Genomic DNA, 72,089 nt, shown 5'->3' on the forward strand with positions numbered 1-72,089 from the left:
TACTTTTGCCACAGGAATAGTCCATGACTAGCAGACTCATAGGCCTGTAGGTGTTTGGGAGAAATGGCTCCCAACAGAACCAGCTACCACAAGATTATTGCACGTGAGAGCACACAGGTGCAAGATATACAGTATCTCATCTGATGGAACTTTTTAAGTTGAATGAGACACCAAGTGAGATAGCAATTATAAAATAATTAAATTTTCATTAAGCTCATTTGGCCACACAATAAGGACCAGGAATCGGGGATTGAAGTTAAGTATTTTTATTACCGATCAATAATCAATCCGCTACATATGCATGTCAGAAGAATATTAGAAATATACAGTTGGCAAGCTGAAATATTGCAATAGGTTCAGTCTCAGTAGGATAACATACAAAATACTTCCTCCTACAAACTCTTCACTTCCTCCCTGGTATCAGTTGTTGACAGCAAAAGGCTATAGTTGGTCTCACTTTCAGAATAATTTACACATTCACCATTGAATATTCGTGACCCATGAGAACAGTATTGAACAACTTCACTAGCATAATGGTCGCTCACTGGCACATAATTATCACCTCTACAGTGAGTGGAACACTTCACAACTCCAATGTTTGCAAGCAGTTTTAGAGCTTCAAGCAATCTCATAACATGTTTCCTGTTGCGGTTTTGGGGTTCAGATGATGCCATAAACCCTCTTTGTGACCATTACTGTCCAAAGTCATGAAAGACACCAACGCCATACTGACTATCTGCAACTATAGTCACTCTGAGTTGTTCAGAGACACAGCAAGCTCTAGTGAGAGCTATCATTTTAACCACTTGTGCAGAGAACGGCCCTCGAAGCCAGGAGGTTTCAACTACCTCTGAGACTGTACAGACAGTAAGTGGTTCTCAAATTTTCTTCATTGTCTCTTAAACACGATCCATCCACAAACAGTATGGAATCAGATTCTACTAATGGCTCATCTCGTATATCTGGTCTTGGCTTGATGCATAGTTCAATGACATCAAGACAATCATGCTCAACCTCCCCCTCATAATTTTCAATCTCTGGGAGAGGCATAAGGTGGCAGGATTCTAAGTAGCACATCTCTTAAGGGTCACATTTTCTGCAGCCAGTGTAATCTGTTTGTTTTTTGTCCACCGGCTTTTTGTCAAATGCTGTGTGTGGGTACGTTCCAACAAATTCTCAATCGAATGTGACACAAGAAAAGTTAGAGAATATCTATCACAGTACTTCCACACCATTCTATGCTGACACCAACTGCCGCCATGGCTTTAAGGCATCTGGACAGTTTTGCCGTTACAGGATCAAGAGTAGCAAAAAAGTAAACCACAGGTCACCTCGCATTTTCGTGCATCTGTGTAAGCATTGCGAGAGCCCAGCCCTCTCTCTCAATGCAGAAAAGAGTAAAGGTTTTATTGTAATCAGGCATTCCTAGTGCTGAGTCATGACAGAGATTTTCTCTCAGCTCTAGGAAGGCAATCAAGATCTGACACATCCTTCTGTGTCAGCCTCTGTAAAGACTTGGCCACTAGCGAAAAGTTGGGTATCAACTGGTGTCTGTAGCCCACCATTCCCAAAAACATTCTGACTTCTCTCTGGGTGGTTGGTGGATTCATTTTAAGAACTGACGAGATTCTTCCTTTTCACATCTTCTTTGATCCTTTCACAATGTATTGTCTGAGATACAAAACTTTCTTCTGACAATACTGCAACTTACTCGGAGATGCTTTATGTACATTGTCAGCTAAGTGGTTCAACAATGCAATGGTGTCTCGTTTGCAAGTTGGTGTCTCATTTGCAAGCTGGTTGACTATCATCAATATACTCAACTGGACAGTGTTACAGGGCATGATTAGAGACTCAAGATTCTTTTTGAGTATCTACTAAAAGATTGAGGGTCTTTCTGTATAAATTTTTGGGATTTGCGACCATGCCAAAACATGGTTTGGGAACTGGAAGTCAGAGTAGTATTGGCTGTCTTCATGCAAGGGAACATAGAAAATTGCCTGGCACAAATCAAAGTCACTGACGCATTCAGTATCACATGGAATTTGAAACAAAATCACAGGTGTATTTGGTACCACGGGACAACAAGGAACAACTATATTATTGATATTTCTCAAGTCCTCCACTATGCTGTATTTCCCGCTAGGCTTTTGCAAGCCCATAATGAGTGAATTAACTGGACTCCCCAGTAACTCCTTCAAAATGCCTTATTTTATCATTGACTCAATCACCTTCGTAATCCCAGCAATTGCTTGAGGGGTCAGATTACACTGGGTTCTTGGATACTCAACATTGGGTTTTACTGGTTTGAGATAGGCTCAACTACCATCACTTTGAGGTCTACATCTTCATCATGGGTCTGAAATTCCACTCCTTTTGGGGTGCAATAGATAGTGAAGTTTAATTTGCACATTAAATCACGTCCTAGTATGCTCACAGGACTCGAAAAACAGTACCACAAACTGGTGATTCTCCTCAAAGGACCCTATTTTAAAACATACTTCTACTGTTAGGGGTATTTCATTTGCTTATTTGTGACTCCTACAACTTGGATTCTTTTTCCCGAGAGGGGTAGGTTTGGAACTTCTTCTATTCTAAGAGTAGAGCGAGTAGCACCAGTATCAATCAAGAATGATATGGGGTGGAACTTTACCTTACTACCCACAAATCGCCCACTCTAGTCTACCCTTAAGACCTCGCTAAGTACACAATCTTCCTCCCCTCTCAGGTAGCATCATTGTGACTGATCAGAGCTCTAGCGCTCAAACACAGGGAATTGCTGAAACACATTCTGATTTTGGAAGTAATTTTGATTTACATTTGGCACTTGAGTTGAATTAAATCGGGAACCATTTGCATTTTGCTGTGGCATTAGAGGCTTGTGGAATCTGCATCATAGGAGCTTGAGGCACATTAGAATTTTGTATTCTCAGACTTGGTACATTCTGTGGCTCTTTTCCGGGTTATTAATGTGGGGCTATGTAAACCCTGAATTCTGAATCTGGTTTTCATTTTTCCCTCTGTTGGGGTTAGGACAGCATTCCTGCTTCCAATCCCCTAACTTATTGCAATAATGACAAGGATTCAATCTCTTTAAAGTTGCCACATCGATCCCAGTACTCAGGCCAATTGGAACATAATGAGCTCTACCTTGTGGGGGCCCATTTCCACCTTGTTTCATAGGAGCTCCCTCCTAATACACTCCTTGCATGGAACCAACATTTCCTACAAAAGTTTGACTCTGATTTCCTCTCTTTGCTTTTTTCATCTGTGCTACCATCAAGTTCTCCTTCAGTTGCTTCTGCTTCATTTTGAATTCATTACTGAAATATTTCACATATCTCCAAATCTCATTAACCAAATCTTTCTGCCAACAAATCAAGTGCTTGCTCGATCTGTGTATGCCATTCCACTGGCTTTTCTCTCAGTTTTAGGAAATCTGTGGTCACTCTTACTCCAAGGCACAAGGATATAGCCTCCACCACACGCTTTCCTGAATGGAAAATTTTAACCGCCCTACTCCATCCATTAAATATGGAGGCAGCTCTCTTTTTTTTTTCTTTTGGCCTTCCCACTTATCTAGCTCACTCCATTTTTGGATGCTACTAATTAATGCATTAATTTGCATATTCATTCCTGATGCTCTCATACTGCAAATGTCATGCTCATCAAAACATGCATGATAGCTTTTTTGCAATTACTTAATTCAGCTTAATTCTTATGTTCAGGCCAATTCAGACAATTTAATATGACCTTGTCCTGCATACTTAGTGATGTCTTTACACATGAATATGTCAGTTCTCGATGTAGGTTTCAACTTCAGTCTAACCGCATCCACTGCAATTTTCCTTAGCGAGGACTGAATTATTTCTTTGCCTAATCATAAACCTTCACTTTCTCTAGGGGACCCATTGAAAAATCTAATAAAATCTTATAGTTCTCTGGAATTAGTACCATTCTGTACTACAGAAATACTGGACACAATCCTTCCTCTGGGACTTCTGCTGATGACATTCTGAGGTGAAGTCCAAATAGACATGTTAGAATTTTGTGATCTTTGAGTAGACTCTCCTACAGGAGTAAATCTTGTTTGATTCGGGTTTGATGCTGTAGAGGCAGCATAAGGGGTCACCTGAGTCGGGACTAAAGGAGTTCCTCCCATTCCTGCGCCCACAGGAGCATTAGCTGCTACATCTACTCCAGTAGTAATTGTCACAGTGTGTGTCATGGCTCCTGCCGACTCAGATTTTTACAAAGGAGCTGGGGGGCTAATAGTGACCAGAACAGCGACTGCATCTGGGGCACTGGGAACAGTGGAGATAACAAGAGCACTAATCCTCGAACTCTATCCTATCAGGTTCCGACTCCTATTTACTGATGCTGTGGCTATCCTAGAGTTTCCAGTGGCAACTGCACCATTCATTCCTTTGGCTCAGGCCACAATATATGCAGGTGGAGTCGTTGATAACAGCACATCTGAGAAATCATTAATAGACTCGCTATCACTGTCTTCGGCTGTACTCTCTGGTTTCCTGTCTTTTCCTCCTTCTTCCCTTTCTTTCCTTTCTCATTTTCAGGTTCTTCACTCACCATTGTAGGATACATTCTAGCCCCTCTACCATTTCAGTTCTCTACCACCATTGTTCTGCATCCCAGCTAGCATCGGCACAGCTGCACACTGCTTTTCAGACTCTTCGCTAATAGCTGCCTGCTCTCAAGCATTAAGTGCTTCGAACTGTGAGGGCCTAGGCGGTGGCTTCATTTCATACAATACCCTTTTCAGGTTTTCAATGTTTCCTAAATTAAATGTGCCATAGCGTGGGAACATCAATGCATCTTCTTTCTCTGTGATCCAGTGCATTGACTCAGCCATATACATGTGAGAAGGCCAACATTCATGGTCATTTAATGATCTGACATGTCTTTGGGTGATGCCTCTTACCCGTCTCGAACAGGTATTCTTACAACACCTCTGATCAGAATTCATATAGACTGAAAGAATTTCATTTTTTAACAATAATGTCAATAATCACAAATAGGATGAAATTGTAAACAAGGAATACATTATTTATGCTCGCAATTTTTGTCCGATGTTAACAAACAATGAAAACATGGCACTCTATGACATAGTCAACCAATAACAGCATGCCACTAACAACAACCGTCCAATCTCAAAGCGGCACACTGTGACGCCCTTTTCACTCCCTGCAGAAGCTCATCCTCCTTCACAGTTAATTGTGAACATTCCAATACAAGCACAACAACAATGCCAAGCAAGTTTAACAAACTATGGGGCTGATTCTAATTCTGGCGGGCGGCGGAGGCCGCCCGCCAGAATTCCGCCCCCATAATACCGCTCCGCGGTCAGAAGACCGCGGAGGGTATTATGAGTTTTTCCCTGGGCTGGCGGGCGGTCTCCAAAAGACCGCCCGCCAGCCCAGGGAAAAACTCCCTTCCCACGAGGATGCCGGCTCGTAATCGAGCCGGCGGAGTGGGAAGGTGCGACGGGTGCAGTAGCACCCGTCGCGTATTTCAGTGTCTGCAAGGCAGACACTGAAATACCTTGCGGGGCCCTCTTATGGGGGCCCCTGCCGTGCCCATGCCATTGGCATGAGCACGGCAGGGGCCCCCAGGGGCCCCGCAACCCCCCCTACCGCCATCCTGTTCCTGGCGGCTTTCCCGCCATGAACAGGATGGCGGTAGGGGGGGTCAGAATCCTCATGGCTGCGGAGCGTGCTCCGCAGCCATGGAGGATTCAAACGAGCAGCGGAAAGTCGGCGGGAGACCGCTGACTTTCCGCTTCTGACCGCGGCTGAACCGCCGCGGTCAGAATGCTCGTTGGAGCACCGCCAGCCTGTTGGCGGTGCTCCCGTGGTCGGTGGCCCTGGCGGCCACCGGCCGCCAGGGTCAGAATGACCCCCTTTGTCTGCTCCACTAAAGAATGAATATTATTCAATGACACTTTCCGGCCTACTGTGACTCACGCTTGAGTGAAACCTCAAGTAGCGGAGAATCACCTAGATTAGTGTAGCTTCACCACTGTGCAAAATGATCCACCACACTAACCACACTTTACACTCACACAAAGGTATTTGTCCCTATCTCAGTTGTGTAGCTGATTGTACCTCAAGAAGAACACCAACAAAATTAGCAGACATTTACAACACTGTGTTTTCTGCACTGATAACTTAGTACTGTCCCTGAAACTAGTCCCAGGATGCTTGTTTCCAGTTCAGGGAGGACCTGGCCTGGCAGTTAGGGCTGGACTGTTCCCATGGGGAACAGCGTCAAGACTGATTTGCATATCGCTAGGTCCAAACTGGGGTGGCATGGTGAGCAAAATAATTGATGGATGAAACCCAGATCTGTGACTGGGGGTGAATGTTTGATTGGTTCCGCTTTACGTCCATCACTTGTGTTTGTTTGCTTTTGTGCCATAAGTGCGCCGGGTATGCCCAGACGTGGGTCCCAGGCTCACTGTGCCACTGGTTCAAGCTAGCCTGGCTAATGAAGGGTGATACCCTGAAACTGGTCCCAGGATGCTTGTTTCCAGTCCAGGGAGGACCAGGCCTGGCAGTTCGGGCTAGACTGTTTCCATGGGGAACAGGGTCAAGACTGATTTGCATATGGCTAGGTCCATACTGGGGTGGCATGGTGAGCAAAAGAATTGATGGATTAAACCCAGATCTGGTTCCTCATTCCGTCCATCATTTGTGTTTGTTTGCTGTTACTGAGAACTCAACATTCTAAACCTGCATTCACCTCAACACATTCTAACACTTATGTCACAGCTCTATGGAGTCCTTCGGGAGCCAAGGAGTTCTGTCATTCATACTCATGCCACACTCTCTCTCTCCCTACAATTTTTTACAAACAAATACACAATCATAGCTCTTCCATTAGCTTTCTTGGTGTTTTGATTACTTGTCCCCATTGTGTCTTCGGAAACTGAGAATTAGCAACAGGATTGTCCATAATCTGTATTGGCAATGCAGGTGTAACAGCACTCTGGGGTTTTCCATTGTCCTTTCTGAACCAGTCTCTACGTTGACATCAGTATTTGATGAGTGATGAGCCACAAGTCTGAAATTCGAGGAATCTCATGTAATGGATTTCCCAATACCTTGGGTAGTCATCATGTATGCTTTGCTGGGCACCACATGGAATGGATCTGAATTAAGTGGAGCATTAGACTTACATGTTCTTGGCTGACGGACGAGCACTCGATTTCATCTTGTAAAGACAATGCCTTTTGCAAGTCGTCTTTTATCTGCATACGCCATCATTTCTGTTTGCTGTTCAAGTTGTTTATACGGGTTTCTTCCTCAGTTCTTGACCTTGTGTTGGTCCATTGAGGTAACTTAGGGCCTGATTACAACTTTGGAGGACGGTGTTAAACCGTCCCAAAAGTGACGGATATACCACCTACCGTATTACGAGTTCCATAGGATATAATGGACTCGTAATACGGTAGGTGGTATATCCGCCACTTTTGGGACGGTTTAACACCGTCCTCCAAAGTTGTAATCAGGCCCTTAGTCCCATATTTATACTTTTTTAGCACCGCATTTGCACCGCTTTTTGATGCAAAAACAGCGCAAACTTACAAAATACAATTGTATTTTGCAAGTTTGCGCCATTTCTGCATCAAAAAATGACGCAAATGCGGCGCTAAAAAAGTATAAATATGGACGTTAGTCGTCATTGCTCTCCCAAACTTCAATGATGCAGGGCTTTTACCTGTAGTTAAGTGAGGAGTCAAACGGTAAGCTCATAGGAAAGTTTTGAGGTTGAGCTTTTCCAATGCAGTACGAGGAACAGCTTTCTATAAAGTACTCAACGAAGCCATCGGCCTGTGGCCTAAGAGATATGCTCATCTGTTGCTTATGAGTAGTTTACAATCACTGGTAAGGGGTCATGTTTGTTGGTTCCACAACTGATTTGTAAAAATGTTGTTGAGCTTTAACGTGTCACTATCTTGACTCAGGGCAGTGGCAATTTGTTCTAATGAAATGACAGCAGCCTTGTTTGATTTCACAGTGCAATTTATGTGGGCTTCAGCTGTCTTCGAAGGGATACTTTGACATTATAGGAACTCTGGATAAATAGTCAGCAGGGTTTTTATATTTCCCTGGACAATTTACAATTGTATAGTTGTACTCTTACAATTGTGGACCCCAAACATTCAATGCAAGGAGGCATCTTGGCCTTGGAATTGCCAAAGATGGTCAGCAATGCTTGATGATCAGTCACAAGCGTAAAAGGTTTAGCGTATAGGAAGACGTGGAATTGTTCACATGCCCACACCACTGCTAAACTCTCTTTATCAGGTTATGAATAAGCATGTTCAGTCTGGGACAAACATTTGTTTGCATATGCCACCATATGTCTTTGAGGATGTGGGAGTCCTCTATGCTATGCAAGGACTGCACCTAATCTGACCAGTGCTAGTGTCAACAACAACTTCTTTATGGAGCTTTGGATCAAAATAGGCCATTTCTGTAGCATTTACAATAGCTTGGTTGATTCTCAACAAGTGTAAAAGTGAAATGAAACACTTTTTTTCAACATCTCTCTCAATGGAGCACTCACAGTGGCAAAGTTTTGCATGTATATGGAACAGTAACTGGCCATGCCAAGGAATGAGAGTAACATGGGAACATCTTGTCAGGGACTGCCAGTTGTAAACACTTGTATTTTAGCTGGATCGGGTGTCAAGCTCCCATCATAAAAGATATGACCACAAAATGTTACCTTTGTCTTAATGAATTCACATTTCTTATCATTCAGCGTTAAACCTTCAACGAGTAAATGACACACTTACTTGAGAGCTTTATCATGCTCCTTTTGTGTAGCTAAGAAAACTAATATCTCATTGCTGTAGTTGAAAGCATTTATCACAGGCTATATGATACAGCGAATGAAACCTTGAAAAATCTCTGCAGCCCATGACACACCAGGGTCATTATGACCCTGGCGGTCCTGCTCCACCACGCCGGTGGTGGTGGCCAGACTGCCGACAGCATGGCGGTGCAGGACCACTAAATTATGACAACGGTAGTAAACTGCCTGCATTGCAGCCAGTTCACCCCATGTAACGCCAGAAGGGTAGGACCGCCTGGCCGAAGGTTAACCACCTTCAACCTGGCGGTCCACCTAACACCGCCCATGGTATTTTGAGTATCCTTACCACCAGGGATTCCGTGGAAGCAGCCTCACCACGGAATCCCTGGTGTTAATGATACTGGCATCAGGAATACTCATTCCTGTCGCCACAGTAGGACTCCCCAACCCCCCCTTCATGTAGGACACGACCCCCACCCCCTGACACCATCAGAAGCCCCCGAACCCAAGCAGTGATAGCCCCTCCCCGATCTCCTTTTTTGTAGCCTCCAACCGACCCCCATTCTGTACCCTCCCACCCGATCCCCATTCTGTACCCCCGCCCTGATCCCCATTATGTACCCCGTATAACCACGCACACACATCACACATACATACATGCACACTCATTCATACACACATGCACACACAGCCACGACACCCCCCACCCCCGAATACACGCATTCACGCAAGCACATATACCCTTGCATTCACACAAACACACACAACACCCCACCCCCCTCCATTCACGCAAACACACACCCACATTCACGCACACAACACCCCACCTCCTCTGTCAGTCGATCACCTTACCTGGTGGTCGTCTGGGAGGGAACGGGGTCCATGGCGTTTGCTTCGCCGCCAGCACCCTGTCACCACAATACTGCCATACTGTTTACAGTGATATAATATGGCAGGCGGTGTTGTGGTGACGTGGCAGTGGAGCAATCTCCAGTAGACCACCGACCGCCAGCATGGCTTCTGACTGCTTCCCCACCTAATAGTGGTGGAGAGCAGCCAGCAGCTATAATATGGTGGTTTAAAGACCTCTAACACTGGTGGTTACTTGACAGGCGCGCCATTGGTGGTCTTTGTAAAACACCACCAAGGTCAAAATGAGGACCTTAGTCTCTTATATCGAAACAGACTAATATGTATAGAAAAGGTTGAAATGTACTTGCAATTCTCCTTGAGTTCCAACTGATGATACCCTTCATTTAAATCAAGACAAGAGAAGACCTTCACACCATCCAATTGTGTTGTCATGTCAGCGATGTGTGGACGAGAATGATGTTATCTTTCAATTGCCTTGTTTGCTTGGCACATATCCATGTAGATGCGTACAGCTCCTTCACTGTTTTTTGGGTACTACCACTATGAGAGAAACCCATGGCGTCCGGCCAGTAGAACACTAAATTATATCATGTTTGAATAATCATTCAAGTTACTTTTCAACAGTTTCTTATAAATGAAATGCAATTCTTCCATGTCTTTTTGCAACAGGATGAACATCCTCAATAAAAGGCAATTGTACTTTCATAGTCTCATGTTTTCCTAACTCTTGAAACAACAAAGGGAACTGACTTACTATTTCTTGATGAGCTTTTATGTTATAGTTCATTGAGATCAGTCCCAAGTCAGCAGCTGTGCTGAAACTGAGTAAACAGGCACATGTCACCGTACCTTCAAACACTTGAATGGGCGCTTGTACTTTTGTTTTCTTGTGACACGAGGAATGAACCTTTACTTTTCAACAGTATTCTTGACTGAAAATGAACCTTTTGTAATCAAAATTTCACATTGGATTGAGTTTGAGAACCAATGCCTTTATTTGTCAGTACGTAACTTCATCAGTTCGAGGCATTTTCTTTATGCCTTCTTTCACACCTTCAACAACAAGACTCTTCAGGTATTTGATAATTGTTTTCTTATGTTTCTTCTAACTCATCAAATGTCTCTAGCCAGGCAGTCCATCTATTGCCAATATTTTAATTTTAGGCGGAATCAAATTTAGGTGGTAGTTTCAAATAGGGTACAGCATTATAGCCATTTGAGAGAATTAATGACTTTGATACCGGAGTTCTCTTCAACTTCATCTGATGTCTATCATGACCTGTTCCATTCATGCCAACAGCGAGGCCCTGTGATGTGCTAGCGTAATTTTTTAGAACTGCAGGAAATGTGGCCAGTTTATTGGTCTTCATTGGAAGAACAGACTGCTACTGTTCTGACCGCCCCTTCAGGTATGGACGGTTCCGTGAGCACAACCCTGGGCACTATTCCTTGGGCCACATCCCAGTGCTGCGGTATGATGACTCTCTTTAATTGGTTCTGGTAAGCAGATGACCTTTCCTTGTATCTGAATTGCTCTGTTTTCAGGCATTTTTTGTGTTTTTTGACACCTAGTTGATCTCTGCCTCGCAGCGCCTCTTATCACATTATTGTTTTATTTGCTGACGCTATTTTCTGTACTTTCAAAACCTGCTTATATTACTCTTCAGCAGTAGCGATCGGTATAATGTATAGTTTTATATTGCGTAGTAGCGCTGTATGTCTCTGTATGGACTTTCCAGTAGGTTTCTGGCCAGTGATGCATAGACATCTCAGTAAAACTTTCTTTATCTTTAAGTGCTTCACACTGGCTGAAGTTGCGATTTGACTCCACATACGCCAACATCGATTGTGCACTTCAACAGAGGCACATGTGGCACCCACAAGCAGTTTGCTTGGACCATGGCAAACACTCTGGGAGAGCACTGTTGATATTCAAGCCATGTATTCCATATCTCATTGCCAGTTGTAGCAGCTTCCACAGCCTGGGTACTTGCAAATGAATACAGCACACATTAAACATGTGTCATGCACCTTTATTCGTTTGGGCGTAACCGCAAACTCAACATTCTAAACCTGCATTCACCTCACCACATTCTAACACTTACATCACAGCTCTACAGAGTCCTTCAGGAGCCAAAAGAGTTCTGTCAGTCATACTCACACAACACTAAAGTCTGCTCCTCCGCCTGAGATCCCATTGCTGCTGTCTGTGTTTGCTCAACAGGAAAGCAGCAGAAGCTCCTCCGCAATGATGGGCAATGGTGGAGGAGTTTCACTACGCCACCAGCAGCAGTTGCAAAACTTTTAGGTTTCCCACCTTGGCAAAAGTAGTTTGCAGAGGGGCGCTGGGAGTGTAAGAAAACACCAAAGATAAGTAAAAAGTACCCCACCCCAGAGCCCAGGAAGGCAGGAGTAAAGTACAGCACGTTTCCTCAGAACACACTAGGAGTCGTGATAAAGTATTATGCAAACACCAAGCAAGACTGCAAGACACCAATGATGGATTCCTGGACCTGAAGACCTGTGGAGAGAGGAGACCAAGTCCAAGAACAGCTGAAGAGTCCAGGAGTAACATGACCCTCTGCTAACCTGGATGAAGGTGCAAAAGTGGATTCTCCGGTTGGAAGAAAAAGTCAGAAATGCACCAAAGAAGACAGCTGAAGGTTCCTGCTTGGTGCAAGAGATGTCCCACTTCGAGTAGATGATGCAGGCTAACTTTCATCATTGGATTCCACCAACAAGCCTTGGCTCATGTAAAAGACCAGTCAGCACCCACAGGAGTCCAAGGACACGGGGACAAAGGAATTGCAAATTGCTGTTGTTGCAGCACTATACAAAGGGATTCCACACCGCTGGAGAACAACTCAGGGAGCTGAGAAGTGCAGGATAGAGTGCTGGGGACCTGGGCTACGCTGTGCATGAAGGATTTCTTGAAGATGTGCACAGAAGCCCTAGGAGCTGCACAACATGTGGTGCACAGTCTGGCTCAGGAAGGCAAGCTCTTACCTCCACCAAATTTGGACAGCTGGACCTTTGGACAGTCATGGTCACTTCGGTCCACCACCTGTGTTCCAGTATCCACACTTGTTGTCGGAGAGGGGACCCAGAGTACCAGTCGTCGCTGAAGTGAGGTGCCTGCTGAAGCAGGGAAGTGACTTGTCACTCCACAGGAGATTCCTTCGATTCTTCTGATGCAGGATGAAGACAGTCAGTCCTCAGAACGTGCATGACCTGGAAACTGTTGCAGTTGCTGGCAGGAGCTGAAGTTACAGAGTTGCAGTATCCTTCTTGGATACATTGTTGCAGTTGTAGAGTTCCTGGAGCAGTTCTGCGGTTGTTCCAACGGTAGAAGGTGAAGTACAGGTTGTAGGGGAGTCGTGCAGGAGTCTTGCAAACCAAATCTAAGGAAACACCTAGAAGAGAAACCCTAAATATCCCTGAGAAGGGGATTGGTCGCCTAACCAGGTAAGCACCTGTCAGGAGGGGTCTCTGATGTCACTTGCTGATACTGGCCACTCAGATGCTGCCAGAGGTCCCTGACCATCCTAAAAACAAGATGGCAGAACCCAGAGACACTATGGAGGAACTCTGGGCACTATCCCTCGGTGGTGATGGACAGGGGAGTGGTCACTCCCCTTTCCTATGTCCAGTTTCACTCAAGAGCAGGGACTGGGGGTCCCTGAACTGGTGTAGATTGTGTAGACTTGATTATGCAAGGAGGGCACCATCTGTGCTCTTCAAAACATTTCCAGAGGCTCTAGGAGACTGCCCTTCCCATGCCTGTAACACCTATTTCCAAAGGCATTGTTCTGCCTTCCTGGTATTGGGCTACCCAAGCCCCAGGAGGGCAGAAGCCTGTCTGTGAGGTGGCAGCAGCTAGGGCGGCAGTCGAAACCTCAGAGAGCTGGTTTGGCAGTACTGGGGGTCCATGGTGGAGCCCCCAGGGTGCATGGAATTGCCCCCCAATACCAGAATCGGATTGGGGTACACTTTCTCAATCTTAGACACCTTACATGGCCACATTTGGGGTTACGATTGTGAAGCTACATATATGTATTGACCTATATGTAGTGCACACTTAGAATGGTGTCCCTGCACTCACGAAGCCCGGTAAATTGGTCCTGGACAATGTGCAGAGGTGCCCTCACACACAGTAACTTTGCACCTAGCCTTCAGGAATTGAAGGGTAGATATATAGGTGACATATAAGTTACCTGGTGCAGTGAAAATGGCTGTGAAATGGTGCTTACACTATTTCACTCAGACTGCAATGGCAGTCCTGAAGAAGTGTTTGTATGCAAAAGAAATGCTGCAGCCCATAAGGATCTCCTGGAATCCCAATGTCCTGGGTACCTAGGTACCATATAGTAGGGACTTATAAGGGGGGTCCAGTATGCCAATCTGAAGTGGAACATGGAATCTCTAGACTGTAATGACACATTTAGAAACAGAGAGAGCATGAGCACTGGAGTTCTGGTTATCAGGACTCCAGTGACACAGTAAAGCATACTAACAACACAGTAAAACCTGCTGACATATAGGCCACAAACTATGAACATTGGGTTCCTGACTAGCAGAATCCCAGTGAGATAGTAAAAACACACTGACAAACAGGCAGAAATTGGGGGAATATGCTAAGAAAGATGGTACTTTCCTACACTCACCCATCCCACTACACTGGGACCTACCCGGGACACTGCAAGCCTTCCCCACCTAACCTGTTGGGAAATACCTAAGCCACTCCCTTCAGGAGCACCTCCAAATGCCTCTTCAGATCCTCTGGTACTCCTGCAGAGGTCTGCTTCCAGTGCAAGTTCCCTGGGGTCAGAGAACTCACACTCCACCTGGTGTTGGCATAGCTCTGGAAGACAAGGACTGGACATATGCTCTTCAGCAATCATATCACGCAGTCCCTCACATGAGTTAACCAAACTACCCTTCAGCCCACCATCCAGTGCCTTAGCCTTGAAAAAGTGTCCCACATCACCCTCTTGAGACTGGTGAGGCAGTACCTGACTGTCCCTGACACTCAACCCACACTCTTCTGGGTTGTCTTCTCACTCCACAAGCAGGAATATACCACAAAGTCCTGTCTTTGACCTCTTTCAGGCAGAAGCAGCAACTGCAGGCCAACGCAGCAAAGCACAGTCACAGGCAAAGGGGCAGTACTTCTCCTCGAGCTCCTTTCCTGGTCAGAGGTTCCTCCTGGTTCCAGAAGTAATCTGAAATCTGGGTCTACTACTTATACCCCTTTCTGCCTTTGAAGTTGGCACTCTTCAAAGGAAAGTCTCTGTTGTTCACAAGATCCTGCCTTGCCCAGGACTGGCTCCAGACTCACACCAGGGGGTTAGAGACTAGTGTGTTAGGGCAGGCACAGCCCATTCAGGTGTAAGTGACCATTCCTCCCTCCACTCTATAAGGATATGCAGGCTACACCCATCTCTTTTGTGTCACTGTCTAGAGGGGGTTCACAAACTGCCCAAATGTCAGTTTGACCCAGACAGGAAATACACAAGCAGGCAGAGTCACAGAATTGTTTAAGCAAGAAAATGTTCACATTTTCAAACTGACAATTTAAAAAACAACTTTACCAAAAGATATATTTTTATAATCTGAGTTCCGAGACCTCAAACTCCAAATCTCTAATTGCTCCAAAAGGGAAACTGCACTTTAAGGATATTTAGTGCCCATATGGCAGTATTTCACTGTCAGGACATGTAAAACACATCAGTACATTTCCTACCTTTAGCATACAGTGCACCCTGCCCATGGGGCTACCTAGCATTAAACAAACAATGGTGGTCAAATAGTAGGAAAAAATATAATTCTTACTCACAATCAATGAAACCATAAACCAAACATTGGAAATGCAATTTAATTACACAACGTTTAGTTCAGTGTTTCACTACAACATAAGGAAGGTCAAAAGACAATATAAAACATATGATACATATAAATCAACCTATAAACAAACGTACACATGAAAAAGTCCATAGAAAAATATATATATGGTCCTTCGTTGCTCTCCTTATTTCAAAAGCATATGCTTATCTCCATTATTTACACCATTAATCCACATCTAAGAGATGATTACATTATCTACCACATCTCTATACCCTCTTTATTTTCATCCTTATTAGAGAGAGATGTGTTGCAAAATCCTTATAGGGCATATACATCTTCCTCCAACCTCTCTTGTTATATAAAAGGTCAACGCATTTCAGCCCCTTCACATACGGGCCTCATTAGGACTAATGGAGAGAGAAGTACCTAATAAATGCAAACAATATAAATTACTAAACAAAACAATTATTGGACCATAATTATTGGACCATTCCACCATGAGAATTACCATTTAAAAATTTAAAAAACCTCTCTGCGATGTCTCCACAAACTAACCTCATTAGTACCTTAGTGATTAGCATGCTCTATTGAATGTGTTTATTAAATATAAAAGGTATCCTTTGTGTTTAACATCTTATAAAGACATTTCATTGTTAAATGAAAAACAATAGCCAAATTACTCTCCCTATGCTTGAAAGACATTATGGGGGTCATTACAACATTGGCAGTAAATGCCGCTTACCACGGTGCAGAAGGCCGCGGCCGTGTAAATCCACCACAGCAATTATGACCCACAGCTCGGAATCCGCCAAAATTCAGACACCCACACAAGTCCACCACACCAAAGGTCAGTGATAAACTGACGAAAACTAAACCTCCACATTCACGCCAACAGAAATACGCCCAAACTATCACGACACACGACTCCACGCAGCAGTCTTTCAACCGCGGTATTCCATTGGCGGTACACACCGCCACGCTCAAAATACAAACACTTTTAGAAAACACAGCCACATTGGACAATTCAAAATACACACACCTGATACACATACACACACCACTCCCACACACCCATTTCAATATAAAACACCCACCCACATCCCCCACAAACCCCTGCGACCACAATTACCGAGAGAAGGCCAGAGAGAGACACCACAAACAACTACCAAGCATCCACAGGCACACAACACCATCACCCACATAACTTCCAACACACCAATAAATATCACCCCACTTATCACTACACACACCACCCCACACATCGCTCACACCACCCCATGGCACGGCAAAGACACCCCAGGTTCTCTGAGGAGGAGCTCAGGGTCATGGTAGAGGAAATCGTCTGGGTAGAGCCTCAGCTGTTCGGATCACAGGTGCAGCACACCTCCATAGCTAGCAAGATGGAGCTATGGCGAAGAATAGTGGACAGGGTTAACGCAGTGGGACAGCACCCAAGAAATAGGGATGACATGAGGAAGAGGTGGAATGACCTACGTGGGAAGTTGCGTTCCGTGGTCTCAAGACACCACCTTGCAGTTCAGCGGACTGGCGGCGGACCCCCACCTCCTCCCCCACAACTAACAACATGGGAGGAGCAGGTCTTGGCGATTCTGCATCCTGAGGACCTCGCAGGGGTAGATGGAGGAATGGACTCTGGTAAGTCAAATCTTAATTATTACATCCCCCCCACCTGCATGCCATCACATACCACCACCCTCACCCTCACCCCATCACTCCAACTCCTCACAAATGTCCCAACATCACAAACCACACATCCTAACACCAAGCCCTGCATGCAACAACAAAGCATGGACACCCATCCCCCAAACATGGCCACTGCACATACCCATACATCCCCCAAAACCACCATCACACAAGGTCCCACACAGGAATGCAAGCACTGGGGTACACGGTCACCCACCTATTTCACACCATGGCACACACAGATGTAATAAACATCCTTTTATACCCCTGCAGGACCCCTACCCAACGTCACCGGACACGAGGGTCCACACATGTCCACACCACCCACAGAAGAGGCCCACAGTGATGACAGCAGATCTGTCCAACTGGATCTAGATGACCAGCCCGGCCCATCGGGGACTTCGGGACTGTCGGTTCCCCTGACACAGTCACAGGCCACTACAGAGCTTCCCCCCTCTGGAAACACCAGCACAGCACCCACCCAGCGGGCCCATATCTCTGTCCCCCGGACACGTCAATCAGCAGTGTGTCCACCACTACAGGGAACCCAGGCTAACCCACCACCCCAACAACAACAGGGACCTGGGGGCAGTGGTAGTGGGCACACGGTCCAGAGGACGGAGGCCCAGGAACACAGGGGAACTGGGAGGGCTGTTGTGCGACAGGGGGCGGACAGGCCCAGGGAACCCACTCTCCACGAGGCACTCTCCAACATCATGGGAGCCTACCACCACTCCCAGGAGACGATGGCAACGGTACTGGCCAAGTTTCAGGAGACCCAGCGTCTGCAGGAGGAACAGTATTTGGGCTTCAGGGAGGAACTCAGATCCATCAATTGGGCACCATTGTAGGGGTGCTGAAGGAAGTACTCAACACCAGGAAGGACACTGTGGCACAACAAGGGACCCCTGACACTAGCCTAGACAATGAACTGCCCACCACCTCCGCCAGCACTAGTGGACAGGAGGCACCGCCACAGGACCACCACACCAGCACCCCACCCCCTGCAGTGGGAGAACCACCCCACAAACGGTCCCTGAGATCCAGGACAAAGACAGAGAACGATGCCAACACCCCCGCCAAGAAATGAGACCACCCTGAATGTCATCTTTCTGTCCCACGTTGTCACCCTGTCCATCCTCAAACTGCCCCAGCTCCACTTCCTATGCCCATTTTGGCAATGCACCTGTGAGAATAATAGACTGGACTCTGCCATGGACATTCCTCTGCCATCACCCCTCACCATTTTACAACCCCCTCCAATATTGAGCACTTAAATAAACACCCTTGAAGCAAAAAACAATCTGGAGTCAGTCTGTGATTTCGAAATAGTGTATTAGTAATTACAGTGTCAAAATGCTCTTTCAAATGTAATGTCAACATACCTATGTCACACAGCTCTAGTCCATGAGGAAACAAAGCAGATGTCACACTGTGGGACCCACATCTGTGAAACCATAAGGGAAAGTGACAACTCAGTGACCATACACTGGGTGAAAAAGACAGACAGTAGAGAGGGAGTAGTAGTGTTAAAGTACATGTAGTAGGCAGGATTGTATTCTTACCTGTGTCTCACTTGAAGTATTGCAGGATCACTGAGTTCCAGTTGTCGATGTCCTCTTATTCTGCTTCCTCGTCTTCACTGTCCACAGGCTCCACAGCTGCAACAACACCCCCATCTGGACCATCCTCCTGCAGAAAAGGCACCTGTCATCGCGAATCTAAGTTGTGAAGCATACAGCAGGCCACGATGATCTGGCACACCTTCTTTGGTGGGTAGAATAGGGATCCACCTGTCATATGGATGCACCTGAACCTGGCCTTCAGGAGGCCGAAGGTCCGCTCTATTATCCGCGAGTTCACCCAGGGGACTCATTGTAGCGTTCCTCTGCCCTTGTCCTGGGATTCCTCACTGGGGTCAGTAACCAGAATCACCTGCAAATGGCGAGGGACAACTGTTAGACACACACTAACCTGTAGGGATATTCCCAGACCCAGACAACCATTCCCACTGACTTGCTTCCAGGTGCTCACCTAATAGCCACACACGGTGCCTCTGGAATTGCCCCATCACATAAGGGATGCTGCTATTCCGCAGGATGTAAGCGTCATGCACTGAGCCAGGGAAATTGGCATTAACATGGGAGATGTACTGGTCTGCCAAACACACCATCTGCACATTCATGGAATGATAAATCTTCCGGGTTCTGTACACCTGTTCACTCCTGCGGGGGGGGGTACCAAACCCACTTGTGTCCCATCAATGGCACCTATGATGTTGGGGATATATCCCAGGGCATAGAAGTCACCTTTCACTGTAGGGAAATCCTCCACCTGAGGGAAAACGATGTAGCTCCGCATGTGTTTCAGCAGGGCAGACAACACTCTGGACAACACGTTGGAAAACATAGGCTGGGACATCCCTGATGCTATGGCCTCTGTTGTTTGAAATGACCCACTTGCAAGGAAATGGAGTACTGACAGCACCTGCACTTGAGGGGTTATTCCTGTGGGATGGCGGATAGCTGACATCAAATCTGGCTCCAGCTGGGCACACAGTTACAGGATTGTGGCACGATCAAGCCTGTAGGCGATGATCACATGTCTTTCCTCCATTGTCGACAGATCCACCAGCGGTCTGTACACCGAGGATGCCACCATCTCCTCACATGTCCCAGCGGACGGTGCCTATGAAGGACAACAGCGAGCACAGAGTCAACCAACTCAGAGGTACGTACCCACAGCTTACATAGAACACGAATCATAATCCGAAATTTGGCCTGTATGCGATTTGAGGCAAGGCCTAGGTATGTGTGACGCAGTGAAAAATTAAGCCACGTGGGCCCCTGAAATGACGGCTGCCTGACCTGTAAAGTGGGACAATGGGATGTGAGGTAACTGCGCTGGCGCTGTACACCGTCGCGGTAGGCGGTCGAAGACCGCGGCGCAATTCTGCATTGGTTAACATTGCACCCTATGGGTCCCAGGAGCCAATGACGATGTACCCCGGCGGTGACGGTACACACCGCCGCGGACGTGACTGCCATTTTCTATCTGTTCAATCACTCAATACCTGATCTTCGACAGGAGAGGACCTAAACTGCAAGTGCTGCTGTGACCTCGGTCTGGAAGAGACAATGGCTTGTGTGTCTGGGGAAAGGGCCCCAGCCTTCACATCGGAGGAGTTGGAGAAACTCGTGGATGGGGTCCTCCCCCAGTACACGCTATTCTACAGTCCTCCAGACAAACAGGTAAGTACACTGGGAGCATGCTGTATGGGCTATGCCTGTGTGGAGTGGGGTGGATGAAAGATGGGGGGGCGGATTGAGGCGTGCATGAAACGACGGTGAGTGCATGTGCGTCATGGCAAGGGTAGGGATGGGGGCCAATGACTGTGATGGTGCATTTGGTAATAACTTTTCTTTTCCCCCTGTACAATTCATGTAGGTCAGCGCCCACCAGAAAAAAGATAATTGGCGTGCCATCGCCAAGGACGCCCGGACCCTGGGGTCTATCACAGACGGAGCACCCACTGCCGTAAGAGATGGGAGGACATTCGCCGCTGGAGCAAGAAGACGGCGGAGGCCCAGCTGGGGATGGCCTCCCAAGGTGGGAGGGGTGCCCGTCGCACCATGACCCCCTGATGTTCAGGATCCTGGCTGTGGCGTACCCAGAGTTGGATGGGCGCTTGAGTGCATCACAGCAGCCACAAGGGGGTGAGTACACTCTCATTCTGCTGATTTTGCGCGCAGTGGAGGTGTCTGGGTGGGGGAGGTGGGCTGTCGGTTTCCCTAGGCCATGGCGAGTGTGCTAGTTAGGTCCCCTTGTTCTGGCAAACCCTGTGACACCCCACCCCACCTGTGTACAGTGCCAAGTACACCTAGTCAGGCTCCTTTGTCATCCATGTGTGCAGATGTCAGCCATAGCCTTGTAGGCCATGTCCCAGGGATTGAACAGTGGAGCCCAAGTGTGCGGCGTAGTGCAGGGGGCTTCTGTGTCTGTCGTGTCTGCCAACGGTAGCGGAAATGCATGCACTCAACATGTCTTTCTTCTGTCGTCCCCCCCCTTTTTGTGGTCTCCCTGTACTTGTGTGCATTAGCATCATAATGGCGGAGGAGCAGTGGCACCGGAGCAGGAGGGAGCTGCATCCCACATGGCCCTGGAGGGCGACACTACGTACTCGGAGTTCACCAGTGGGACGGAGGGCGAGGGGAACTCCACGGCGGGGACAGGAGCTGACACCAGTGACACAGACTTGTCCTCTGATGGGAGCTCCCTTATGATGGCGGCAACATCTGTGCCCCCCGCATCTACAGGTACAGACGCCACCCCCCCACCAGCACCGGCCTCCCAGAAGCCCCTCAGCCTTTGCCCTGTGCCCGCTCACCCAGGTGGGTAGGCATCACCTTCGCCCCAGGCACCTCAGCACCTGCCCCAGTCAAACCTGCTGCCCTCAGCGAGGAGGCCATTGACCTCCTCAGGTCCCTTACAGTTGGGCAGTCTACCATTTTGAATGCCATCCAGGGTGTAGAAAGGCAGTTGCAACAAACAAATGCCTTCCTGGAGGGAATTAATTCTGGTCAGGCGGCCCTTCAGCGAGCTTTTCAGACTCTGGCCTCAGCACTGATGGCAGCCATTGTCCCTGTCTCTAGCCTCCCCCCTCCAACTTCCTCCACCCAGACCCAATCCCCTGTACCTCAGCCTATCCCAAGCACACCTTCAGACCAGCATGCACACACGTCAACACACAAGGGAACCTCTGGCAAACATAACCACCACACATCCCACAGGCACTCACGCAAGCATCAGACACATGCAGACACACCAACATCCACTGCCTCCACTGTGTCCCCCTCCTCCTCGTCTCCCTCCTCCCTCCCAGTCTCACACTACATCTACAGCCACTACTTCTATCACCAGCACACCCACCACCACACCCCGGTCACGTGTAGTCACCACCCCCACTGCCATTCACACGTCCCCTGTGTCCTCTCCCAGTGTGTCTGTGACGCCACCTCCCAAGATACACAAACGCAGGCACACACCCACCCAACAGCCATCCACCTCACAACAGCCTCCAGCGCATGCACCTTCACCCAAAGTCACCAAACAAACACCTCCTACAACCACAACCTCTTCCTCCACTCCCAAACCCCCTCCAGCTACCCGTCCCAGTGTTCCCAAGAAACTTTTCCTTCCAGCCATGACCTCTTTCCCTCACCTCCCTCACCCCGCCGTCTCCTAGGGCCCGACTCTCCAGGTCCCAACCTAGCACCTCAGCCACAACATCTCCGGTACCTGTGGTGCCTGTCGTCACTGGAATCTGGAGTGCACCGGCCATCAGGGCAGCCAGTGTGGCACGGAGCCACAGCACGGACAGTCTCCCACCTGTCAAGCATCAAAAGTTGGGCAGTGCCCGGTGGGAGAGGGGGAAGACTCCAGCCACCAAAGCCGCTCCCAGGGGTACAGGTGGGAGTCAGCTGCGACACCTTCCAAGGTGGGGAAGGGCCACAAGAAAGTCAGCAAGTCTGGGAAGAGCAGCATGGCGGAGAAGACCGCCATCATCCCCGCTGCCCAGGAGGCCACCGCCACCATCCCTGCTGCCCAGGAGGCCAGCACCAGCCCAACTGCCCAGGAGGCGACCACCATCATCCCCGCTGCCCAGGAGGCCACCAACACCAGCCCTGCTGCCCAGGAGGCCACCGCCAGCACCAGCCCAGCTGCCCAGGAGGCGACCGCCATCATCCCTGCTGCCCAGGAGGCCACAGCCAGCACCAGCCCAGCTGCCCGGGAGGCCACCGCTACCAGCCCTGCTGCCCAGGAGGCCATCTCCAGCACCAGCCCAGCTGCCCAGGAGGCCACCGCCATCATCCCCGCTGCCCAAGAGGCCACCGCCATCACCAGCCCAGCTGCCTAGGAGGCCACCGCCAGCAGCCCTGCTGCCCAGAAGGCCACCGCCAGCACCAGCCCAGCTGCCCAGGAGGCCTGCGCCACCAGCCCTGCTGGGCCAGACAGGACCACCAGCACCAGCCCCACTGGGCCATGAAGGACCGCCAGCACCAGCCCTGCTGGGCCAGACAGGACCGCCAGCTGCTGAGTCACTGCGAAGGACCCTGCCGCCACAAGCACCGCTGAAGAGGGCACCGCCGCCACAAGCACCGCTGAACAGGGCACCGCCGCCACAAGCACCGCTGAACAGGGCACTGCCGCAACAAGCACCGCTGAACAGGGCACCGCTGCCACATGCACCGCTGAACAGGGCACCGCCGCCACAAGCACCGCTGAACAGGGCACCGCCGCCACAAGCACCGCTGAACAGGGCACCGCCGCAACAAGCACCGCTGGCCCATGAGCGCCAAGGGCACTGACGCTACTGAGTCGGTCACAAGCAGGATGAAGCACTCTGGGCACCAAGCCCCCTCCAGAACCAGTGGAGTATCACATCCACTACCTCTGTCCTTGGCAGAATGAAGCACTCTGGGCACCAAGCCCCCTCCAGAACCAGTGGAGTATCACATCCACTACCTCTGTCCTTGGCAGGATGAAGCACTCTGGGCACAAAGCCCCCTCCAGAACCAGTGGAGTATCACATCCACTACCTCTGTCCTTGGCAGGATGAAGCACTCTGGGCACAAAGCCCCCTCCAGAACCAGTGGAGTACCACATCCACAACCTCTGTCCTTGGCAGGATAAAGCACTCTGGGCACAAAGCCCCCCCCAGAACCAGTGGAGAAAGGCATCCACTTGAGAGACTGTGGCTTTGCACTCTCCAGGATGGAACAGTGGGCAACCCACTCACTGTAGAGACTTGAGAGACTGTGGCTTTGCACTCCCCAGGATTGAACAGTGGACAACCCACCCACTGTAGTGACTTGAGAGACTGTGGCTTTGCACTCCCCAGGATGGAACAGAGGGCAAACTACCCACTGTAGAGACTGGAGAGACTGTGGCTTTGCATTCCCCAGGATTGAACAGTGGGCAACCCACCCACTGTAGAAACTTGAGAGACTTTGGCTTTGCACTCCCCAGGATTGAACAGTGGGCAACCCACCCACTGTAGAGGCTTGAGAGACTGTGGCTTTGCACTCCCCAGGATTGAACAGTGGGCAACCCACCCACTGTAGAGAATTGAGATACTGTGGCTTTGCACTCCCCAGGATGGAACAGTGGGCATGTGGCCCCCTCGTGGATTTGAAGTTGTGCACTCAACCGGCTGAGGTGCCCACCGTCCCTTCCCCCTGAGGTGCCTGTTTTATTGCTATCTGATGCCCCTGCAGTGTTCTCTCCGTCATGTTCGGGGATTGAGTGTGGGCCTCGCCCATACCGTGTGGGCCCAGTGTTCCACGGACTTCAATGGAGCACTACCTGGACTACTATTCTTTGTGTATATTTTGTTTATAGTGTATATATATATATTTTTGCGTACTGGATTTTAATATATTACAATGGTTACACTAATTTTCTTTGGTCTTTACATTCTTCCAGGGGGGCTGCGGGGTGTAACTGTAATGTATCATGCTGTATTAGTGTGTGTGTTGTCGTGGGTGAGGGTGTTGCGTATTGCGTGTTTGTGTCCCTGTTTTTTCCATCCCCCTACCCTGTGTCGTAGGTGCAGTACTCACCGTGGTCTTCGCCACCGGAGTTCGTGCTCCTGGTAGAGGAGCAAGAAGATAAGGGCTGGCAGGATCTGGAGCTCGGGTTCCATGGCGTCCGGATTCCTTGTGGGATGTGTAGAGGTGAGCGTTTTCCCTTCGAAGTCCTGTTTCCACCGTGTTTTTGTTCGCGGTGAATCCGGCCTGGAAAAGGTGGCGGATTGGAAGGTTTTGATACTGTGGGTGGTACATTGTCCTCCGCCTGTCTGTTGGCGGTGACCGCCAAGCTGTTTGTTTGTACCCCCGTGACGGTCTGAGTGTTAAAGTGTCTGTCTTTGTCGGCGGTTTCCGCCACGGTCGTGATTCCATTTTTTTTCTGCCGGCCTGTTTGTGGTTTTACTGCCACTTTAACACCGACCGCCAGGGTTGTAATGACTGCCTATACGTACCTTTAATCATTGAGACTCAGCCACACTAAGCAAAAACCTTTTGTTCCTAAAGCCAAATAAAATAGGATACAAAACTGTAATTTAATGAGAAAATTGTTTATGAAATCCCTGAAAGCATCCATTTTCCTAAACTTGGGACTTTAGGGACTTACGTATCTCTCAGCTGAATCTGTGCGCTAGATAACTTATCAGCTTGCTGCACGGATGCTTTTCTAATAGTCTCTTAGTATTACAGGACGCGTTCTTCCTTCCGTCGACTAACGCTATTACGGCGGCCATCTTGGAAAAGGAAATTATATCCTTTAGCTACAAGCATGGCGGCCATCTTAACGTGAACTATCTATTTCTTCAATGGCGGCCATCTTAAAATGGGTCCAAACCTAAAGGCGCCTACTGGATATGTCTTACACTAAGGACCTTAGGGACTTACTTATCTCTCAGCTGAATCTGTGCGCTAGATAACCTTTCAGCTTGCCGCACGGATGCTTTCGAACAGTCTCTTAGTATTGTAGGATGACTTCTTCCTTCCGTCGGCTAACGATATTGTAGCGGCCATCTTGGAAAAGGAAAATATATCCTTTAGCCACAAGTATGGCGGCCATCTTAACATGTACTATTAGTTTCTTCAATGGCGGCCATCTTAGAATGGTATATATAACTCCAAACCAAAAGACGCCTATTGGTTATTTAAAAAAACTAAATAATTACATGAAAGTATGGTAAAGTTAGTTAACATACGGGTCACCTACTCACTCTTTGTTCTTTCTTCTTAAAGTATAACTTACATAGCACATGTAAAAAATATTGCCCAAAGTGCATAAGTACAAACACTTCTTATGACCTTCTTACTTTTCTAGGTGTTACCTAATCTTTTCGAAACCTATTGCATGGAGGAAGTCTTCCTTAAATTATATGCAAATCTTGTACTTTCAGACCCAATGTACTCTCATAAACAATATGTACTTTCTAGAAAAAAAAGTATCTTACTTTCACATATGTGCACATGTCATAGTCAAAATAAGTGAAATTACTAAAAATAATCTTAAAGGTCCAACATCCGGACCAACTTCAAAATAGAAAGTCCACAATCAGGAAGTATAAATAAGCATGAGTCCCTCTAAATCAAGGCCCACATTTCATCCAGATCATTTAGGCCTTGTCTTGCTGTTCCATATTTTTCCATTAATCTTGCCTGCATTCTAGTCAGATTTGTGGATATCGACCTTTTCACATGTGCCACCTTAAGTACTGTGCACCAGATATCATCTGGTTTATGATTAAATTTGCAGTAGTGTTCCACCAATGGCACGCCTCTAATTGCACATTTGATTCTTGATCTGTGCTGCAGAATTCTGGTTTTTACAGGCTATGATGTTTGTCCAATATATACAAGCTCACAAGGGCACTGAATGCAATAAATCACATTCCTGGTATTGCAATTAGAAAAACTTGTTTGTTGGTGTATTTGTCCATTCAACCTTATTTCATTCTTTTCACTCTTAAATTGACATGCAATGCAGTTTTTATATTTATATTTACCCTGTAAGGGAGAAAACTGAAGCATCATTCTAAGATCTTTCTTCTTTTCTACAGGGTAAGCTACTTTTACCCAATGTTCACGTAGATTCCGTGCTTTTTTTAAACGCAAACAAAGGTTTCTCAATGACCAATCCACTTAGGATTCTCCAATTTCTTTCAGTAATAGATCTCATTTTGTTAGCTTTAGGACTACATGTGATAACACAGGTCAAAGGGGTATCTTTTTTGCGTTGTCTGGGAGTCAATAAAGTTTCTCTAGGAGTGAACCATGTTCTTTTAGATGCTGCTTTTACTATTTTTTTCAGATCCTCTATTAACCAATTTATTCATCAACTTGGTTGCATTTTCAAAATATTCATCTCTTTTAGTACAGTTCCTTCTAATAGGAAGAAATTGGCCAAAAGGCAGAATTTCTTTCAATGTTCTAGGATGGCCATTCGAAAAATACAACAAAGTGTTGCGATCAGTTTTTTTTATATAAATTCACTTCTAAAAGACCTTCATTGGATATAATCCATAAATCTAAGAAATTGATTTTATTAGCATCACAGTTCATCATGAACTTGAAGTCTAATGTGCGTTGGTTTAGCCATTCATGAAAAGCTGCCAGGACAGTCTTATCTCCTTCCCAAATCATCAGGATATCATCTATGCATCTGAACCATTGTATGATATTCTTTCTGAAGGGATTAGAATTTTAATACACCCATTTGTTTTCGAAATAATCCATTACCAGATTTGCTATCTCCAGTGCAAAGCTACAACCGATAGCACCCCCCTTCGTTTGTAAGCATATGGTCTCTTTGTACATAAAAAAATATTTTTAAACAGAGAGTAGCTAGAGCAATTACAAATTCAGTAGGGGTATTAATTGGAGGTAATCTTGTTTCTAATACTGATCTGATCACCTCAATAGCCTCATCTTGGGGATATTTGTGTAAAGAGCTTCAGCATTAAAGTTCACCAGAAGTTGATTAAATTCATTAAATGATAGGCCTTCTACTTTATTAATAATGTCCATCGAATCATGGACATATGCCTGAGTTTGAACTACAAAGGGATTTATGAAAGTATCCACATATTGAGCCAATTGAGCCGCATGCGGAGACAATAGGTCTCCCTGGAGGATTCTCCAAATTTTTGTGAATTTTTGGGTAGGATGTAAATACAGAGCATCCTCCCATCGCTTTGGTTCAGAAATTCAAATACCCTCTTACATATCCATTTATTGTCGAGAGCCTCCCTTGTGATCATCTCAATTTTATGCTGGAGTTCCCTGGAAAGATTTTCATTGATTACTCGATAATGGTCTTGATTATTTAACTGTCTCATCACTTCCTGATCATATTTCTTTTTTTTCCATATGACTATCCCCCCACCGTTGTCAGCAGGCTGGATGATAATATCTTGATTGTTAGCCAAACTGTAAATAACCTCCTTTTCTCCCTTTGTACAATTCTGCCTATTTCTCTCAATACTACGTCTTCAAAGACTGTTATTTCATTGGCATATCATTATTTTCTGGACAGAAGGTCGACTTCAGTACTTTACGTAGAAATCTTAATCCCTCTGTCTTAGTCTCAACAGGGTCCTTATTTATAAGTGGTACGAAAGGCAATCCCTTGCTCATTAGTTGGATTTCAGAGGTAGTTGGGGAATATGTGGACAGATTATAGATCGGAATGAGGTCTTTGTTAACGTTCATCGCCTGAGTGTCCTTCTCCGCGTGCAGAAGATCCCTTGTTCCTGAAATTGCCATCTCGGGGTACCTCCTCCCCTTCCTCGGCGGCTGTCTCTGCCAAAAAAAGGTTGAGCCCCAGTGTATTGTAAATTAGAAAGGGATTGTCCTCGACTTTCTTGCTCAGAATCTGATGATGTGTCTGAAAATCTGATAAATCTTTTCCGAGATGATGTATGATACTGAAGACTTAGGGGGTTATTCTAACTTTGGAGGAGGTGTTAATCCGTCCCAAAAGTGACGGAAAAGTGACGGATTTACCACCAGCCGTATTACGAGTCCATTATATCCTATGGAACTCGTAATACAGCTGGTGGTATATCCATCACTTTACCGTCACTTTTGGGACGGATTAACACTCCTCCAAAGTTAGAATAACCCCCTTAGAGTAGTCAGGTTATTATTTTTGTGGAAATCTTCCTTCAAATATGGGTATTTGTTCAATTAAAATTTCTGATATCGCTTGCAACTTTGGTAATTTTTTGATTAATGGTACCGTTTTGGAATTCTGTTATAATTTTGTTAACACTTTCTAAAAGTTGTTTTGCATCCTGAATGGTTATGTCGTTAGAATTCTCCTTTTCCAACTCCTCAATTTCTTTTAACTCAGCTTCGCTAACCCGTAATACTGTTTCCACTGATAAAGCTAACCAGTCTCTGGAACATTTAGTTCTAACGCCACTGAATTTGGTTAAGTATGTTTTATCAAAAATAAATATAACCAGTATATTTTTAACCTGAAATCTTAGTGGTATTGTGTTATTTTTTAGATGTTCCAATAGTACCGGAGCATGTAATTGAGTTATTATGTTTTACTTTTTGAACTGTTTTAGTCTTTCAACTTTATCCAATCTTGATGGTTCACTTGGAGTTTGATCTCTGAAAAGCAATGAGGGATGTTCTAGTAATTTAGTAATTTGGGCTTCTGAATAACTAACCGTATGAGGTTCAGACATCTTATTATAGGACATTTAGACTTGCTTTTGACTACTATCCCTAATGTTGGTTAAACATTGATATTCTAAAAACAAAATGTGTTAAAAAATCATGGCACATCATAAAATATCAACACTGCACGTAACTAGGTGCAAACAACCGATAATCAATTCAAAGGGGTCTACCCTATTACCCCCCACTATACCTGGGTAGAATTAAAGCATTAAAGAATCAATGGTGGTCAAATAATAGGTAAAAATATAATTCTTACTCATAATCAATTAAACTATAAATCAATCATTGGAAATGCAATTTAATTACAAAACTTTTAGTTCATTATTTCACTCCAACATAAGGAAGGCTAAAGACAATATAAAACATATGATACATATAAATCAACCTGTAAACAAACATTCACATGAAAAAGTCCATTGAAAAATACATGTATGGTCCTTCTTTGCTCTCCTTATTTCAAAACCATGTGGTTATCTCCATTATTTACACCATAAATCCACATCTAAGAGATGATTGCATTATCTACCACATCTCTATACCCTCTTTATTTTCATCCTTATTTAGAGAGAGATGTGTTCTGAAATCCTTATAGGGCACATATATCTTCCTCGCAACCTCTCTTGTTATATAAAAGGTCGACGTGTTTTGGCCCCTTCACATACGGGCCTCATCAGGACTAACGGAGAAAGAAATATCCAATAAATGTAAACAATATAAATTACTTAACAAAACCACTATTGGACCATAAAAGACCTCCACCATGAGGAATTACCATTTAAAAATTAAAAAACCTCTCTGTGATGTCTCCACAAACTAACCTCATTAGTACCTTCATGATTAGCATGCTCTATTGAATGTGTTTATTAAATATAGAAGCCCTCCTTTGTGTTTACCATCTTATAAAGACATTTCGGGGGTCATTCTAAGTCTGGCGGGCGGCGGAGGTTGCCCGCCAGACTTCCCCCCTCCAAAATACCGCTCCGCGGTCGCAAGACCGCTGAGGGTATTTTGGCTTTTGCACTGGGCTGGCGGGCGACCGCCAAAAGGCCGCCCGCCAGCCCAGTGCAAAAACCCTTCCCACGAGGACGCCGGCTCAGAATTGAGCCGGCCGAGTGGGAAGGTGCGACGGGTGCAGTTGCACCCGTCGCGTATTTCAGTGTCTGCAATGCAGACACTGAAATACAAAGTGGGGCCCTCTTATGGGGGCCCCTGCAGTGCCCATGCCATTGGCATGGGCACTGCAAGGGCCCCCAGGGGCCCCACGACAACCCATACCGCCATCCTGTTCCTGGCGGGAGAACCACCAGGAACAGGATGGCGGTATGGGCTGTCAGAATTCCCCATGGCGGCGCAGCAAGCTGCGCCGCCATGGGGGATTCCCAGGGCAGCGGAAAACCGGCGGGAGACCGCCGGTTTTCCGCATCTGACCGCGGCCAAACCGCCGCGGTCAGAATGCCCTGCGGGGCACCGCCAGCCTGTTGGCGGTGCTCCCGCCGACCCTGGCCCCGGCGGTCAAGGACCGCCGGGGTCAGAATCACCCCCTTCATTGTTAAATGAAAAACAATAACCAAATTAATCTCCCCATGCTTGAAAGACATTAAGGGGGTCATTTTAACCCTGGCGGTCCAAGACCGCCAGGGCTAAAATGACAGGGGCACCGGCAACAGGCTGGCGGTGCCCCGCTGGGCATTCTGACCGCGGCGGTTTGACCGCGGTCAGAATTGGAAAACCGGCGGTCTCCCGCCGGTTTTCCGCTGCCCATTTGAATCCTCCATGGCGGCGCAGCTCGCTGCGCCGCCATGGGGATTCTGACAGCCCATACCGCCATCCTGTTCCTGGCGGTTCGCCCGCCAGGAACAGGATGGCGGTATGGGTTGTCGTGGGGCCCCTGGGGGCCCCTGCAGTGCCCATGCCAATGGCATGGGCACTGCAGGGGCCCCCATAAGAGGGCCCCACAAAGAACTTCACTGTCTGCATTAGTGACAGTAAAATTTGCGACGGGTGCCACTGCACCCGTCGCACCTTCCCACTCCACCGGCTCCATTCGGAGCCGGCGTCCTCGTGGGAAGGTAGTTTTGCACTGGGCTGGCGGGCGGCCTTTTGGCGGTCGCCCGCCAGCCCAGTGCAAAACCCAAAATACCCTCAGCGGTCTTTCGACCGCGGAGCGGTATTTTGGAGGGGGAAGTCTGGCGGGCGGCCTCCGCCGCCCGCCAGACTTAGAATCACCCCCTATATGTACCTGTAATCATTGAGATTCAGCCACACTAAGCAAAAACCTCTTATTCCTAAAACCAAATAAAATAGGATACAAAACTGTAATATAATGAGAATTTTTTTATGAAATCCCTGAAAGCATCTGTTTTCTTACACTTGGGACTTTAGAGACTTGCTTATCTCTCAGCTGAATCTGCACGCAAGATAACCTTTCAGCTTACCACTCGGATGCTTTTCGAACAGCCTCTTAGTATTACAGGACGCGTTCTTCCTTTTGTTGACCAACGTTATTATGGCAGCCATCTTGGAAAAGGAAATGATATCCATTAGCCACAAGCAGGCAGAGTCACAGAATGGTTTAAGCAAGAAAATGCTCACTTTTTAAAAGTGGCATTTTCAAACTGACAATTTAAAAACCAACTTTACCAAAATATATATTTTTAAATTCTGAGTTCAGAGACCCCAAACTCCACATCTCTATCTGTTCCCAAAGGGAAAGTGCAGTTTAAGGATTTTTAAAGGCAGGCCCCCAAGTTACCTATGAGAGAGATAGGTCTTGGAACAGTGAAAAACAAATTTGGCAGTATTTCACTGTCAGGACATGTAAAACACATCAGTACATTACATACCTTTAGCATTCACTGCCCCTGTCCAAGGGGCTATCTGGGGCCTACTTTAGGTGTGCCCTACATGTACAAAAAGGGAATGTTTGGGCCTGGCAGGTGGGTACACTTACCAGGCTGAATTGGCAGTTTAAAACTGCACACACATACACTGCAGTGGCAGGTCTGAGCCTTGTTTACAGGGCACAGCCAGTGCTGCAGGCCCACTAATCGCATTTGATATACAGGCCCTGGGCACCTCTAGTGTACTTTACTAGGAACTTAATAGTAATCAAATATGCCAATCATGGATAAACCAATCACCAATACATTTTACACTGAGAGCATAGACACTTTAGCACTGGTTAGCAGTGGTAAAGTGCCAGGAGTCCTAAAGCAAACATAACCTGGTCAGAAAAAATAGGAGGAAAGAGGCAAAAAGGTTGGAGATGACCCTGCAAAAATGTTCAGGTCCAACAGAATATGGTTAGGGCACCATACGACTTATCTTTCATATTATATTATAGGCCTTAGGCTGAATGGGGTGGGTGGAGGGTGGCTACCTGAGGGTTGTTATCATTGTGCTCCTTCTGATTTGGGATCAGTAGTGCTCTAGTTCCTGAAGAAAGTCCCACAAAATATTTATAACAATCCAAAATGTCCTGGCATTTTGATGTATTCCAGTATTTACTTATATATATGTTAATTCTCTCCAATATTGTTTGCCATGGAGTGAATGTTCATTTGCAACGTGTCCCTTTAAAATTAAAAGTATTTGCAAAGATGGTCATTCTCTTTGAAGGTAGATGTGTTAATGCCATCTCAGGGGCACTTTGGCCTTTCTTATTTTTTATCTACAAATAAACATAGGCTTAATCTATGTTTAAAATGCACTGAAATATGCCAGTTTGATTACTGAATTCTGAAATCCTTTTGTCATTAACAGGGCTATTAAATATGAGTCCATATAGACAAGGAGATTCCTGTGACTTATTAAAAAAACTCATTATAATGACAGTAAAATGAAAGGTTGGCTGCTCTCTATGTGCCAAATGGCCTTTCATCATACTTTCAACAGTAGCTCTACATTTAAAGGTAATTTAAGCATGACTATGCCAAATATCCACAGTTATAAGAAGGTATCCCATTTTGTTCTATTTAAAATGTATTGAATATTTCCTGTTTCCAAAAGTCTGGAACTGGCAATTCAGGAAGCCTCCCCTACATTTGTTTTACCAAAACAACCTGGTGACCATCTTGAAACTGAAACTACACTTTCAAAAAGGTTGGTTTCCACCATTGGATTAGCCAATGGTGGCAACCAACCTTTTTGAAAGTGTATCCATGATTGGCATATATGCAGATACATTTATAAAAGCTATTGCCAGAGCCCATAGTGGCCACACCAGCGTTGGTAAAGCAAGAAAAATTGTCTTTTCTAATGCTTGTTTTGCATTTTCCTTTAACTACTTTTGTTCAATTTCACTTATCTCTTGCTTTGTAAAATTCTTTCTAGCACTTCTCTTCCTAAAAGCAGACAATATGGCCTAGAGCTAAGGCATTTGGTTTCCCATAAGTTATTGTGAGTTCTAGTATAAACCATTGTCAGAAGCATAAAAACTGTCTCCTAGAGTCTTCTTGCTTTAAACCTCTCACGCTCAACACCAATCCTGAGGAGCTACCATTACTCTATGAAATTCTCTACCTGTGAACTTGAAGACAATCCCACTTTGCTGTCTTCCCTGTACTTGCTTGAAAAAACCTAATATTTGAGCACATTGCTCCTACCCCCACCTTTTCCAGGTCCACTCATCATTGTGATGTTTATTTCTGCTATCTGTCTTTATGCTTCTTACCCCTCATTCACTTCATCACCGGCCCTCTCTTGTACTCCTTTCCTACCTACCCGTTGTCACCTTCCCTTCCTATTCTCTACTCCTTTTTACTCTGTGATCCTTTTCCCATGTTTCTCCCCTATCTGTCCTTCCTTGGTCTCTTACCTCTTAGTGCCTCTTAACTCACTTTCAACTCCCCTGCCTCCATCCCGCCTTGAGATCCTGCCCCACCAATCTCTGCCCCATCTCCCTTCTTCTTGCATTCACCTAATGTCTGACCTTTCACTCTATCTTCTTCCTTCTGCCTACTCACCCCCACTTCCTTTTCTAATTCCTCTCACTGTTCCTCACCACTTCAACCTCATTAATTTTATGATCTTCACTTCAATGTTACGTGGTATGCAAACAATCCCATACCTCAGTGTTATCAGCGCTGAATAAAACTGTTAAATAAATAAAAAGGTGCTCTAGTTAGGGTTTCCCCCAGTTTTTTAACTTTATAGATTCTTTGAGGGATGGGTACTATATGACTCATAATCTAAAAATAGTGATTTATGCAGTGTGCCATGCTAAATGCTATGCTGACCACCAGCTTAATTTGAGGTACCTTTACATAAAAATTAAAATGCAATACTTTTAAAGTTTGCAATGCTTTTGCATAAACAAATGATGCAAATGTGGCACTAAAAAAAGTATAAATATTGGCCTCAGTTCCTTAGTGGCCCAGCACAGTCTTTAAATGAATCACACTATACATTAATCTTTGATTCATTCCACCATTTGGGAATATTGTCTGACACTGTCGTGGAGAGACTCCAGTTATGATAACAAGACTGCTGGATTTGGGGGGAAGCACCACTGAGCGCGGGGGACTGAGTCTGATCCTGCACCATGTGACAGCTGTCGTCCTAACCCTTCCAGCCAGTTAGCAGCACCTCACCAGTACCCAAGAGTAAAGGTGATTGGTGGAAGCCCTTACATTAATTTTTGGATTTCTCAGGGAAACCATGGTGAAACAGATCTTACCCCTTTTGCTCCGTCACACATGTCTCGTAGAGGCAAAGGACTGAAAGAAGCCGAACTAGGTTCAATAAGTTTTATTGAATCAATTGCATTCTATGTAAAAAGGCATGTATTGCAATTATGAGGATGATAAAACATAACAGAAGCAAAGCACTGACAAGAAAAGTGAAACATAGGAAAAGCCCCACCATACTGTCACAATAATAGTTCTAGAATCCCTACCTGCACTATTAATATTCTATACAAGAGCATGGCACAGTAAGCCCTAATCTGCCTATCAGGCCCCCAGAAGTAACCCTCCCCCGATACCTGTGGCTGTAGGTAAAGAAGAAGTGTGAGAGTCCTCTCACATATTAGCAGAGGAGGCATCAGATCTCAGCAGAAACCGGGCTTTAGCAATGGCCAGGTCAATTGGGCATATAAAGAATAAAGGAGAGGGGCACATGGAGCCCTAGTCTTGGCCTTATTTATGCCCCAGGGATCACCATTTTCCCAGGGCTCACATTCATTCAAATATATGTGGGGTACTGCAGGCCCCCCCCATAGCTCCGGGGACTGTAACATCTCTAGGGCAATAGACTAAATTAATGCAGAGAGAGCCTGTGTGGCCCCCCACAGGCCAGGGGACCACCACCACACGGGAGCAAATTATGAAATAAATGCAGGAGGCCTGCACCCCTCCATCCCCGCAGATCTGGGGATGACTACCTCAAACTGCTCTTGCTTGCTGGAAGCAGAGGTTTCCTCTGTTTCCCTCTCTGCATGCACAGAGGAAACGATTGCTCTCTCAGACAGGGAGCTGCATAATTAGCAGCTCGCTGTCTGACAGCAATGCCTGCTCCCACAGGACCATGGGGGCCTTTTGGCTTTCCTTCTCCCAGTTCCATTGCACACTAGGTGCCCTGTGGGGCACCCAGGAGAAATGGCCGGGTCCCGGGGGATGGGGTCCCTGGAGCTGAAATTGGTCTGGGGAAGGGGATAGCCTGACCCCCTCCTCCTCACTGGGCATTCACCCAACGAGGTAGCACTTACTAACTAAACAGTAGAAATTGCTCCAGTTGGGTAGACATTTTGTCAACACTGTGGACTCTTGTTGGATAAACAAGCAGGTGAGCTTCCGTTCTGGCCATGATGGTCTTATCACACAAATTAAACTTCAACAGGAAGCTCTCACGGATATAAACGTTGCAGGTGCCACAGTTGAAACTCCACTGGGCCTGGCAAAGGCAAGGCAAGTGTGTTTACTCTGCGATTCCATGTTGAAAAACAATCTGAAATCCTTTGTGCAGGTGAATGCGTCTTTCATCTATTGGAGCACAATCACTCTCACACAGACTCTCACACTCACAAAGACCCTCTTGCACCCACTCTCACACCCAGACAGACATTTCACAGTCACTCTCACACCCAGAGACACCCTCTCACACATATTCTCACTCCCAGGGAGACATGCCCTAAGGCCAACTCCGGCTACGCATGGCCAGAGGATCATTTGTCCTTTCCAGAATTGGAGCTTAAAAAAGCAAAGGTTTCAGGGACTTTATAGCTAGACTTAAGGTAACCATAACTTTCACCCTCACCATGTACTGCTAATTACCCCATATATTACAGCACTCTTGACAACTTTTATAAGGTCAATAAAAATAGCAATGAAACATTAGAAGTCAAATTGGGGGACCTATAGACCAAGGCTGGGGGCTTATGGTATCCTTACCCTGGCCTCTTTTCTTTTTTTATGTTTTTTAGTGGGACTCGACTGAAGCCGTGTCATAAAACGGCTGGCAACAATTCCTTGTTGAAGTGTTGGCAGCCAATCAGATATCAGCTTGGGGACAGATGGATCTGAGGAGGATCAGCATCCCTAGATATCAATAATATTTTACCTTTAATTCTCCAAAAAGTAATGAACAGATTTACACAAAATCACAGAAAGTACAATCTGTGCAACAAGATCTAGCTTCTAGCCACATTTGGTGTCATTTCGTTCAGTGGTTTGGGCTGTAGGTGTGTCTAAAAATCCTATAGAAAAATTAATAGAAAAACGCATTTTGGGACCCCTGGCCCACCCATTTTTTCAGCTGCCACTTGATGTATCACCCTGAAACTTAAAAGACAGTAGCTGAGCTGACTGTGCTATTAGTTTTAAAAAGTTTGTGAAGATTTGTTAAGCGGTGAAACAAAAAATACTCTTCCTATGGAAGCTAGGTCCTAACTATAACTACCTACTGGCAACCACCAGTAGGTAATATATTTATATTTACATACATAAGAAAGAAGTGACTCAGTGATGAAAAGCAGATGGACTCACCAAAGAACAAAAATATATTTCCACTACAGTGTTTTGGCTTCCACCTTCCTCAATAAGTACAAGATTGTTTGCTCAGTGGCGGCACTGCCAACACTGGTTAATATTTAAAAAAGCATCATGAGCAAAGATAAAACATAATACAAAATGTTTTTCCTACCCCCACAATCATTGCTTACTGCAGAAGTCCCAATTACTAAATTCTTATTGTGACCGATGAATTCAAGCAAGCATTAACAAATAGAGGGGTTCATTGTTGTGATTATTAAAAGTGTATCATGTGGGAATACGCACTACAAACAACATCAGTAACAAGTTTTAATGCAAGGCAAACTTATAGCAGAAGACAGCATTTTAAACAACATGCATTATTTATGTGAATCAGTGCCAATGCCAAAGCTGTAAAAAAAGTATGTGGTGAATGACCTCCATACATGATGCAGGACGCTCGACCAACCTGTAGCCAATGATTTTAACTCTGTGGACTATTTGCTATCAGATTTGACAACTTTCCCTGTGAAACATGTCTTAAAGGAAGAACTACTGGACTACAGAGAAAACATCAGTATATACTGTTGTGCAGTCATTGAACCAAAAACCTTTTAATACATGAGTGTGTCTGGCAAAAGGTTGGCCACAGGGTCCGGCCTTTTGCTGGCAGTCAACCCCACATTACGCATGGCCTATGGCCATGCGTAGTACAGGGTTGGCTGCAGGCCAGGCCCTGTTCCTAAACCTGCTGGTGTCCAACTCCCACCTAAGTGCCCTAGCCATAGGTAGCAGGGGAGTTTAGTGGAGACCTGAGTGTCATTTTAAGGCAGACAGACAAACTAACTTTGTCAAAGGATCAGCTCACCAAAATGAAACAAATGTGCCTATCGGCTTTATGAAGCTATCTGGAAAACATATATAACGCACATGTATTTTTGTTTGCCAAAAAATGGGCAATAATTTCAATGAATTAATAGAAATTCATTAAAAAATGTATTTGAGTCTCTTTTGACACTTTTAACGTTGCAAAGTGCAGCCATAGAACCTCCCATAAGGAGGATATACATTCCTGCTAAAGAGTATAGAACTCCAGCTAAGAGTGCTTTAAAAAAATATGGCAGCCCCGCCGAATCCCCTGCTAGTACGTGTTGGAAATGGCCCTTTCTACAGGGTCACCCCTGAACATTTTGCCTTCCTCCTCTTACTTTTGCTATATTTTATCTTGTCGTTCTTAGGACTGTGCATTTTGCCAATGCTAACCAGTGCTAAAGTGTATGTGCTATCTCCCTAAAACATGGGTTGATTGTCATATACATGATAGGCATATTTAATTTATATGTAAGTCCCTTGTAGATTGGTATACCAAATACTCAGGGCCTGTAAATTAAAAGCTACCAGTGGGCCTGCAGCACATATTATGCCACACAATTAAGTAGTCCTTCAAACCTGTCCCAGGCCTGCCATTGCAGCCTGAAGGCTAGTGTCCCAGTGTCATGATGCCTTGACATTTAAACCCCCTTGCCAAGCCTTAAACTTCCCTTTTATTACATGCAAGTCATCCCTAAGGTAGACCCTAGGTAGCCTATAGGACAGGTTGCTGTCTAATTAAAAGGTAGAACATGTGTTTTTTAGTTTTACATTTCCTAGTAGTGAAAAACTCCCAAATATGTTTTCTCACTACTGAGAGGCCTACCATAGGATAACATTGGGATTCCTTATTAGATATAATAAAAATGTAATCCATAAACCAGAGTGTATCAATATGTCAGGTTTGGTACCTATGAACTTGCAATAATAAACTCACTTTAATGGTAAAGTCGGGGTTATCATTAAAAGTTTGAAAATGCCACTTTTAAAAAGTTGGCATTTTCCTTCCCTGAACGTGCTGTGCCTTAAGCCTGCCTTAGGTCACATGACTGGGTGTAACTGACAGTTGAGACTTTGTGAAATCACCCAGGACAGTTACACCTTAGTGGGATTAGCAGAGCTGAATCTGCCATTAACTGACTTCATGGACGGGCGGAGCTAAGCACAGCCTCTCTTGTAGCTGAATAGGCCGAGCTCTGCTGCCACACAATAGGCTTAACAACCGTGTATTGTCAGTGCAGCCAGCTAGGAGCCAGGGCAGGGGAGGCAGGGAACTCCTTGAGCTTCAGAGGAACCCTTCAGGAAACTCCTCCCAATTTCTAGGAGCAGGGCACCAGAGTATTAAAGAGAGCTCTCAGACCTACTCCTCTGTTCACCACTAGTCCCACGGAAGGACTCTCGGAGGACTGCCTGCTGCTGTGACCTGGTGTGCATTCTACCAGACTGCTGCTGTGCCTGGAAGGACTGCTTTGCTGCCTGAAGCCTGCCTTGAATCTTCAGAGGCCAGCCCCACTGTGAAGCCCTGCATCTTTACCTGCACCCAGAACTTCAGAAGTGACTCCCAGAGCTTGTATCGCTGGCCTCCTGTTCAGAGCCACAGGGACATAACAGGCTCCCCCATCTTGAACCCACGCCTGAACCCAGACTGAGTGAGTCTTGGGTCATCAAGAGGTCTCCATCCAATCCTAGTTCCTTGGTTGTGGTGCTAAATGTGCCCAGGTGGCCATTTTCCAAAACTGATGACTTGCTGTTTTGAACCTTAAACCTTGGAAACTCATAACTCTGGTTCTATGAATTGAATTTTGATAGTGTTGGTGTCAAATCATTTATTAACAATGTCTCTATTTTTTAACTGGTTTGGGATTTCTTGCTTTGTATTTTCACTTTATTACTGTTTGTGTGCTGCGTAAATACTTAACATATTGTCTCTAAGTTTAGCCTGACTGCTTTCATGCCAAGCTACCCAGGGTTAAGCTCAGGTTGAATTAGTGACTTGTGGTTCACCCTGCAAGGGATGGTGGCTGTTGTTTGACCAGGGTTCACATCCCAATCAACCAACAACTCAATTTCTCACAGCACCCAGCCTGGGTGCCGATGAGATCTGGAAATTCTTTAATTTTTCTTTCAAATTTTTGGGGATGGGATAGCTCCCCTCCTAGACCCCATCCCGTAGAACCATATTCATTGTTTTCGGGGAGTGGGGCATTTCACCCCCATATCCCAGGGACTCGATCCCCTTACATATTCTGAAAGCATGTCCTCCTCACTGAGCCTTTAGAGGCTCCAGGGACTCCATCCAGTGGGGCCGTATTCATTTATTAAGGGAAGGGGCACATGCCCCACCTCCTTGACCTATTAATGGCCTGGGGACCCCTTCCCATTATGTAGGTGACGGGTGCCCACCGAGGCTCCAACAACACAGAAAATTGGGAATCCAGGATGCGTCCCATGGCCCCTGCTGCTAAGCTTTGTTTGCTCCTGCCTGGTGAGAGCAGGTTTTCTTTTCTGCTCCCACTGGGTGAGAGCAATGCCTTTTCCATGCCGGCAAAAGCAGGGGCAGGGGTGCTCATGTGTACACCCCCACATGAGCATTTTTGCAGCTCCCACTTGGTGGAAGGATACATGTTTTACTTGCCCGTGCTTTTGCTGGTAGGGAAACTGTGTCCAGACTGGTGGGATACCTGGGATACAACAATAAAGCTAGTCCCAGGGGTAGCAAGGCTGTGCAATACCCACTATTTTTAAAATAGCAGCACCAGGAGATGGTCAAATGTCCCAAGGCCTTATTAGGCTGCGCAACCCCTCACATTTGAACTAATTTCTATCCTGGGCTGCAGGTCCCGGGGCCTTTGGAGGCTTCACAATGGGGTCTACTCCCCTTTAATTTTCAATCTGTCCTCTGGGGATGGTGATACTGGTGCCTCAGAGAGGCTCCAGGAGGGGGGCCAATTTACCTTGTTGCCCTTTATTATAAAAGGTTGGCTCGGGTAGAGGGACCACGCACCCCCACCTGTAAATATATATGTGCACTGGCCCCCAGACACCATGTAGGTTTTCACCACACATTTGCAGCAATATTTATAGGAAGATGTATTTTTTGGCTCTGGGGGTGTTCCTGCAGAACCCTACACCAGGCATAAGGGGAAAGGTATCTGTACCCTGCCCCCATATATCTTTTTTGAGACATTAGTCCCAAGATGGCTGTCACCGCATTTTTGTTGATGTGATGGCAGCCAATCAGATCTCACCTCGAGATCTTTCAGCTCTGCAGATCCTCGACAGTGTGATAAATACAAGGTTTTCCATACCTAATTTCTTAAAAATACTGAATGGATTTACACCTAATCATTAAGGGTATGGTTTCCGAATCTAGAACTACTTTTCTGCTGAATTTGGTCTAAATCCGTTCAGGGTTTGGACTATAGCTGTGTCTAAATTTCCTGTGAAACAATGAGTGGGGGAAACTCATTTTGGGATCCCTTTTTTTCACAACCCCTGATTGGCTAATCACCCCATACCTTTCCCAGGAAGAAACTTGGGTGGAGGAGACTTTTTTTAAACATTTTGTGAAGACTTCGCAAATGGCGCCAAAGTTATAAGGAAACCAAAATGTGCTTTTCCTATTTAAACAAGATCCTAACTATAACTACCCTGTGATGACTTCCACTGGTTATATATGTATATTTCTGTATGTACAGATAGATAGATGGATAGATAGATAGATAGATAGATAGATAGATAGATAGATAGATAGATAGATAGATAGATAGATAGATAGATAGATAGATAGATAGATAGATAGATAGATAGATAGATAGATAGATAGATAGATAGATAGAGTGTATCAGCACTGGAGACAAGTATAAACATGCATTTTAAAAATTGTATTATGCACTGTTTAGAAGTCACTAAGGTTTGGGGTGAAAGAACTATTTCATGTTCATTTAATGAATCAATCAAAAATTATTGTATTATAAAATATAATCACAAAAGTCCTACATGGAAAATAATTGTTAAAACAATATGCTTTTCCGATGACCCCAAAAACTGATTTTAAAAAGACCCCACATCAAAACAAAATTCATGTATTTGTATAGTAGTCAAAAACATAATGCAGGTCTACATTTCCTCAAATTCCAAAATTGTGTCTATTTAACAATGGGATCAAAATAGTGTCCTATAATAACAATACTATTTACAAAACAAATTAAATGTAGTAGGGTCTGGTCAGAAACTGCATCAAAGGTATAAAGACAGAGAGATTCACTACAAGACTGGCACAGAGTGGATGCTAGGAGAAACCTAGAGAACTAATTCTGAACACCAAGAGAAAAAATATGTTTTCCAGATATTGTCCACAATTGATAGATATGGTTCAATACCAATACCAGTTTGCACAAAGGAGTTTGAGATTTTAGTATGTTCTGTTAATCATCCACACACACCTTTCTTCTCTTGGAAAGCCTTCTTTACCAAGAGTATAGATTCCCTTCATGATCCTCCACTGCTCTCTTACTGTAAGGTAACCATGGGATCATAATACCCTTGTTTCAATTAAGACAATCTTTGATAACATCATGATTAAACAATTGCATTTGGATTGGGATATTGAGACCCTTAACAGAATAGGGGCAAGCTTAATAGCATCTTCAAATAACCCAACCCCAGGCAAAAAACACAGACGACTTGGAGGAAGTTAAGCAAGTTAAAGGCTGAGCGCATCTGATGTGGGTTGTAAAGTTATCATTGTAGGTTATGGCTTAAAGTCAGAGCCTGTTCCAAATAATCTAATAGAAAGGCTAAAGCTGTTGCTGGCAATAGATTTTACAGCATAGGACATCTGCCCACATGGCAATGTTAAATAGTTGCAATACAGTTGTATGCGCAAATTCTATGTCACAAGGATGTTTACAAGCCACGGATGTTCATGTCCAAACCATGTTCAAGAGTTTGATGGATTCTAGATAGTGGAATTGTCGTATATTTTACTAAACTGGAGAGGGCTGTTTCAGTGACAAATGTATACCTAGCAACCTCTTGTCTTAAAATTCTAGTTCATGTGAAATCTTTAAGAGGCTAATCCTATTATGTTGAATAGAAAATTGTCCCCAGGTGCAGCATGTTGAATTATCTCAAGCCAACAAATGCAATGGGATGGTATCACACTGATTGTATGATTCCATTTGTTATGCTTTCAATGAAGTGAGGTCATAAGCAGTGAATGGTGGGGGAACAAGTCTAATTAGCTCAGTGAACTGTAAATAGTCAGTTTTAGTGTTTTTCATTATTTAAATGTTAGTTTTTGTACTATAACACGTAACTATATCATCACTTTAGCAAGGGAAGTTCTGAGGTTTATTAATAGAAACTAAAATCTTGTTATCTTGCCCAACTATACGGTCACTTTAACCTTAGTTTTTTCAGTCAATTTCTATGAATTTATAATCGTATTCTAAACAGAACCAATGGCCAAACCTTTATATGCAGCTACCCCACTGCATAAGGCCAATCCCCAGCTTGCGGTCAAACCCCACTATGCACGTCCTTCAGCTGCACCCACCTAACCCACTTTGTTTTCTCCTGTTTGTTAAAAAAATCATGTACAGCTGTATGGACCACACATGCTTTCACAACCCCCCCCCCCAATGGTACAGAAGGAATTTAAAAGATTTGCTGTGAAGTATTCACCCTAAATATCAAAGTCACAATATCAATGGTACTAAATATCAAAGACAGAATATCAACAGGAAATTGAGAGAATAATATTATTGAAGTAAGTAATATCGTTGGTAAGTTTATTTATTTAGTATAGTAATATCAAAGTTTGAAATACTGTACATTAAAATATAACTGTTTTAATACAATTTTTCTACATATTTTATGATTATACATTACTTAGGGGGTCATTCTGACCCCGGGAGCACCGCCGACAGGCCGGCGGTGCCCCGCAGGGCATTCTGACCGCGGCGGTAAAGCCGCGGTCAGACCGGCAACACTGGCGGTCTCCCGCCAGTGTACCGCCGCCCTTTTGAATCCTCCAAGGCGGCGCAGCTAGCTGCGCCGCCGAGGGGATTCCGACCCCCCCTACCGCCATCCAGTTCCCGGCGGTCCGCCCGCCGGGAACCGGATGGCGGTAGGGGGGGGTCGCGGGGCCCCCGGGGGCCCCTGCAGTGCCCATGCCACTGGCATGGGCACTGCAGGGGCCCCCGTAAGAGGGCCCCTGCGATTATTTCACTGTCTGCTTGGCAGACAGTGAAATACGCGACGGGTGCAACAGCACCCGTCGCACCTTCCCACTCCGCCGACTCGATTACGAGCCGGCATCCTCGTGGGAAGGGAGTTTTTCCCTGGGCTGGCGGGCGGTCTTTTGGCGACCGCCCGCCAGCCCAGGGAAAAACTTAGAATACCCTCTGCGGTCTTTCGACCGCGGAGCGGTATTTCGGAGGGGGGAACTCTGGCGGGCGGCCTCCGCCGCCCGTCAGGGTCAGAATGACCCCCTTAATGTATTCTTTTTTTTTCTTTTTTTGTGTAATATTTAAAAAAAGATACAATTAAACTAAGGTAAACAGAGCACAAACGTATTGCTGCTGCAAAAGACCCCTCAAGTATAAAAAGTCATATAGGGGGTTGTTCTAACTTTGGAGGAGGTGTTAATCCGTCCCAAAAGTGACGGAAAAGTGACGGATTTACCACCAGCCGTATTACGAGTCCATTATATCCTATGGAACTCGTAATACGGCTGGTGGTATATCCGTCACTTTACCGTCACTTTTGGGACGGATTAACACTCCTCCAAAGTTAGAATAACCCCCATAGATCCTTGACTTGCTCCAACTCGTGAGCTAGTGGGTGAATTAACATATAGTAATCAAAATTACTTTACGTTAAAAAGAAATCACTGAAAAAAACAAAGTTTACATGGATGTTATAGTTAGGAAATAGAATTTTAAAAAACATAGAAATTCAATTGAAAAACCAAATGTTACAAGGACGTTATAGTTAGGCTCACATTTTGCTCGTACAAAACCACAGAAATTCAGCAGCTATAGTAAGAGGTATTTCAAGTAACTATAACTTGCACCCTAAGGTGACTATAACCTGCGTCCTTGCCATGGACAGTTTTCTGATCAATATATTTATTGCAAATGTTGCAGTGATAATATCAAGGATGCCATAGAAGACGTCATCAATGACATAATATGTGGAATAATTAGCTGTGCATGGCAAAGGCACGAGTTATAGTTACCTATTAATGATTTATTCGCAGCCAGAGATATACAAATATATTTTTCCTTTAATAGCTCCAAAAGTTCTGGATGGATTTACACTAAATAAGCGAAAGCAAAATCTGCATACTGAAAGTCTAGCTTTCTGTCAAATTTGGTGTAGTTATGTCCAGCGGTTTGGGCTGTAGTCCTATCTAAAGGTACTTTGGGAACTAACATGGGAAATGCTACTTTTCTGACCCCCTTTTTCTTAATCCCCACGTGATGGATCACCTTGAAGCCTTCCATGTGCAACAGGAATCACCTGAAAATGTTGTGAAGATTCTTCAAACAATGCCAAAGATATAGGCAAGTCAGAAAAGCTTTTTCGAAGGAAACATGGTCCTAACTGTAACTACCTACTGGCATATCTTGTGCCATCATGATTAAAATGGAGTTTACAAAGACAGCTGTGACTGAGGCGTTTTTCTTGGAATAAGAGCAACAGTATGTGCATTTATGGGGTTTGCGACCCTGCCGCAGCCTGCTGTGTTTGGGCCTGGGCGGAGTGAGGCTCAGAGGATTTGATTGAAGTTTTAAGTCTGTGCCCATCCCCATTCGTCGATATCAATACATGTACGTGCAGCGACAGTGTTCATACTGTCAATTTGAAGAGACGCGAACGATCGGAAGGAACTGCCCAAAATCGATAAAAACAGGGAAAACACCAGTCGGAGGACGGATGCTGAACCCTGCACTTCGATCAGAGGGTGAGTGTTCCGTTTGATCATTTTGTATATAGTTTTTGGGGGCAACGGAGAGTACCTCAGCAAGAAAGTATTTAGGGGTGGATGTCTGGAGCAATACAAAAGTAATTAAATTGGCATTAGAGAGAGATGTGAAACAGAGTGCAGCTGAGTAGCAGCTATTAGATAATTTCAATTCTAATGAGACAGCAAGAAAAAACAATACAGAGACTAATGCAGAAGGGATGGGTAAAAATAAAAATAAAGTATTGTGGGACATGCAATGGAAGCATTTGAAAAAAGGAACAATCAAAATGGTGGGAAGCAGTCACACTGCAAAAATATATTGACTGTGGAAGGATTCCTAGAGGTTTAAGGATTTTTGTAGGACCTACTTCAGAGAATCTAGATGCAGGACTGATAGCAGAATGGATGGAAAATAACTACCAATGTAGCACAAATATGTTGAGAATTTTGATAAAATATGCATGGAAGGAACGTGACAGGCTGATTACAGAAATTGAAAAAATCTCTAAAGAACTAAAATAATTGTGCTCATTGGAAGAGTATGGAAAAGAGATGGAGAGAGTGGATCAAAAACTCAGTAGGGCTGAAGAAATCCTGAAATCCAAGAAGCAACAGACATTTTTGAGAGATTTGAAGGATAATGAGAAGGGACAGATTCTCACATTTAGAAGGAAATATGACAAAGTTAGAAATAAATCAAGGGAAATATGAATAAATATTAGATCTATAAATGAATGTCCTAGGATGACAACTACTGACATTGAAAAGATACAAGTTGATTCTAAAAAAGATTTGAGAGAGAGTGAAGACAGCGAGAGTGATGCATCCCTACAATCGGATAGTGGTGGAGTAAAAGACAATGGCCCTCATTACAACCCTGGCGGTTGGTGTAAAAGTGGCAATAATACTGCCAACAGGCTGGTGGTAATTACAGCCAAATTATGACCATGACGGTGAGAACTCAGATAGACAGCCACTTTACCACACAGACCGCCAGGGTGGAAACAACAGGCACCACAATGGTAGCCACCTACAGCCAGGCAGAAGTCAATGTTCTGCCCGACCATATTAAGACCCTGGAAACTGCCACCTTTTCTGGGGTGGTACCAACAACATCAAAAGTCTGGCGGAAACTGAGCTCATAAGGGAAAGGACTCGCCACTGGAGACACAGGAAACAACGATGCCACATGGAGCCCGAGCTGCATGTCTTCCCCATGCTCTTTCACGTGCTACTCCACCATGAACACCAATGACGGCTAAGACGACGACGGTGAGTACAGCCACCTAGCACACAAGGGAGGGGGGGAGGAAAATGAGAGTGACTCACAAACACACAACCCCCCCCTCACCCCCAACACCACACACACAATCAGATACATTACTCAAACATATTTACCCCGTATCTCAGAACAATAATGCAAGGACAACAGGAATTTACTAAAGTGGGTGCAATACGATCAACACAGTACAAATAAGAAATATGCAATGTAACAGATATTTACAATTGTACAGTTCAAGGGACACTGCCCAGTCCTCAGTGTGCGTGGGCCACAGGGCCACAGGCCAAAGTCCAAGGCCCCACTTGTCACCTGCATCAACACGGAGAGAAAAATGCAGGGGCATCAGTTAAAAAATAGGCAGGCACCTCAGGGGAACAGGGGACGGGGGGCACCTCAGCCGGGAGATGGAACAAGGTCACTGGTTCTGGGGGGGCAACATGCCCTGTGCTTGATCCTGGGGAGTGCAAGGCCACAGTCTCTCAAGTGGGTGACTTGGCCATGTGCTTTGGAGGGGCCAGAATGCCCTGTGCTTAGTCTTGGGGAGTGCAAGGCCACAGTCTCTATAGTGGGTGACTTGCCCACATGCTCTGGAGGGGGCAACATGCCCATTGCTCTGTCCTGGGGAGTGCAAGGCCACAGTCTCTCAAGTGGGTGACTTGCCCACATGTTCTGGAGGGGGCATTGTGCCCTGTGCTCTTGATCCTGGGGAGGCTGGGGTTAGTGGGTGTCTTACCCACTGGTTCTGGAGGGGGCATTGTGCCCCGTGCTCTTGATCCTGGAGAGTGCAAGGTAACAGTCTCTCAGGTGGGTGTCAGACCCACTGGATTTGCAGGGGGCAGGCCGCACAGCAGCCCCTGGAGGCAGGACTACATACCGTCCGCTGGTGGTGACGGCTGCCCAGTGGTGGTGGTACTGCTGCTGCTGGTGGGGGGAGGCTCCAGCCCCTGCAGCCTCCAATGGCTGCACAACCATGGTTGGTGGTGGGGGCTCCGTCAGAGTCCCTGAACCAGGCTCCGTGCCCTTCCTGGCAGCAGCTGGCGCTGGCTCCTTGCCCTTCCTGACAGCAGCTGGTGCAGGCTCCTTGCCCTTCCTGGCAGCAGCTGGGGCTGGCTCCTTGCCCTTCCTGGCAGCAGCTGGTTCTGGCTCCTTGCCCTTCCTGGCAGCAGCTGGGGCAAGCTCCTTCACCCTCAGGACATGTTTCAGGATCCTTTCTCACCACGAGTGAGTGTGGTGACTACTGGGCCTGTGGACTGGGTGGCTGAGGTGCTTGCCTAGGTTTTTGCCACCCTGGCCAGACGTGAAAGGATGGGGGAGAGCGGTAGGGAAGAGGTCAATGGTGGATAGGAAAAGCTTTTTTGGGACATTGGGGCGGGAAGGAGAAGGTTTGAGAGTGGAGGAAGAGGGAGTGGTTGTTGGAGGTGTCTGTCTGCTGATTTTGGGTGCAGGTGCATGGGCTGGATGCTGTTGTGAGGTGGATGGCTGTTGGGTGTCTGAGTGCTTGTGTTTGTGTACTTTAGGAGGGGGGACAGACACAGTTGGAGAGGACACAGGGGACGTGTGCATGGCTGTTGTATAGACGTCTGCAAGTGAGGTGTGTGTTCTGCTAGTTGTAGTGGTGATGCTGGCAGTGGATGAGGATGTAGTGCATGCAGGTGTGAGTGTAGACAGAACTGGGAGGGAGGTTGAGGAGGAGGAGGAGGGGGACACAGTGGAAACTGTGGATGTTGGTATGTCTGCATCTGGATGGTGTTTGTGTGAGTGTCTGTGGGATGATGTGTGATGCTTGTGTTTACCTCTACCACTCTTGTGTGTTTTCTTGTGTACATGCTCATCTGCCTGTGTACTTGAGATAGGTTGGGGCTGAGGAGAATGGGACTGGGAAGAGAAAATTCGAGGGAAGAGGGTGGAAACAGCAACAATGGCTGCCATCAGTGAGGAGGCCAGAGCCTGGATCGATCTCTGTTGGGCCGCCAAGCCATTGTGAATGCCCTCCAGAAATGCATTAGTCTGTTGCATCTGGGCTGCCAGCCCCTGGATGGCATTCACAATGGTTGACTGCCCTACAGAGATGGATCTCAGGAGGTCAATAGCCTACTCACTCAGGGCAGCAGGGCTCACTGGGGCAGGGCCTGAGGTGCCTGGGGCGAAGGAGATGCCCACCTTCCTGGTTGAGCAGGCACGGGAAACTCACTGAGGGGCTCCTGCGAGGGCAGTCCAGGTACGGAGGTGGAGGCTGTACCTGTAGCTGGGGTGGTCACAGAGGTGTCTGCCACCACCAGGGAGCTTCCATCGGAGGAGGTATCTGTGTCTAAACTGTCCCCTCCGGTCTCTGCCACGGTGCTCCCCTCGCCCTCTGTCCCACTGGTGCCCTCACCGTCGGTGGACTCTGCCTCCTGGGTACTGTGGGATGCAGCTTCCTCCATTGCCAGTGCCTTTGCTCCTCCGCCAGATGATGCTAATGCACATAAGGACAGGGTGACAAACCAAGAAAGGGGGGAAGAGACATAGGATACACTTGGTCAGTGGCTGTACCAACACCACCGTTGGCGTACACACCACCCTCACACACAGGGAACAGCCCTACACACTATGCATTGCACTTGCAGTTATCCTGCTAGTCACCAAGGCATGGGGAGGGGCACACACTGCCAAATGCAGCACACCTGGGACCCACGCAGCCCTGACCAGTTGTGTATGCTTACAATCTAAATAAGCAGAATTATCCCCCCAAGAGCCTTGCCACCAGGGGACCTACTCTGCAATGTCAAGCCTGGCCTGGGGGCACCCACTGACACACTTCCCCTACCCGGATACCACCCTACCATGCGTAAGTTGTAATGATGGAAACTGTACTCACACCCTTGTGGCTGCTGTGATGCTCTCAAGCGCCCATCCAGCTCACTGTAGGCCACTGCCAGTATGCGGGCCATCAGAGGGGGTCAGTGTTCAATGGGAACCCCTTCCTCATTGGGAGGCTATCCCAAGCTGGGCCTCCACCGTCTTCCGTGCCCAGGGTCTCAGGTCCTCCCACCGTTTCCGACAGTGGGTGCTCCGCCTGCTGTACACCCCCTGGGTCCGCACGTCCTTGGTGAGGGCACGCCATATACCCTTATTTTGATGGGCACTGACCTGCAGAGGAAATACACACAGGAAAATAGTATCAGTCAGACAGTTCTGCCTGTTACACTTTTGGCCCACCAGACCCCTTCACATCACCATTTACACATGCATGGCCCAGCTGTAGGAGGCTGGTCTGGCTTATAGTGGGTACCTTGTGGTACTTACACCCTGCGCCAGGTCCAGTTGTCCCTTATTAGTAGAATAGAGGTGTTTCTAGCAGCTTAGGCTGATAGAAGGTAGCTATGGCAAAGCTTAGGCTGAACTAGGAGACATGCAAAGCTCCTACTATACCACCTATATCATATAGCACAATATCATAAGAAAACACAATACACAGAGTTACTAAAAATAAAGGTACTTTATTTTTATGACAATATGCCACAAGTATCTCAGTGAGTACCCTCAGTAAGAAGGTAAGTAACATACATAAGTTATATGTACACAAACCCAAAACAGGTAAGTAAGAGTAAGAAAAGTAATGCAAACAGTGTAGAATTACAATAGGATGCAATAGGTGAACATAGTCTGGGGCAACACAAACCATATACTCCAAAAGTGGAATGCGAATCACGAATGGACCCTACACCTATGGGAGCTTGTAGAGGGTCGCTGGGACTGTAAGAAAACAGTCAGGGTGTCCAAGATACCCCACCCCAAGACCCTGAAAAGTAGGAGTAAAGTACACCTACTACCCCAAAAGGACACAATAGTTGTGATAGGGGGATTCTTCAAGAACCACAAACACCAGCAAAGCACTGAAGATGGATTCCTGTACCTGAGGACCTGCAAGGCAAGGGAACCAAGTACAGGAGTCGCAATAGTGTCCGGGGGGCAGGAGGCCAGAAAACCCTGGATGAAGGTGCAATGAAGCTGCCTCTGGATAGAAGAAGCTTAGGATTCTGCAACAACGAAGAGAGCTAGGAACTTCTCCTTTGGATGGAAGATGTCCCACGGCGTGCTGAAGGTTGCAGAAGTGTTCCCATGCAGAAATACCACAAACAAGCCTTGCTAGCTGCAAGGGTTGTGGTAGAGGTTTTTCGGTGCTGCTGGGGACCAGGAAAGACCACAATGTCGCCCCTTGGACGAGGAGACAGAGGGGGCACTCAGCAACTCAGATAGACCCTACAGAAGCAGGCAGCACCCGCAGAAGTTCCCAAACAAGCACTTAGAAGATAAGTGAACTGGATCTGGCTCAGAGTCACAAAGAAGGGTCCCACGACGTCGGAGGCCAACTCAGAGGATTGAGCACTGCAGGACAGAGTGCTGGGGACCCAGGCTAGGCTGTCCATGAAGGAAATCCTGGAGGAGTACACAGGAGTCGGAGCAGCTGCAAATCACGCAGTACACAGGTTTGCAGGGAGACAAGGACTTACCTCCATCAAACTTGGACTGAAGGATCACTGGACTGTTGGAGTCACTTGGATAGAGTTCCTGTGTTCCAGGGACCACGTTCGTCAGAATGAGAGGGGACCCAGAGGACTGGTGATGCAGTCTTTTGGTGCCTGCGTTAGCAGGGGGAAGATTCCATCGACCCCCAGGAGATTTCTTCTTGGCTTCCAGTGCAGGGTGAAGGCAGGTGACCCCCAGAGCATGCACCACCAGGAAACAGTTGAAAAAGCCAGCAGGATTAGGAGCTACAATGTTGCTGGTAGTTGTCTTGCTGCTTTGTTGTGGTTTTTCAGGCGTCCTGGAGCAGTCAGCGGTCGATCCTTGGCAGAAGTCGAAGAGGGAAGTGCAGAGGAACTCTGGTGAGCTCTTGCATTTGTTATCTGAAGAATTCCCCAGAGGAGAGACCCTAAATAGCCAGAAAAAGGAGGTTTGGCTTCCAAGAAAGGAGGATTGGCTACCAAGAAAGGTAAGAGCCTATCAGAGGGGGTCTCTACCATCACCTACTGGCACTGGCCACTCAGAACAGTCCAGTGTGCCCCCAGCACCTCTGTTTCCAAGATGGCAGAGGCCTGGGACACACTAGAGGAGCTCTGGGCACCTCCCCTGGGAGGTACTAGTCAGGGGAGTGGTCACTCCCCTTTCCTTTGTCCAGTTTCGTGCCAGAGCAGGGCAGGGGGATCCCTGAACTGGTGTAGACTGGCTTATGCAGAGATGGGCACCATCTGTGCCCATCAAAGCATTTCCAGAGGCTGGGGGAGGCTACTCCTCCCCAGCCCTTCACACCTATTTCCAAAGGGAGAGGGTGTAACACCCTCTCTCAGAGGAAATCCTTTGTTCTGCCTTCTTGGGCCAGGGCTGCCTGGACCCCAGGAGGGCAGAGACCTGTCTGAGGGGTTGGCAGCAGCTGCAGTGGAAACCCCGGAAAGGCAGTTTGGCAGCACCTGGGTTCTGTGCTAGAGACCCGGGGGATCATGGAATTGTCTCCCCAATATCAGAATGGTATTGGGGAGACAATTCCATGATCTTAGACATGTTACATGGACATGTTCGGAGTTACCATTGTGATGCCATATATAGGTAGTGACCTATGTATAGTGCATGCGTGTAATGGTTCCCCGCACTCACAAAGTCTGGAGAAATTGCCCTGAACGATGTGGGGGCACCTTGGCTAGTGCCAGGGTGCCCACACACTAAGTAGCTTGGCACCCAACCTTCACCAAGTGAGGGTTAGACATATAGGTGACTTATAAGTTACTTATGTGCAGTGTAAAATGGCTGTGAAATAACGTGGATGTTATTTCACTCAGGCTACAGTGGCAGGCCTGTGTAAGAATTGTCTGAGCTCCCTATGGGTGGCAAAAGAAATGCTGCAGCCCACAGGGATCTCCTGGAACCCCAATACCCTGGGTACCTAAGTACCATATACAAGGGAATTATATGCATGTACCAGTGTGCCAATGAGAATTTGTGAATTTAGTCACTAGCCTGCAGTGACAAATTTAGAAAGCAGAGAGAGCATAAACACTGAGGTTCTGGTTAGCAGAGCCCCAGTGATACAGTTAGCCACCACACAGGGAACACATATAGGCTACAAACCTATGAGCACTGGGGTCCTGGCTAGCAGGATCCCAGTGACACATAAACACACTGACAACATAGGGTTTTCACTATGAGCACTGGGCCCTGGCTGTCAGGATCCCAGTGAGACAGTGAAAACACCCTGACATATACTTACAAACAGGCCAAAAGTGGGGGTAACAAGGCTAGAAAAAGGCTACCTTCCTACACCAGCACACAACCAATATGCTACCCAGAGGACATCCACCCATCCCCCTACATGAGGCCTTCACTCACACCACTCCATGCATTATTGCCACATGCATCGTGCCTACGGTGTACTCACCTGTTGGTCTGGAGGCCCATACAGCAGTCCGTACTGGGGTAGGACCCCATCCACCAGTCGCTCCAACTCCACCGAGGTGAAGGCAGGGGCCCTTTCCCCAGTCACATGGGCTATGGTAGGTTCCAGACACAGGTCACAGCTGCACGTACAGTGTAGGTCCCCTCCTATGGAAGGTCAGGTAGCAAGTGAGTGATTAGATAGAAAATCGCGATCACGTCAGCGTTGGTTCATACCATCACTGCCGGCGTACATCACCATTGGCCACTGTACCCCATAGGGCCCAATGTTAACCAATTAGAAGTTGCAAGGCGGTTCCCGACCGCCCCCGCAACGGCGCACAACGTCAGCGGAATTACCTAATTTCTACCTGTCCCTCCACACAGGACAGGCAGACGCCATTTCGGAGGGGGGGGGGTAGGCCTTGTATAATAACTGTGTCACTGTTAAAATTTGGACATATAGGACAATTCTCACTGACCCATTACAATTTACAGCATGCATTGTACTGTTGTAGCCCCATTGTTCAGTGTGTGACCGGCTCCTCACTCTTTTGTCCCTTAGATTGCTACTGCTGCGGATGAATAGGAGATGGAGATATACCCCCGTGTACAGACCCCTGGTGGACTTGGCAACACTGGAGGACAGGAACATTACTATGGACTTCACAGGGCCACAATCACAGAGCTGTGTGCCCAATTAGAGCCTGACGTGATATCTGCTATCCGTCACCCCACTGGGATGCCCCCTCTTGTGCAAGTTTTATCAGTGCTCCATTTCCTGGCAACTGATTCTTTCCAAGTGACAGTGGGCTTGGCAGTAGGAATGTCACAGCCAAAGTTCTCAATAGTGCTGACTAGAGTGTTGTCTGCCTTGATTAAACATGTACAGCTACATAGTTTACCCCAGGTGGAGGATTTGGCCACAGTGAAGGCTGACTTCTATGCAATGGGACGTATCCCCAACATAATTGGGGCTATTGATGGAACTCATATTGCATTTGTCCCCCACCCCTCCGGCACAATGAACACGTGTTCAGAAATTGTAAGCGTTTCCACTCCATAAATGTACAGATGGTGTGCTTGGCTGACCAGTGCATCTCCCATGTCAATGCTAAGTATCCTGGGTTAGTGCCTGATGCCTTTACCCTGAGGAATAGCAGCATCCCAAATGTGATGGGCCAACTACAGAGGCACAGGGTGTGGTTAATAGGTGAGCGCTGGTTCCCACCCAGTATACGTTGGTGTATGGGTATAGTGTGGGCCATATGGGATAGAGTGTGGCTAAATGTTATCCCTCAATATTTGCAGGTGACTCTGGTTACCCCAAGCTATCATGGCTACTGATCCCTGTGAGGAATGCCAGGACAAGGGCAGAAGAACGTTACAATGAGGCACATGGGCAAACCAGAAGGATTCCATCTGACAGGTGGATCCCTGTGCTACTCACCCAAGAAGGTCTGCCATATAATAGTGGCATACTGCATGTTGCTCAACTTTGCCCTGAGACGCCATGTGCCTTTTCTGCAGGAGGAGGAGGCTGGAGATGCCCGTGTGGCAGCAGTGGACCCTGTGGACAGTGAGGATGAGGAGGTAGAGGATGAGAATAAGGATAACGACAGCAGTGATACCACAATACTTTCAATGTTACACAGGTAAGACAGTGTTACTTCACATTTCATTATCATTATTTAGAAATTCTTTGGCACTGGCATGCTGTTATTTCCCACTTCTATGCCCGCTTACTGTACCCTTTGGCAATTCATTTTACAGATGTTGGTGCCCCACAATAGCTACTGGTGTGATCACTGCAGCCACCTACAGGTCTTTCCTATGTGTTCATTTACTGTACAGTTGAATTGCAATGTTTGTACCTGGTTAAACTTAAACATACTTGAAAAATGTGACATACTCCATGCTTGTATTTTTTTCAAGGTTGTTTATAGAAGTGCTTAGAAAAAGAGGGGCAAGTGCAATGGGATGGGGTGATGATGGAGGAAGGTTCAGGGTATTGTTCCAGTCTATTTGTAGCACAGCTGCATTGTCCAAGGGGACTTAGGAAGAGGAGCAATGGCAGTTCACAGTGGACAGGATGACAGTGTGGGACACAAGGGTGACAATCAGGAGAGTCTCATTTCCTGGCAGGGGTCTTGACAATAGTCTCTGGCTTCTGCCTGGATCGCAGGAAACATTTTCGGGGTCGTTCTCCATTTGCAGGGTGAGGGGTGCTGGTGGCCTGTTGGTCCTGTGGCAGGGCCTCCTGTCCACTAGCGGCAGCAGAGGTGGAAGGCAGTTCAGATGTCTGGCTATTGGCAGGGGCCCACTGTTGTGAGACTGCCTCCCTCATAATATTGGCCATGTCTGCCAGCACCCCTGCTATAGATACCAGGGTGGTGTTGATGGCCTGCAAGTCCTCCCTGATCCCCTGGTACTGTCCCTCCTGCAGCCACCTGTTCTCCTGCACATTGTCCAGGATCTGGCCCATTCTGTCCTAGGAATGTTGGTATGCTCCCAGGATCTCTGCAAGTACCTCCTGGAGAGTCGGTTCCCTGGGCCTGTTCTCCCCTGGTGCACAGCAGTCATCCCAGTTTCCCTGTTGTCCTGTGCCTCTGTCCCCTGAACCATGTGCCCACTGCCACTGCCCCCAGGTCCCTGATTGTCTTGAGTATGAGGTGTGCCCTGGGGTCCCTGTAGAGGTGGACACACTGCTGATTGACGTGTCCTGGGGACAGAGGTATGGGTATGCTGGTTGGGTGCTGTGATGGTGTTTCCAGATGGGGGAGGCTCTATAGTGGTGTGTGACAGGGCTTGGGTAACCAACTGTCCAAAGGTCCCTGATGGGCCAGGTTGGTCATCCAGATCCAGGCTGTCATCACTGTGGGCCTCTTCAGTTGGGGGACTGGATATTGCTGGCCCCTCCTCTCCGGTGACATTGGCTGGGATAACTGTGGGGATGTAAATGATGTGTTATTGTTTCTGTGTGTGAAATATTGTGCATTAGTGGGTTGCCCTACTTGGTTGTATTTGCCCTGGCAGCTTTCACTTGTGTAAGTTGGTATGTGGCGGTCTAGCTGATTCTCTCTAGTGTGCATGCTTTGGTGATAAGTGTCCATGCAGGGCTGTGAGTGTTGTCCATGCATTGGTAGTGCATGCAGGGCTTGGAATTGGAATGAGCGGGATGTGATGGTGGGGTGTGTGGGAGGTGGTGGAGTGATGAGAGTGAGGATGAGGGTATGTAATGGCATGCAGGTAGGGGGGTAGTAGTAGTAGAGAGTTGACTCAAAAGAGTCCAGTCCTCCTCCTACTCTGGCCAGGCCCCCAGGATGCATGATTGCCAAGACTTGCTCCTCCCATGTTGTTAGTTGTGGGGGAGGGGATGGGGGTCCACCGCCAGTCCTCGGTACAGAGAATTGGTGTCTTGCTGTAATGGAACGCACCTTCCCCCTTAGGTTATTCCACCTCTTCCTGATATCATCCCTTGTTCTTGGGTGCTGTCCCATGGCGTTGACCCTGTCCACGATCCTCTGCCATAGTTCCATCTTCCTTGCAATGGATACCTCCACCATGACCCTTAGCTCCTCCTCTGAGAATCGGCGGTGTCTTTGTTGTGCCATGGGTGTTGTGTGATGTGTGTAGGTAAGAGTGTGTAGGGTAATGTGTTGGGGTGTGTGATGCGGGGTATGTGAGTGATGTATAAGTGTGAGTGTTGTGTGGCTCTGGTTTTGTCTGTGGTCGTGGTGTCTGTCTTGTGCCAATGGTGTGAAATGGTAAAGGGTTGTAGGTAATGTGGGTGTGTGTTTTATAGTGGTGTGCGTGTGGTGTGTGTATGGGTGTCAGGTGTGGGTAGTTTGAATTGTCCAATGTAGTGTTGTTTTGTTTGTATGTGTGTGTATTTTGAGCGCGATGGTGTGTACCGCCAATGGTTTACTACCATTGAATGTCCACCATGGTGATTCGTGGGTCATAATGTGGTGGGCGTTGTTCTGTTGGTGTAACGGTGTGGGTTCTGATACCGCCAGTTTATCACTGACCTTTGGTGTGGTGGAATTGTGTATGTGGCTTAATAGTGACAGATTGGTGTGTGTGTGTGTGTCATAATATGGTGGACAGATATCCGCCGCATCAGCAGTATGTTGGCGGCAGTCAACAAGGTGGTGAGTGGGATTTAACGCCAATGTCATAATGAGGGCCAACATTTTAAAGGAATTCAATCTCATACCCCAAAGAAGATTAATGGGTCAAGTAGGAAGAGGAAAAGAGCCTCATCAAGGGCAAGGAAGAAGAAGAAGAACAAGCAAGATGAGGAGTAGAAGATTTGAAGAAGGGTTCAGTGGGAATGCAAACAAGGGGTCAAGTGACATCAAAATGTTGGAGAAAATGACTGTGGTCAATCTCTCTGATACATGTACATATGAATCAGAAAAGGAGGTATTATCATTGGGACTATGTTTTTGCCCTGTAACACAATTTGACTATACTCAAAGTCGTATTGATTTGTTTCATTTTACTAGGAAACTCAAATTGAAAAAATGGGTTCCAAACCAGATAAAAGAACAAAGTACTGCTGTTGAATTGGTACCCTCTAATCTACAGATAAAGTATATAGAAGTATTACATGCAATGTGTGAACTAGTTTAAAACATTGAGGCAATTCCTGACCCAGCTTTAAATCTAATACAAATGGGAATTGATATAGAAGAACGGTGTCCTAGTGCTTTCAGATCGAAGTAAACCTTTTCTCCCCCAGTCAATAGTGATGCTATTAATGTCTTTGAGAAAAGTGTTATTCAAAAAATGAAAAAATTAAGATATGTGAAAAGATCCAATTTTGAAACATAGAGAAGCGATCAAATACCTACAAAATAATAAGACCATCATAATAAAAAAATCTGGGTGGAAATGTAGTGGTATTATCTAGAGATAAGTATATTAAAGAAGGACTGAGACAATGACAAGATGAGTGTAATTACTCGATTTCAAATAGAGATGAAATGTTGGAGGCGGAAATATTTTTTTTTGTAAAACTTGATAGATGGAGAGATATAGGACTTATTGAATGGGAGGAGTTCAATTTCTTAAAGTTGACTTTCCCAAAACCCCAGCCATCTATTTCCTGCCTAAATTACATAAGAATGCGGATGACCCTCTGGGAAGACCTATTGTATCATCGATAGGTAGCTTACTGGAGAACACTTCAAAATATGTTGAGTTTTTCTTACGTCCATTTGTCGAGGTATTACCTTCATTCATTAAGGACACTGGACATTTTTTGAGGATTATCAACGGAGTTATGTGGGAAAATGATTTCCTCTTAATGAGTTTGGATCTTAATAGTTTATGTACTTGTATACCCCATGACAACAAGATTAGAGCAGTAATTTTTTTTTTTTTTGAGGGCCAGTTCTTTGTGATACCTTCTTCACACTGAGATGTTGTTGGACATGATCTATATTTGTTTGACCAACATTTTTTATCTTTGAGAAAACGCTGTACTGTCAAACCCAGGGAACTGCGATGGGCACTTGCTTCGCCCCCAGTTATGCAGGTTTATACCTTGGCTGGCGGGAGGAACAAGTGGTCGGGAACATCGTTGATTCTGAAGATCACGTAGTACTCTTGGTGGGGTACTTTGATGATATTTTCTGCATTTGGAGAGGTAGTACTGAATCTGCAGTACAATTTGTGACAGTTTTAAATAACAATTCCTTAAATTAGAAATTTAGTAGTAAAATTCATCCTAAAGAGATAGAATTTCCTGATGTAAAAATCAATGTTTTGAATGACAAATTGTCATGTGTCTTATTTAGGAAGGACACAGCTGGTAATAGCTTACTCCATTCTAAAAGTTGTCATCCTAAGAACTTAGTTCAGAGTATTCCGTATGGTGAAATATTACATGCAAGAAGAAATTGTAGTTTGGATGCTGCTTTTAAAAAAGAGGTTGTAATAAAGATCAAATGGTTTAAAGAAAGAGGGTACTCGTCAAGAACTATAGAAAAAGCTTTGACAAAAGTTAGACAAATTAATAGAGATGATTTATTGGTAACAAAATTAACATGTGATAGGAAAAAGGATGAATCAATGAGATTTATTACAACCTTTCACAATAAGACAGGAAAAATAAATAGGATATTTACAGAGTTTTAGCCTGTGGTAAAAACAGATGAGAATATAGCCAAAATACTAAAGGCGTGCCCTAAATTTACTTTTAAAAGGAGTAGATCAGTAAAAAACACATTGAGCCACTGTTTGGTACCAAACATAGAAACAAATGAACCCATTAATGGTTTTTTTCATTTGTGTAAAATGTAAAGCCGCAAATATAGTGAGAATTCGGATTATTGTATATATGCTTTGAAATGTCCCTGCAAATTTGTTTATATAGGAAGTACCATTCATGTGGCTAAGAGAAGAATAGTGGAGCATATGAGGGCCATTAAGAATAATGATAAATCATATCCAGTAGTGAGGCACTTTAAACGATATCATGAGCAGAACACTAACAAATTAAAATTTGTTGTTCTAGACTGGATTTTGTTAAGTGTGAGAGGAGGGAAACAGAACGCTTGAATTGAGGGAATTAGAATCTCGTCTAATTATTGGTCTTAATACTTAGGGACCAGCAGGATTAAATAAGGATGAGGAATTAGCCATTCATTTAATAAGTCAATAGCTTTTTTTGGAGTGACAATAGGTTGAAGAGACAATAGCTGTTTTCAAATAGGTATATGCTGTATATGATTGTGGTTTTTATATTTTGTCTAAACTGAATTTTTGATATAATGTGTTTTTTAGGTGGATAGGATAAAGTAACAATGATGGGCCTTGAGAAGCAAATGAGCTACTATATCATGTATAACTCTTGACGAGGGATGTAGAGACAAAATAAGTAGGAGATAGCCAGCTTGGGTTTTTTAAAGTTATATTTCCTATATTGATTGCATTATATATTTCATATATGTTCGAAAATTATATATAGGACAAATGTCTTTAAAATAGGTATCAGAAATTCATGGTAATGAATATATATCACTTTACACCAACTGGGGATGAAATAGTAAATAAATATAATAATTTTTGGAATTTTATTGGATGATCCAATATTCCATAATACAAAAGATCTTTGTGTGGAAAGGAAGCTGTGAAATGCAGAAAAAATATGAGAAATATAGAAAAGTGCTTAAAAAAACATGTTTAAAGATGGCCACATGATTGGATATACAAATAGTAGCTTGTGAGGCCCGTCATTTATGTTGTTGGTTTTTTGTTATCTGAGTATGTAAATAAAAAGAAATGAAGGCATGGACAATGTAATACCCGTGAACAATGGAACAACGGTTCCCGAAACGCGTCGGGTGGATGTTCATCTTGTGCCATAATGATTAAAGTGGAGTTTCCAAGACAACTGTGACCGAGGCATTTTTCTTGGAATAAGAGGAATGGTGTGTGTGTATATATATATACATATATATATATATATATATATATCCACCTGAGGTGTCACCTCCATATGTATGATACAAACGCCTCATATATAGATAGATAGATAGATAGATAGATAGATAGATAGATAGATAGATAGATAGATAGATAGATAGATAGATATAGATCTATCTATCTATCTATCTATCTATCTATCTATCTATCTATCTATCTATTTCCTTTTTTAAGAAATGTGCACATATATTGTATTAAGTTTTATAAGTACATATATATGTGCATATATGTACTTATTTGTGACCATTATTTTTTAACAAAAACCCATAAATCATATAACTTCCTGTAAGCTAAGTACAATATGAAGACTGAAAACTTACTAGCCATTGCCAGTGACAACACTCAAACAGTAATAACCACAGGCACTTTATAAACTACACTTACCATTCTTCAGTGTTTAGGAATTTTTAGAAAATGTCTACCTTAGATTATCTGCTATCATGGTACTGAGTAACTCTTTAAATCACATTCATACCCTCGACTACTTTAACATACATACTTTCCATTTGTTCCAAAAATAACATCTTTATGTGTAAACGTTAAAGCAAATAAGTGGTTATAAATATGTACCAGTTGCTAAGGTGAGCCACCTAACTGGCTGTTCTTCCACAGGACCTCATTTCAGAATCACTAAATCCACAAGAGTAAAGTTTGGGGCCCTGTCTTCAGGATTGTCTGCCATTGTAGGTAACTAAATTAAGGGAGCAGCAATGAAGGTTAGGAGGCAACTTAAAAGACGTCAAAGTATTCTTTATATCACAGTGATGTACACTTGCGTGTTCTAACATCTATATCTGTCATTGGATTGTGTGTTATCCATCATGCCATGTAAACCTATGGGTGTGTACTTGGCTGACATAGTGGACACACAATAGAGTTACAATGTCCTGTTTCCTTGATGGACAAGTCACATGCACAGTTTTAGATAGAACTACATGTAGGGTGCAAAAAAGGTAGCTGTGTAGAACTAAGGTGAATGTGAATGTGTCATCACATTCACTGGTTATATCATTATACCTTTATAGGAAAGTATCATTCTTCTTGGCATGTTACTCCCATTTTTACCTGTATGTCACTATGTTTTTGCCTGTCTCACAGGGATCCTGCTGGTCAGGACCCCAGTGCTCATAGTTTGTGGTCTAATGTGTGTTGTCAGTAGTGCTTAACTGTGTCACTGAGGCTCTGATATCCAGAACCGCAGTGCTTATGCTCTTTCTGCTTTTAAATTTGTCACTATAGGCTAGTGTCTTCATTTACCAATTTAATTTGGCACACTGGACCACTTTATAAGTCTCTAGTATATGGTACCTAGGTACCCAGGGCATTGGGGTTCCAGGAGATCCTTATGGGCTGCAGCATTTCTTTTGCCACTCATAAGGAGCTCAGATAAACCCTTTCACAGGACTGCCACTGCAGCCTGTGTGAAATAGTGCACATACTATTTCACAGCCATTTTCACTGCACTTAAGTAACTTATAAGTCACCTATATTTCTAACCTCCATTTACTGATGGCTGGGTTCAAAGTTACTTAGGGCCAGATGTACGAAGCCTTTTGCATGTCGCAAACTGCGAAAAACACAGTTTGCGGCATGCAAAAGGCCGAACGCGATGCTCATCCTCAAATTGTGAGCCGGTACCGACTCGCAGTTTGGGGATGCGACTCGCAAATAGGAAGGGGTGTTCCCTTCCTATTTGCGACCGCATCGCCATGCTGAGTTGATTTGTGACCGCGAATGAGGTCGCAAACCAACTCCCAGTTACCACCAGTGTCACACTGGTGGTAACTAATTCGCAAAAGGGAAGGGGTCCCCATGGGACCCCCTCCCCTTTGTGAATGCTGAAAAAAACGAAACCAAATGGTTTCGTAATCTTTTTTGTTTTGCAACTCGTTTTCCTTTAAGGAAAACGGGCTGCAAAATGAAAAAAAAAAACTGCTTTATTGAAAAAGCAGTCACAGACATGGAGGTCTGCTGACTACAGCAGGCCACAATCCCTGTGAGTGCAGGGACTCGCTATGGGGTCGCAAACTGCGACCCACCTCATGAATATTGATGAGGTGGGTCTTTGCGACCCCATAGCAAGTCGCAGAAGGTGTCTGAGACACCTTTCTGCATCCCATTTTGCGAGTTGCAAGTTGCGAGTCGGTCAGACTCGCAATTTGCAAGTCGCAAAATTTTAGTTTACTACATCTGGCCCTTAGTGTGTGGGCACCCGTGCACTAGCAAAGGTGCCCCCACGCAGTCAAGGGCCAATTCCCCGGACTTTGTGAGTGCAGGGACACCATTACACGTGTGCACTACATATAGGTCAATACCTATATGTAGCTTCACAATGGTAACCCCGAATATGGCCATGTAAGGTGTCTAAGATCATGGAATTGCCCCCCCATTCCAAATCTGGTATTGGGGAGACAATTCCATGCATCCTGGGGGCTCCACTATGGACCCCCAGTACTGAGAAACCTGCTCTCTGAGGCTTGCACTGCCTCTACAGCTGCCGCCACCTCATAGACAGGGTTCTGCCCTCTTGGGGTCTGAGCAGCTCAATCCCAGGAAGGCAGAACACAGCATTTCCTTCAGGAGGAGGGTGTTACATCCTCTCCCTTTGGGAATAGGAGTTACAGGCTTGGGAGGGGTAGCCTCCCAGAGCCTCTGGAAATGCTTTGAATGGCACAGATGGTGCACTCCTTGCATAAGCCAGTCTACACCGGTTCAGAGACCCCCAGTCCCTGCTCTGGCAGGAAACTGGACAAAGGAAAGGGGAGTGACCACTCCCCTGTCCATCACCAACCAGGGGTGGTGCCCAGAGCTCCTACAGTGTGTCCCAGACTTCAGCCATCTTGTTTTCCAAAGTGTGGGGACACTCTGGAGGCATCTAAGTGGCCAGTGCCAGAAGGTGATGTCAGAGACCCCTCCTGATAGGTCCATACCTGATAAGGTAGCCAATCCCCCTCTCTGGGCTATTTAGGGTCTCTGCTGTGGGCTTCTCTTCAGATTCTGCTTGCAAGTTTCCATCAGGAATCCTCTGTAACTACTACTTCATCGTCTGACATCGAATCGACCACAGACTGCTTTAGGAACCGCTGGAACCGCAACAAAGTATCCAGAAGGGCTACTTTTCCTCTGCAACTTCAGCTCAAGCCAGCAACTGCAACATTTTCCACTGTGTGCACGCTCTGGGGACTCCCTGTCTTCACCGTGCACTGGAAGGACTGAAGAAATCTCCTGGTGAGGGACGGAGTCACGTCCCTGCTCCAGCAGGCACCTTCTAACATGACGACCAGTTCTCTTGGACTCCTCTCCGGGTGACGAGCTTGCTCATTGAAACACAGGTGGTGGACCCCTTTGACTCCGACTGTCTGGGGAAGCGCGTTCTTTCAAGGGAGGCGGCGGCGGCTACACCTGAAAGGGCAGGAGCCCTTTAAATTGTACTCTCGCGCTCCCGCCCTGCGGGAAGCGTGTTCTTTCAAGGGAGGCGGCGGCGGCTACACCTGAAAGGGCAGGAGCCCTTTAAATTGAACTCTTGCGCTCCCGCGGGACGCGCTCGGGCGGCGCACGGGCGAAGCCCGGGCCAAGGGCAGGCCCGTCCTGCGCCCGTCAGCGTCCGACAGAGGCTGGGCTGGACCACCCCCTTGATATTTTCATATGGATACTACTGGTTTCTCTTCTTGGGCAACTATATACGGTAGGGGCGCGTGCTCTTTTCATTTCGACTCAGACTACATCATCGAATGCGTTACAGGGCCACGAGGAGACGTTTAAAGACTTGAGCTGCTTCCAGTGCTGGCTCTATAGACAGGGGCAGGAGCCCTTTAACAACTCCTTTCTCTGCACTCTCGTGTCGAGCCCACCAGAGCCTGGAGGAGGCTGGGCTGGGCTGGACTCATTTTGCTGTTATTTGTTGTTATTTGGCTTAGTGACTTGCATATACTTTGTTGCGACTAAATAAAAGTGTTTAAGATAGTAACCCCATATATATAACATACATAATGGGGAAAAGAAAGCAAAATCAATTAGGGAATGGTATTAATAAAAAAAAACAGGGAAGTGCTAATACGATCACAAATTACCTTACAGATGCAATGGGGAAAATTAATGAAGAAATTATCAATGCTGAAGCACCTTTAGTGGCAACAAAAAATGTCCTACACGAGGCCATCATTGAAGTGAGCACTGAGGCTGTAGGCTTAATTACTGAACTGAAATCCCCAAAGGGAAAAGGTACTGTGACAGATCCTAGACCTTCCCTAGGCTCCCTTTTACCTACAGATGTAAGAGAAGAAATTGATTCATTGAACAGTACAGATGACCAAATTTCCTCACCACCAAAGAAAAAAAGAAGTAGGCAGACTACTAACTCTAAAATTATACAACCAACCTCACAGTTTTTCTAAGGGTAGGAACTGAAACTCATGAGGGACATGCAGTAACACTATCACCAGACACCGATGGCCCCTTTCAAAAACGTATGGAAACTCTTTTCAAGAAACTGCATGGCAAGCTAGACCAGATAGAGTCAAAAGTATTGCTAGAATTCAAGGAGATAAAAGAACGTATAACTAAGATAGAAGCAAGTGTTAATACAATGACTAAAGCAAACAATTTGTCCCATGGCTGTGACACTATACCAAGTGTAGATATAAGGAATAGTGCAATGACAGGGAAAGAAGATTCCAATGAAAGAAGTATAGGAAACCAGCACCCCATACAGAAAGAGACTCCACTGCCTAAGGACCCCACGACCAATCATACAAAGCAATTGGATAGGAATCATAGATGCCAGTCCTTGATTAGAAATAGACCTGTGAAAGAGGTATTACAACTACCACCAGATGCTATACCATATACAATCATTCTAAAAAATGTTCCCAAACTAGGACCAAATATCATTGAGACCTGGACGGATTTACGTAACAAGGTAGTACACTGGATGGCAGAGTACATATGTATACCAGATATACTATTTCTTGAAATCTTATATGCAAGAAGAGTTGATTGAGTGGGATATTTGGAGAAAGAAGAGGGAGACTATATTGTGGTTAATTTTCGTAACCCTCGTTTTGTGCGCCAATTACTAGCGGACTTGGATAAACGATATCAGACTCGCAAAAACCTGAGGAAAGAGATTATGGCTGTTCCTCTAGGATATTTTTATAGAACGATGAATACCTTAGGCACAAGAGACACGGGGGTTACAGGGAAAACATCCAGTAAACTGGTGAGGTATAACAAACTAGAGTGCTCCAATCGATTTGCTCCCCTGAGTAACATGGTGAATTTGGATTGACAACAGGAGGACATGAGTAGGAAAGAGATTCTGCTACCGGATAAAATACAACCTACTATTATAGCCCCCTCTCTCAAATCTCCAGGTTGCAATGGTAACATTGAGACAGATAGGAGACCCCTAGCAGGAGACTTAATTATACTCATGTCATGGAACATAGCTGGAGTAAAAACGAAAATGGATGAGAAGGAATGGCAGACCACAATAAGTTCATCACATATAATCTGCCTACAAGAGACCTGGCACACGGGATCCTTTTTTATTGAAGGATATGCCATTTTTTCCACCCTAGCTACTGCCTCACCTAGCGGAAGGACAAAGGGAGGATTAGCAATATTGATCTCAACACTGGTTCCCTATACTCTGGTGAAATCTTCCCTTGATTCTCCTTATTATCAGTTTTTATTTCTCCGGATAGATGGGATTTTAGGGATTGTTTTAATAAACTACTACAATAATAAATTTGATGGCACCAATAGAGTAGTCACATCGACTCTTCAGTAAGAATTGCAAACTTTCGGAAATGATATAACTTCAAGCTATATAATAATATGGGTTGGAGACTTTAATATTGGGACATGCCAGAATACTATAGGAAAGACATGTGGATTTGTCGATGATGGGGGAAGTGCACAATTGCACTTTTTACATAACAACTACGGAATTGTACTGAATGAGATATTATTTAGATATGATCTAGAATTCATGGAACAAGACGGGCTTAAAGGAATGAAACTTCCATCATTTATAGGAAGAGGACATTTCTCATTAATTGACCATATACTAATGTCAAAGAGCAATATGGATATGGTTGAATCCCTGAAGATTGAGCCAACCATCTATAGTGATCATAATCCCCTGGTGCTAACTCTGAGATTGGTTAAACCTTTTAATATAGGTGAACGATTGGCAAGGAATATAGGAATAAGAAGGGAAAATGGCATTGTAATTAAATGGACTGGGGTAAATGAAACAGATGTGTTGGAAAAAGTTATAACACGACATCATCAAGACATTCTCACATGTACAGAACCTAACCAAAGCCCAAATGAGATCCTAGGATCTTTCATCCAGCTTAGAAATGCCATTGCAGGAAACCTAGTGAGAACATTGGGGAACACGAAAGTGGGGTGGTTTGATCATAACTGTTCACTAGCAAGTCAGGAATTAAAACAAGCCCTGCAGGCTCGACCAAGAAACGGGGAAGAGGTAATTATTAAACGTTCTAATTACAAACTTGCACTAATGACAAGGAAGGCACAATTGAGAGCTAGGGCATGGGCTGATCTTGAGCAAGCAACAACATTAAAAGTTAGTACTTTATTTTGGAAAACAATTAATCAACCATTCCTAAAAAATAATGACGTACTCCAAATAACAGTACATGTCCCGTCATCAGAATGGCTTTCACATTTTGGCTTAATTTTTTATCCAGATAATCTGACTACCCATATATCGAATAGGGAGATAATCGAGATAAAGCCACCCTTTTTGCAACCAGTCAGTATAGGGGAAGTGAAATCTGCTATGAGAAGATGTTTGAAAGGGAAGGCACCAGGCCCTGATGGGGTGCCAGTAGATGCCTAATTGACATACATCGATTTGTGGTGCCCTATTTTGATCCAAGTCTTCTTGAGTGTGACAAAGGGATATATATTAACATCTTGGACTGAAAGCATAATTGTCCCCATTTTCAAAAAGGGAGATAGAGGTGACCCCAAATGCTAACGGCCAATCTCAATTCTAGATACCTCCATCAAATTGTTGGGAAGAGTACTCCTAGAAAGATTAGAATTATGGGCTACCAAAAACCATATACTCACAGAGGCCCAATTGGGATTTAGGCCTGGGGTTGGTACTCTGGAACAATGCATAAATCTTAACCTAATAATAAGTAAATATACAATAACGAGGAAGGGTCACATGTTCCTCTGCTTCGCTGATCTTAGTAGTGCTTTTGATTTGGTGAACCATGTCAAGCTGTGGAAAGTTTTGACAGACATGGGTGCACCCCTAGATATAATAAGTTTTTTGGCACAACTATATAATCATTTAACAGCACACGTGAGATATGGAAGAAATGGTGAGTGTACCCCAGGTTTTAGGATAGGGAAAGGAATACGTCAAGGCTGTGTCTTGGCACCTCTTCTATTCTCCCTTTACATAAATGGAGTAGATGCCCATTTAAAAAATATGAAAATCGATACCCCTAAAATAGGAGAATGCTCTATCCCAGTTCTTCTATATGCAGATGATGCTGTATTGCTGTCACGAACTGCAAATGGGTTGCAGAGGCTAATTGAGGGGTTTGTGGAATTTATGGAGGAAAGAGATATGTTGTTGAATCTGAGCAAAACTGTTGTAATGACCTGCGGGCAGGGAAAAGTCAGGAAGAAAGCTTTTTTTATTAAAGGTTACAAATGTGAGGAGGTGAATGGATTTACATACCTGGGTATACAATTTTCTAATATGGGACATTGGAAACAACATCTAGAAATCATTAAGATGAAATATGTTAGGACAACTGAGGCTGTTTTTAGATTTTCAAAAAGAATTGGTAATAAACCCCTTAGGGAAATGCTGCAAATCTACAAAAGCAAATCAATTAACAGCATTACGTATGGTTCTGCCCTTTGGGGTTCGATGCCCGAGATCCGTTCATTACAAGTACTAGAGAATACTTTTTTTTGCAGACTATTGGCGGTGCCAAATACCACTTCCACATTTATGGTACATAAGGAGTTGGGTTGCCCTTACGTGGAAGATCTAATATACACCAACGCATTGTTGGCTTGGTATGGTATTTGGTCTAAAGAAGAGATGCTTTTTACCCAAAAGATTATTAAAGATTGCCTTACACTAGAATATTGGGATAGAATTCCATGGTTGATGCACCTAAAAGATTTTCTGAACGGCATAAATCTAGTTCCAAATTTGGACAACCCAGATATTATCCTTCAATTTAGTAAGAAAGAATTGAAAGATCAACTTATAGCATGGAGGGTCTGCGAAAGAGAAAATAGGGAACGTAGGAAGATAACAGTAGCACTTTATATGACTGAAAATAATGAGCTAATGCCAAATTATTTGATGAAAGTAGCAAACATCCAGGATAGATTTTATCTGACTCGAATGCGCTTTAGAACGCTACACTTTTTGGTAGCTTTCCCAAAGATGAGGATTTGGAGTAAAAATCTACCTAAGTGTCCCTGTGTGGGACAGTTTGCACAATCCACAATGCACTTTATTATATCTTGCAAATTTTATCACAATGCTAGGAAGACATTTATAAAACCTTTATTTATCACTAATAAATTATTCTATTGTAGAGAGGCATTTAACTACTTATGTAATTTGGATACTAATGAGAAATGTGATGCAGTGATAAAATGTATCCTAAATGCCATTGAATTAAGGAAAAAGCTGTCATATCTAGAAAATCTTTGGTATGAGAATGAATAATTCTACTATCTGTAGCAGTAAGGGTTTTTATTTATTTATTTATTTATTTATTAGTAATGTTTTTTCTTCTGTATTTTATTCTATTGTATATTTTATTATTATTTTAAAGAGATTGTTTTTATCTTTTGTGGAGTAAAATCCGAATAAAGATTGATTTGATTTGATTTGACTCCGACTGTCCTAAGGTCCTGCTCTCCAAATTTGGAGGAGGTAAGAGCTTGCCTTCCCCATTTGTGACAGTACTCCTGTGTACCACGTCATCTTCACCTCCTGAGGCCTCTGTGCACTATTTGCAGGAATTGTTCATGCGCAGCCTGTCCCAGGTCCACAGCATCCTGTGACGCTCAACTCACTGAGTTGTCCTCCGGCGGTGTGGGACCTCTTTTGTAGTGCTGCAACAACTGCAATTTGCACCTTCTTTGTCCCCGTGTCCTGGGACCTCTGTGGGTGCTGTCTGGTCATCTGTGGGACCCATCCAGTGTTGGGAACCCCCTCTGCCTTCTCACTCTGAGTTGAGGCCACCAGGTCCCTCCTGGGTCCAGGCAGCACCACTTTGACACAATCTGCAACATTGCTTGAACCAAGGCTTATTGGATGAATTCAGTGCTGAAACTCACCTGCATCCAACATCTCCACGTGAGACATCCATTGCATCATGCAGGAACTCGTAGCCATCTTCCCTTGGTGCATTTATGCAGACTTCTTCCAACCGGAGACTCCTCTTTTGCACCGTCTTCTAGGTTGACAGGGGCTCCTGTCCTTCCTGGAATCTTCTGTGACTTCTGGACTTGGTCTCCTCTCTTTACATGTCTTCAGGTCCAGGAATCCACCATTTGTTGTTTGTAGTCTTGCTTGGTTCTTGCAATAACAACGACTTGTAGTGTGTCCTAAGGAAACTTGCAGTACTTTACTCCTACTTTCCTGGGCTCTGGAGCAGGGTATTTTACTCACCTTTGTGGTATTCTTACTCTCCCAGCGATTCTCTACACGCTACACTTGTCTAGGGGGGAATTTGTGATTCGCATTCCACTTTCTTAGTATATGGTTTGTGTTGCCCCTTTACCTACTTTCCACTATTGCATTCTATAGTATCTTTTATTGCTTTCACTATCCTATGAAGAATTACTTAACTTATTTTGGTGTCTAGTGTATATATTGTGTATAATACTTACCTCGAGAAGGAGTATTGCCTCTAAGATATTTTTGGCCTTGTGTCACTAAAATAAACTACCTTTATTTTTGGAAACACTGAGTATTGTCTTTACTTGTGTATAAGTACTGTGTAACTATAGTGGTATTGCAGGAGCTTTGCATGTATCCTAGTTCAGCCTAAGATGCTCTACTACAGGTACCTCTATCAGCCTAAGCTGCTAGAACACTACTACATTCCACTAATAAGGGATAACTGGACCTGGTATAAGGTGTAAGTACCCAAGGTACCCACTACAAACCAGGCCAGCCTCCTACGACCTTCAAATGTGGAGGTGTATTTACTGGCTATATTGTACACAGTTAAAAAGAACCTCTGTTGACAAATTAAACAAACATTTGCAATGCAATGGGTCTCGCATTTGCTCGGTTAGAGCTATTAGTGTTGTAAATTCCTAACTGACTTTTCTTGCCATATACATTGAAAAAGAAAAGTAAAACAGTTGACATAAGCAAGACAATTCAAAATGCCACGGCTGCCATGAGCATGAGTGCGAAGGAGAAACACAAAAGAAAAATAAGTTTGCTCGCATTTAAACGTATCGGCAAACATGCAATTATCCATGTAACAGGGTTGTTGACCAAGGCAGTAACG

Source organism: Pleurodeles waltl, chromosome 3_1 (assembly GCF_031143425.1).
Source record: "Pleurodeles waltl isolate 20211129_DDA chromosome 3_1, aPleWal1.hap1.20221129, whole genome shotgun sequence".
Classification (NCBI taxonomy): domain Eukaryota; kingdom Metazoa; phylum Chordata; class Amphibia; order Caudata; family Salamandridae; genus Pleurodeles; species Pleurodeles waltl.